At 34.2% G+C, this 72,089-nt stretch overlaps 3 protein-coding genes and 1 long non-coding RNA gene across 4 annotated transcripts; 3 read left to right on the top strand and 1 right to left on the bottom strand.

Annotated features, from left to right (window-relative positions):
• Nucleotides 1–3,650: 3,650 nt before the first annotated feature.
• On the top strand, nt 3,651–4,921 carry LOC113771505 (cytochrome P450 87A3-like). Its single transcript, XM_027316083.1, has 4 exons — nt 3,651–3,860; nt 4,080–4,229; nt 4,363–4,617; nt 4,733–4,921. The coding sequence occupies exons 1-4, from the start codon at nt 3,651–3,653 to the stop codon at nt 4,919–4,921; spliced, it is 804 nt and encodes a 267-aa protein (XP_027171884.1).
• Nucleotides 4,922–36,234: 31,313 nt separating this feature from the next.
• On the top strand, nt 36,235–44,892 carry LOC113771504 (potassium transporter 5-like). Its single transcript, XM_027316081.1, is given in 11 exon segments — nt 36,235–36,324; nt 37,920–38,015; nt 38,837–38,840; nt 39,455–39,673; nt 40,585–40,833; nt 41,366–41,404; nt 41,515–41,775; nt 41,860–41,912; nt 42,693–42,807; nt 42,925–43,179; nt 43,820–44,892. Coding segments are annotated over 11 exon segments (2,454 nt in total).
• Nucleotides 44,893–56,170: 11,278 nt separating this feature from the next.
• Nucleotides 56,171–63,099, top strand: LOC113771503 (potassium transporter 5-like). The gene is made up of 9 exons (XM_027316080.1): nt 56,171–56,410; nt 56,966–57,191; nt 58,720–58,968; nt 59,782–59,820; nt 60,069–60,329; nt 60,424–60,476; nt 60,857–60,971; nt 61,077–61,331; nt 62,027–63,099. Exons 1-9 carry the CDS (start codon nt 56,171–56,173, stop codon nt 63,097–63,099), a joined length of 2,511 nt encoding a protein of 836 aa, XP_027171881.1.
• Nucleotides 63,100–63,423: 324 nt separating this feature from the next.
• Nucleotides 63,424–65,505, bottom strand: LOC113772058. Its single transcript, XR_003468464.1, has 2 exons — nt 65,057–65,505; nt 63,424–64,432 (listed from the first exon to the last, which is right to left on the bottom strand). It is a non-coding gene; the product is annotated as an uncharacterized LOC113772058 (long non-coding RNA).
• Between the last annotated feature and the right edge of the window lie 6,584 nt (nt 65,506–72,089).

Below are 72,089 nucleotides of genomic sequence, written 5' to 3'. Positions count from 1 at the left end.
GCTTCATCTACTCCCTAGATAAAGGAAATTAGCTACTCATGAATGATGAAACACTCATAACTTCATTAATGTAAATCATCAGGAATTACAAATACAAACAGAGTAAAGAAAGTCTTAGCCAAGATATGGTAAAGCCTTCCAAAAATCTCCTTTGTCTTGAACTTAGATGATTACAAGATGAAACCTCAATTGCCCCTTGCAAGTACCTAGCTAGAGAGACTATGTTTTTTAGTAAGAATACTTGCTATCTCTCCCCTCTCCAGACCCCTCTCAATGTCTCTGCATAAAAACTACTCAAAAGCTCCATTTTTTTCCAAGTCAAATTCTATCCTTTGATTCCCAAATCTCCACTTTGTTAGCATAGTCAAAAACCAATATTTTTGACTTGAAAATAAGCCACTTTTCTTGCCCTTTTGTCTTCTGAAGCATGTGCACCGAATTCCCTTGCATCTTATAGCTGGAAAGTGGTGTGAACACAAGAGAATTGGCTGAGTCAAATTGCAGAATTTCGGCTATAAAACGCGCCTACACAAAACGCGGCATAACTCGCGTTTTGTCTACTCGCGTTTTCACTCTGGCCTTATTTCAACTGCGATTTTCTCATTGATAAAGGCCAAACTAGCTTTTGTGCAAAACACAAAAGTTGTAGCCCTTTGAGTTAGCTTTCCAATGCTTCAAGAATCATCCAAATCGGAGCTTTGTAGCCTGAGATATGATCGAAATACTGTCACCTGTTCAAACCTCTGTTTTAACTTCCGACCACAGAATGCAGCTTCTGTATTCCAACGTTTTGCCCATGAAGATGGCAGAAATGGATTTCGATGTCTTCATACGAATTGTAGGTCTCTTTCTTAGCTTTAAAATGGTATAAAGATCACCTCAATCCGATAAGTGTAGCTCCAGATATGGTCAAAATACTGAAGAGTGTCAAAACTGACTTGTATTGCATTTCCTCACTTGAACGTTTTTCACTTCATTCTTCTTGTTGCCACTTGAATTCATCACCAAATCTCTATTTTTTACCTCATTTGACATCCTTTGGTGATTGAATCATCATTCCTGCATAAAAATGAAGTTTTTACCATTAAAATCAATAGAAATGCAATATTATCCACTTTTACCAAAAATATATAATTTTACCAAAAACCTCTTTATTTTATTTATAAAACTAAATAATCAACTCAAAATTAACTAATAAAATGCACTTAAAAATACGTAAAATAAACTCTTATCACCTAGCTGCCTACTGCAAAGGACAGCAATTATTTTTGTCATTTTATATGCATAATGTGATCAATAAACTTGAGTATACCTGGCAATTGGGAGGGTTGGACGGGTTTTGAGCAGGTTGATATTGGGTTTTTATTTAAATGGGTTACACCCAATCCGCCCAACTTTAGATTGGGTTAATTTTGGGTTGGGTCAAATTGGATTATCTCAAACCCATGACCCAAATATGACCCAATATAGTAAATAATAAATTTTGATACATAAACTCTCTCAAATATATTTTCACATATAAAAAAAAAATTTCACACACATAAATACATTTTCATATAGATAGACATATTTTCACATACTAAAACACTCACAAATATAAACACACACTCACTTCTTAAGTTCTTTTGAAATACGTTATTTTTACACATACAAACACACTAAAATACACATTAATATACTTTCACAAATACACACACTTACTAACTGTTTAAACTATTTGGATGAATTCATTATTTTTTTATACAAGTAAGGATTTTCAATCTAGGTATAACTTTGGTCCAAACTAAGAGACCCAAGCAACAATTTTGGTCCAAGTTGGATATAGCATGAAAAATGGCATACCAATATATAATTTTCTAAGTCTTGTTACTTTATTTAGCATTAGCTATTCCAAACATATTTTTAGTTTCATAAAAGTTCCAATCACGCTTAAAGGTGTGTGTATCTTTAAATAATGGAGAAATTAGGAACATCTAAACAATGCACACTTTAAGGTGCGTGTATCTCACGTTGGGCTGCCATTGGATTTGTATTGTGTAGCAATTGGACTCCGTTATGATCTTATGTTCCCAGTGCTCACAACTCACAAACACCAACATTTAATAGTCATTAGGTTGCATCCCATCGAGCCATTACAAGAATTTAGCCATATGAGATTCCTGCTTGCTAAAAGCGGAAAGGTGGATATGATCTTGTTTGGATGGTCAAGATTTAGGCAAGTTATCGTGTACTGCAGTTACACCTGATTATATGATCTGTGGGGCCCCACATACTGGGAAAGTCGTTGACTTAAAGATCAACTCCTGCAGGCGTGATCGTGCTTTTTGTGTTTAATTTGTTTATTTATTTTTTTAACTTAAGTTGGGTAATTGGTGCCCAACACAAATACCCAAACAATTCAAAATATATATAGGTTTTTATTACCCAATTTAAAATTGATCCAATACCTAACTTACTCAACCCAACCTCTCAAATTGGTGGGTAGGTTGGGTGGGTTGTTGGATTGACATAATTGTCAGGTCTAAACTTGAGATTCATTTCTTTAAGGCTCAACGTATTCCCAGTGTGCAAGTTGTTAGAAACAAAAGTTTCTTGACATTTTTTAGGTGTCATTTAATTAGACACCCAAAACAAAATTCTTTCTTAGTGTCTCAGCATCTTTGGTAGTTACTTGGTTCCCAATACAAATTTCTTAATGTCTTAGCATCTGTGGTAGCTACTTGTTTCCCAAAAAAATTTCTTAGTGTCTCAGCATCTTTGGTCGTTACTTGGTTCCCAAAACAAATTTCTTGAGGGTTCATGCCTTGTATATATGGGATATAATTCATCGATCAGTGGGTACAATTGCCAATAGCTCTAGTAGTAATATTACTTGGTGCTTGAATTAATCAGCTTGTTCTCAAATCAATTGCCCGAGTATCCCAAAAAATGTGGTCCACTTTGCTGTGTGCAATATGGTCAATGGTCATTGCATCCCTTGTTTATTATTTTCCCAAATGGCTGAATCCAAAATGCAAAGCTGGAGCAGGTCTGCCTCCTGGTTCTATGGGCCTTCCTCTCATTGGAGAAACTCAACACCTTTTCTTTTCCAGCAATTCATTGGACGTTCACATGTTCATCAAGAACAGAATTCAAAAGTATTAAACAAGCACTGTTAATTCAATTCATCTTCTTCAACTTTTCATCCTAACAAGTTCCCTGTTTTGTAGATTTCACTTCTATTTTCTGACCTTGTTATGTGTGAGTCTGTCTAACCGGTGCCCATTGACTAACTGTTAAGATATACTTCAGATGTTAAATTTTTGGAAATGTAAGATTAATTAAAAAAAAGTATACAAATGTAAGAATAAATAATAATTGTTAGTGTGTGTGTATATATATATATATATATATAATAATTTGGTAAAATTTAGGTATGTCAACGATTGTCTATTAGGCATCCGTTAAAAAATTTCTTTATATACATACATACACACGTACACACACATATTAGCATTTTTTTTTCTAACAATATTTTTTTTTTCCTGTATTTCAGACATGGGCCGCTTTTCAAAACAAATATAGCAGGTCAACCTGTCGTGGTATCAAGTGATCCAAAAGTGAACCACTGTCTCTTCTTGCAAGAAGGAAAACCAGTGCAGTTCTAGTACATGGATGCATTCTCCAAGGCTATTTCTCCAGATGGAGAACGCAAAACAAATCAACCTGGCCATCGCTACCCGAGAAGCTTCATACTAAATCACTCTGGCGCGGAGTCTATTAAGGAAAAGTTGCTTTCCCAGTTAGAAGAATTGATTTACAGAAATTTGGGCAGCTGGTCCAAACATGATTCCGTTGAACTTAAACGTGCATTTTCAATGGTGAAACTTTTTTAAAAAAAAACCGAAGCAACTATTTTATATGGGGTTAAAAACACATAAAATTTATGGATAACGATAAAATAGTTACTTCAGATAATTTTGTGATTATCAAGCGCAGCATCTGTAATTTTGCTATTTTCCTGTTTATTTTTTATTTTATTTTTTAACCCTTTTTCCAGCTGAAATCTGAATAAAGTTGTAAATTGTTTTCCACTGTAGATGGTGTGCAAGTTTACATCAAGGCAAATGTTTGGACGTGATGCTGAAAGACTTCGACAAAGTACAGCTGAGAAATTGACCAACTTTATACAAGTTCTCATGTCATTTCCTTTGAATATTCCCGGAACAAGATTTCACAAGTGCCTTGAGGTAACCGAGCATAAAGATAGACAAAGTCTAGAAATGATCAAAATGCTTTGTTATCCTTTCAGTGGGAATATCATATTTTCCAGGGGCAAGCCTTTTAATAGCTGAATTTGAGCATATACTTCAAATATTTCAGGAAAAAATGGAAGTTACAAGTACATTACGGGAGATAGTAAAGGAGAAGCAGGCTTCACATGATGATAAGATGCATGAAGGGGACATTCTTAGTCAATTGGTGAAAGATATGAAGACGGAAAAATTTGCACAGGAAGATTTTGTTGTCAAGATCTTATTTTCTACTTTGTTTGCCACCACTGAAACAAATTCTTCAATAATTTCATTAGCTCTCAAACTACTTTCTGAAAATCCTTCAGCAATAGAACAATTGCAGGTTACTTAATGTTTATAGCTTCGTGGTTTTTGGCATTCTATATATATATGGAAGTACCTTATCCATATATCATATGAACAATAGTTTGTTATAGATACTCCCCATTGCTTTTCAGGTTGAGCATGAAGAAATCCTTAGGAATAGACCAAAATCAAGTTCTTCAGTCACTTGGGATGAGTACAAGTCGATGACATTCACACTCCAAGTAACACCTATTAATGTCTTCAAGTTTCAAATTATGCATTATGGTTTCTATCCTCGGTGTTTGCAAAAGTCATACATGTGTTTATATGCATTTTTATGAACATGGAGTAGGTATGGTTGGGTTTTTGTGCAATAACATGTTATACGTTTTTTAAAATTTAGTACACACTTACAGACATGGGTTTTATACATCTATTGATTTGCTCCACACAAACAAATGCACGCGTACAGTAGAGTTATGTGAATGTACACCAAATTGTATAAAAAAATATAACAATAGTGCAACTGCATAAGGACATCAACTGTACTTGACCAAGTCCCATTTTCACAACTCACAAGCATAGGATCACATCATAAATAGCCTATTTCCTTCACTGCTGTTTATACTAAACTACTTTCGTAATCAGCTTAAGGTTGAAGCATTTCATGTATATGACACACTAACACTGTTAGGACCGGGCCAGGAATAGACAAACTCAAGTTAGCACAAAGTAGGCGGTATAACCGACCATATAATAGATAGGCGGTAGATACCAGCCATATAATAATTAGGCGGTAAAACCGACCATATAAAGACGGATAACAAAGCAAATAAAAGACACAGAAGATTTACGTGGTTCGGTCAAATTGACCTACGTCCACGGGCGAGGGAGGAGCAATATTTCTACTATGAAGAAGAAATACAAAAGACCGTAGGAAAGTGGTTCCTAGGCCAATAGGCACTTACAAAAGAGTTTAGAAAATATTTCTAAACTCAAAATAAGAGAGCCTAAAATATTTGACTAAATGGGCTAAATGACTCAAGAAGCTAATAGCCCATATAACTCTCTTAAGTGGTGCAATTAACTTCAACATATGAGGCCTATATTTATAGGCACAAAACGGAAGGCATCCTCAGCTTTCCTCCGATGTGGGACGAACCACAATTCTTCTGGTCAGCAATTGCGGCTTCAACAAATCTCCACCTTGGTGAGTTCCCAACATCGATAATAGTAAAAAATGCTCCACCTTCTTCACATAAGCCCCAATGGGCTTAAATCACCAACAATGAACACCAACCAAATCCAAGCACTGCTTGAACTTGTAAACTGGAAGAGGTTTCGTAAACATATCGGCTGGATTGTCCTTAGTATTGATTTTCTGAATAAGGACTTTTCCCTCAGCAATGATATCCCGAATGAAGTGATACTTCACATCAATATGTTTCGTCCTCTCATGATACATCTGATCTTTAGTCAAGTGTATGGCACTTTGACTATCACAGTGAATATCAGTAACACCTTGATATAGACTTAGCTCGCTAAATAAACTCTTCAACCACAAGGCTTCTTTGATTGCCTCGGTCACAGCCATATATTCTGCTTCTGTAGTAGACAAAGCTACGACAGGTTGTAAAGTAGCTTTCCAACTAACAGCACAACCGCCAATGCAAAATACATAGCCTGAAAGTGATCTTCTCCTGTCAAGATCCCCAGCGTAGTCTGAGTCTACAAAACCAACCAAAGTGTTATTATTTCTTCCAAACTCCAAACATACATTTGAAGTACCTCGCAAGTATCTGAGAATCCACTTCACAGCCTGCCAATGTGTTTTACCAGGACAAGACATATATCTGCTAACAACACTGACTGCTTGTGCAATATCTGGACGAGTACAAACCATTGCATACATAATACTGCCGACTGCACTGGAATAAGGAACTCGTGCCATATAATCTTCCTCTTCATCTGATTTTGGTGATTGAGCAGCAGATAGCCGAAAATGGCTAGCAAGAGGAGTAGATACTGGTTTAGCATCTTTCATGCCAAAACGCTCCAAAACTTTCTCAAGGTAATTTTTCTGGGTCAAAAATAACTTCCCTACTCCTCGATCTCTTTTGATATCCATGCCAAGAATTTTCTTAGCTGCTCCCAAATCTTTCATTTCAAATTCACTATTTAACTGCAGTTTCAAAGTGTGAATTTCTGACAAATTCTTGGCAGCAATGAGCATGTCATCAACATAAAGCAGCAAATAAATGAAAGAACCATCATTTAACTTCCGGAAGTAAACACAACTATCATACATGCTCCTCAAATAACCATGACCCAACATAAAGGAATCAAACCTTTTATACCATTGTCTTGGAGACTGCTTCAATCCATATAAGGATTTCTTCAATAAGCAAACATGGTCTTCCTTACCTTCAATCTCAAAACCCTGGGGTTGCTTCATATAAATTTGTTCTTCAAGTTCGCCATGTAAGAAAGCTGTCTTAACATCAAGCTGCTCTAACTCCAAATTATACATGGCTACTAAAGCAAGTAAAACACGAATAGAGCTATGTTTAACAACAGGTGAGAATATATCATTAAAATCAACACCTTGTACCTGACTATAGCCCTTTGCAACTAATCGTGCTTTATACCTTGCATCTTCAACCCCTGGAATACCTTCCTTCTTCTTGAAGACCCATTTGCATCCAACAATTTTCTTAGCTGACGGCGGCTTTATAAGAACCCAAGTTTCATTACGATGAAGAGATTCAATTTCTTCATTCATCGCAATCAACCACTTTACAGAATCATCACAAGAAACTGCTTCTGAATAGGTGGAAGGCTCACCAACTGCATCAGTTTCTTCTGCAATAGACAAAGCATATGCAACTAAATTTGCATATCTTTGTGGTGGTCGAATGTCTCTCCTTTGTCTATCTCTGGCTATGGAATATTCCTCTTCTTCTGAACTATCTTCCACAGTAGACTCAGGTGCATCTACTGGCATTTGTTGAATAGAAGATTTGGTCTGAGAAGGACCAGAACTGCCAATATCAAGCTCCACCTGCTTCTGTGTACTATCAGTAGTACAAGGACTAGAAGACTCCTTCTTGGAAGATAACATAGACAATTCATCAAAAGTAACATCTCTACTGATTACAAATTTTGGGAATTTGGGATCAGGACACCATAATCTGTATCCTTTCACCCCAGAAGCATACCCAAGAAAAATGCACTTTTTAGCCCTAGGCTCCAATTTTCCATCATTCACGTGCATGTATGCTGGACACCCAAAAACTTTTAAATTGGAGTAATCAGCAGGAGTACCTGACCAAACTTCCTCAGGAGTTTTGAAATCAAGAGATGCAGAAGGAGAACGGTTGACAATATAACAGGCCATATTGATCGCCTCTGCCCAAAAGTCGTTTGTCAACCCTGCATTGGAGATCATACATCTTGCTCTCTCCAAAAGCGTTCTGTTCATACGTTCGGCCACACCATTTTGTTGAGGCGTCATCCTGACGGTGTGATGCCGAACAATTCCTTCATTCTTGCAGAATTCATTAAATTCACCTCCACAAAATTCCATGCCATTATCTGTTCTCAACCGCTTAATGTGTTTTCCTGTTTGCTTCTCAATCAAAACTTTCCATTGCTTGAAAGTTAGGAAAACATCATTTTTATGCTTAAGAAAATATACCCAAACTTTCCTTGAATAATCATCAATGAAAGTCAACATGTACCTGGCACCACCTTTAGAAGGAGCACGAGAAGGACCCCATAGATCTGAATGAATGTAATCGAGAGTACCTTTTGTCTTGTGAATTGCTGGTGAACTGAAGCTGACTCTTTTCTGCTTCCCAAAAATACAATGTTCACAGAATTCCAATGGCCCGGTACTTTGACCACAAAGAAGTCCCCTTTTGCTTAGTATGCCTAAGCCTTTTTCGCTCATGTGCCCCAAACGCATATGCCATAATTTGGTGATGTCTGTATCTGACAAAGATGATGTTGAAACAGCAGCAGCACCTGTAACAGTAGATCCCTGCAAAATATACAAAGTACCAGATCTGTGTGCCTTCATAACAACAAGAGCTCCTCGAGTAATTTTGAGAACTCCGTCTCCACCTGAATACCTGCACCCAATAGACTCAAGAGTGCCCAAAGAGATGAGATTTTTCTTCAAATCTGGAACATGTCTAACATCTGTGAGCGTCCTCACAATACCATCGTACATTTTAATCCGGATTGTGCCTTTGCCAACAACTTTACAAACAGCGTTGTTGCCCATTAAGACAACTCCACCTTCAGTTGATTCATATGTTGAAAACCAGTCCCTATTGGGACACATATGATATGAACAACCCGAATCTAAAATCCACTCATTGTTAGACCTAAAATTATTTTCCGTTGCACAGAAAATAGTTCCATCATTCTCATCAGCTGCTATACTAGCCTCAGCGGATTCAGTATTTTTCTCAACAAATTTCCCTTTTTGCTTTTCTTTATTTTTCAATTTAAAGCAATCAGAGATAACATGGCCCTTCTTTTTACAATAATTGCACACCACATTTTTATGTCTGGATTTGGATCTACTTCTATTTTCTGTGTTTCTCTTTTCAGATCTACCCCGAACAAACAAGCCATCGGCTTGACTCCCACTAGTTTCCCCAGTAATATCCCTATCTATCTGCTCTTTAGATTTTAATGCAGATTTAATTTCCCGATACAAAATTGTTTCCTTTCCATAAATCATAGTATCGCGGAAATGCTTAAAAGACTGGGGAAGGGAACACAAAAGTAATAGGGCTTGATCTTCATCATCAATTTTCGAATCTATATTCCCCAAATCCATAATAATGGAATCAAATTTATCAAGATGGGAGAGTATAGATGTACCTTCAGACATCCGAAGCATGTACAAACTCTGCTTCAAATATAGCCGATTCTCGACTGTCTTCTTCATATACAAGGCTTTCAATTTATCCCACATAGCCTTGGCCGAAGTCTCCGTTGCTACCTCACGCAATACCTCATCGGAGAGATTTAAGATTATGCTGGATCTGGCCTTCTTATCCATATCAGCGAAATCCGCATCCTTGACATCTTCTGGTTTGTTCTCGATTCCGTGAATCGCTAGATCAACTCCGTCTTGAACAAGAATGGCCTCCATCTTGAGCTGCCACATTCCGAAGTTGACATTCCTGTCGAATTTCTCGACAACCGTCTTTGTTATCGTCATTGTTGCCACAAATTCTGTAACTTGAAGTTTGTCTCAAAAAACTGGCCAAACAAATATGCAAGTCTCGTGAGCGGGCCCCACAGGGTGAGCGGGCCCCACGAGATAGGCGGGCCCCACGGGATGAAAGGACCCCACAAGGTGAGCGGGCCCCACGGATAAACGGACCCCACAGGATGAGTGGGCCCCACAGGATGGACGGACCCCACCAGATGAACGGGCCCCACCAGATGAACCTGTCTTGCAAAATATAATAACCAGCTCTGATACCAGTTTGTTAGGACCGGGCCAGGAATAGACAAACTCAAGTTAGCACAAAGTAGGCGGTATAACCGACCATATAATAGATAGGCGGTAGATACCAGCCATATAATAATTAGGCGGTAAAACCGACCATATAAAGACGGATAACAAAGCAAATAAAAGACACAGAAGATTTACGTGGTTCGGTCAAATTGACCTACGTCCACGGGCGAGGGAGGAGCAATATTTCTACTATGAAGAAGAAATACAAAAGACCGTAGGAAAGTGGTTCCTAGGCCAATAGGCACTTACAAAAGAGTTTAGAAAATATTTCTAAACTCAAAATAAGAGAGCCTAAAATATTTGACTAAATGGGCTAAATGACTCAAGAAGCTAATAGCCCATATAACTCTCTTAAGTGGTACAATTAACTTCAACATATGAGGCCTATATTTATAGGCACAAAACGGAAGGCATCCTCAGCTTTCCTCCGATGTGGGACGAACCACAATTCTTCTGGTCAGCAATTGCGGCTTCAACAAACACAAACATAAAATGCAGTTAATTCATGAAACCGTAAGAATAGCAAGCATCAGTCCTGGACTTCTTCGTAGAGCCACAAAAGATGTTGAAGTGAATGGGTAGGTTGCAATTATGATTTAGTGTATTGCACAAATTGGAAAAAATTTTACTTACTCCCAATAATGTGCTATATAGTACACAACACCTGAAGGCTTCTGCGAGACTCATTATATGCACTTTATTCCCTTTTAGGATACACTATTCCAGCCGGCTGGGGCATTATGATTGCTCTTCTGCTCAACACTTAAATCCTGGAGTGTTTAGAGATCCTCTTGCTTTAATTTCAAGCCATGGCGTTGGAAGGTTCTTCTTGAATTCTTACCTTTTTATTTGTTTTCTGTTTTCTCTCTTTTATAGTTTTATTTTGAAGTCGAACCACTTCTCCTTAACTCTACAATTTTCGCTTGAGATGCCTCATTGGAGAGGCAAATGTTTGCAAATTGATTTTGCTATTAAACGTATACTGCTTCTTGCTCCTATCGGGACCTTGATCCAAGCGTTACAGCGATGAACTTTATGCCTTTCGGTAGAGGTGTGAGACAATGTGCAGGTGCTGAATTCAGTAAAGCACTCCTGTCGATATTTTTCGTGTTTTGATGACCAAATACGGGTATAACTTATGGGCTTCTAACTTCACATTCATTTACTGTGAGAAGAAAAATATACTGAATTATGTGTTTTTGCGTGTATTCGTATTCGACAAGAATTTATTGGTCTCCTTATTATAGATGGAAACTTGTCAAAGCTAGCAACATTACTCGTACTCCATTGCTGAATTTTGGAGATGGGATTCATATTAAAGCTTCTAAGAAATAAGGACACGACGAATTTTATGTCCTCCTTGTCATTAATGTACCTGGTTCATGCGCTCTTGCTTGTTTCTCATTTTTTTCATTTCAACTTGATGCTTAGCATGTATGCTTGAGATATTAAGATATTCTTACATTCATCTTATTTATCGCTTCATGAAATGTGGGTAAACGGTATTAAATAAATAAACTTTTCCATCAAACTAAATTATATGTTGTGTGCTCAGGTTTTTTTTAAGGATAAGTGCTCATTAGAATTGTTAATGGGGTCAAACCAACCTGAACTCTACTCGATTGATTTGAAGAATTTAGGGCCAAATCTTGCACATCATTGGATTGGGTTGAATTTAGGCTTCAAAACAAGGACCAATTAAATTGTAAGTCGAACATTAGCTTAATGAGACTCGACCCGATTAGTACCTAGCCCACATAATTAAGTATATAAGTATATATTTTTTATTTATAATGATGTATATTGGTTAATAGTTATATGTGTTATTACAAACACAATTTGTAATTCACTTATAATGGTAAAATAAAATAAATATTACATGCACATAATATATAATTGTAAATTAATTATGAGCTTCAACCAAGCCTAAAATAGGCCCGAATTCCTAATATTTTTTTGAGCCGAGTACGAGTCTTGAACATAGAACTTGAAGCCCAAATCCAAAAGTCCAAAAGCTCTACTTTAATTTGTGGGTTGAATTTAGATTTCCAAAAAATTTCATTATCCACCAACTTTTACTGATTTGCAATTTCAGTCCCAAAACTTAATGCATATTTTGTCTTGATTCTCAAAATTTAGTACCATCACCAAGGGATATCAAAATATATGGAAAACTTGTCTCCATTACTATCGTTAACTAAAAAAGTGTCATCTAAGATGAAATTTCGAATGTCTTTAACGACGAATACTTGCAAAAGTTATAGATAAGCCCTTAGTATACTATTTTAAAAGTTTTAAGTTCAGCCCTTTGTCAACTTAAACTTTTTGAAGATTAATCCTTAGTAATTTCAATCACAAAATCAACAAATTTAAAATCCTCACATACCTAACATATACCCAAAAAAAGAAAGTGATCATTTTAATATATTCAATTATGCTATATTAATTCAACATAATACAAAAAGATTTTAAATCTTGTCCTGTCACTTCATGTTCAACTTGCTTGACTAGTATTTTGTGTCATATTCAATCTACTTGATTAGTATTTTGTAGAATATTTAGTGTCATATTCAATCTACTTGATTAGTAGTATTTTGTAGTAATTCGAATCGAAATTTATAGCTTTTTGTATGTTGATGAAAAATATTTATTGATTTAATCATCAAATTTGATTCATTTATTGGGCTTGGGTTCAACATTGTTCGGCCTGCCCCAACTAGTATATGTATATCTAACACTGTCTATTGTCTGGGCCAGATGGTTTGCCCGCCCTTAAGAGAGCCTGACTTATGGTCTCCACTTGCCGGTTAATTTCTTAGAATATACATGAAAAAAAAACAATTCGTCAAATATAGTTCTAACTCGGGATGTTTCTTAAAGTAGCAAAATAAATTTCCCCTCCCGCATTTAATTGGCAAAAGACGACTGCAAAAGTTTTAGTGCCCTGGAAAGTGTCACGGTAGCGGCTGACACTTGCAGGGGGGGAAGAAATTTTGCAGCCGCTGCCGTGCACAGTCAGCACGGCAGCGGCTGACACTTTCCATCCGCAGCTGACTTTTGGCAACTTCGTGCAATTGGCAACTTCTTTTGTAAGCAATTTCACGCTATTATTGTCGTTTCAACCAACCACCAGCTCTTGGGCTGGTGGCCACCACCAAGCCCTTAAGGCTTTGGTGGGGTGGGAGGCAAGGGTTCAAACCTTACCTCCCACCAAAAATGCCACTCTTGTGGCTCTGTTTCAAATCCAGACGGGTGCGTAGTGCACCCATCTGGTCCGGTGGTGGTTCTGTCCCCATCGGTCCCCATAGGCTCAGTTGAGCCTCCCCCGTAGATAGAGTAGGAGTAGGAGTAGGAGTAGAGATGACAATCGAAAAAAAAAATTGTCGCTTCAACCTCTTCAGCAGCTTCCTCGGTTCTCCTCCACTATTGGTATGACAAAACCCCTTTCCCAAACCCGAGGTACTTGAAAAGTAGTTTCCTTTCTATTCTTTCGTTTATGTTTATGCTGTTTGGATTGTTTGCTTTGTACATATTCATTTGTATCTGTGGGTGTTTTTCTGTTCTTTTTTTTTTTGGTTTATCAATCATGTTAGATTACTTATGAGACTTAATGTTACGTTTAATAGGACTAAAATGTTAAGATATTCATGGGAATAAAATGTTACGTTTTAATAATTTAACTCTTCAAACATGCTTAGTAATGTAACTATATTTAACACTTAAGATTTAATAATTAATATGCAATTAATTTCTCATTTCGCACCAATGATGTTAACTTTAAATGTTTCATAAACGTTAGGGCTAATTACCGTTTCATCAAATACAAACAAATGTGATAATCCAACAAATTAGGAGATTTTTGAGTGGAAAAATCTTCAGAACCTATGGTGGGTTAAAAAAATTAATTTTTTAATGTAAGCAACTATAGTTTACGAACTACTATCAACTTGATCTTTTATAAAATTTCTTTTAACAAATTAATCCATAGCATGCTATAGACAAATATCATAATAACTGTGATATAGTTATGTACGGGGGTTATATCAGAACTGTGCACAGTGGATCTTTTTTTTGCTATATTCTAAGAAACTAGTCCCTAAGTCAGAGTCTTTTTAAAAATATATACATTGATTAGTTTAAGTATATACAAAAGAAAAGAAAGGAAAAAAAGAGTAATTTGATAATGATTTAATGATTTACAAATAAAATTAGACAAAAATTAGCGTTGGCTTTCTTGTTAATTTGAAATACTAAATAATTAGTCATTTTTTGGTGTAAACTTGCAAAATGAACTTCGTATGCCTTGAAAGAAAGATACCAAATCACGCAGTCCAAAAGTCAGCCGCTGATGGAAAGTGTCAGCTGCTGCCGTGCACAGTCAACACGGCAGCGGCTGACACTTTCCAGGGCACTAAAATTTTTGCAGTCGTCTTTTGCCAATTAAATGCGGGAAGGGAAATTTATTTTGCTATAGTTTGAGAAACACCCCCAGTCAGAGCTACATTTGGCGGATTGTTTTTTTTTCACATATATTCTGAGAAATTAGCCCCACTTGCTGTGGCAAAATGACTGCACTATTCGATTTGATTGATTCAATTCATTCAAGAAAGGGAAAGTTTAAGGAGAAAAAGCCTACAACAACAGCCAACTGTTGCCAATTGCCCTTTCTGTCATTGTTCCTCCATAATACAGTATGTCGTTTCATGCTTTCACAATCCCATGAAAACCAACTTTGTGAAAGTTTGGTTGACGAATACAATGTGTTGTTCCTTTAGAACTTGATATGCACGATCAACCTGCAAAACAAAAGTCAAAGGAAGAGAAATAAAGTAATTTTGGCTAGGTGAGGCGCGGACTAGGTCGCTCTCTTAAGACGATTCGTGCCCCTCTCGGGATTATGCCCGGTGTAGAAGGTTGATAGCATGTCGCCTCTGGGATATAACAGCCCAGCCTATGCTGTTGCTTTTACTAAATCTACACAATTTAGAGAAGTTAAAGCTCTTCTCAACACCTAACTAATGCCCAATAGAAGTGAGAGGAAGATAGTTTTTGAAATAGCAAGAAAGGTATATCAAACTTGGTTGATAGTGACCTCTATTTATAGGCTAAAATTTTAGGAGTATTAGAATACCACCATTAAATGGAATAAATGTGTCATATTTTTCAGTTACAAAATTTGAAAAGATCTAGGTCATTGTATAATAGTCAAAATTTAATAAATAAATTCTTAAAACCTAATCATTACATGGGTTACAAAAACAAGACATAAATCTCATAAGTTACATTTTTAATGGTGATCTTGTAACTGAAAATTCATTTCAAAATTTGTAACTCATTGCATTTGAATTCAAAATAAGCATGTGAATGAATTCAAAATAATAATGATATTTTTATTAAAATATCCAACAATCCCCCACTTATTTTAATAAAAATAGTTTGGGCATATAGTGAGAACATCATGCCTTATGAAAGTGGCAATGCCTTTAAACTTCCACTTAGTGTTTCAGTTTTCCCGTATTAGAATCATAGTGGACTTAGCCTTTAAACTATGATTACTTGAGGAAAACGTAGAAAACTTAACACACATGATATTTTAGGTGTTCTTAAATGAGCTTTTCAAGCCAGTACATTATGGCCATGTACTTTACCCCAATGTTCATGAGTGCTCTAGAGAATTAGCCCAAATTCTCATAAGGGTGGCCAAACCCTTACACTCATATAGGTGAGTCTATCAAGGGTGTTTCTGTGACTAACACATCCCACCCATAAGGACTATAGAACTCATTAAGAGATTAGTTCTCAACCTCTCATATTCGTCACAGAATTACATGCATAGCATCATATGATTAGACTAAAAATTTGCATGTATCACAACAAGCGACTCTATGATTCGTTTGTCTCCAACCTAGTTCTTGGGATCTCCAGTCCCTAGGTGGTTGTATCCTCATAGGTAGCTTTTACATTTTTGGGCTTTAATCCAATATCTTTTGATGCTTTCCAGATCTTTTCTCTAGCCAGAGCTTTTGTAAGTTGATCAGCAAGATTATCGCCCGATCTCACAAAATCAATGGTTAATGAACCATTATCTAAATATGATCTCACAGTACTGTGTTTTCTCCTTATAGATCTGGATTTTCCATTATAATATTTATTGTGAACTCTGCCAATAGCAGCGGTACTATCACAATGTATTAAAACAGGAGGTATCGGCTTATTCCACATTGGAATTTTATATAGTAAATCACGTAACCAACATGCTTCTTCGCATGCAGAAGCAAGAGCAATTAACTCTGCTTCTATGGTGGACTTTGCGATTATATGTTGTTTTTTGGATCGCCAACAAATGGCTCTACCTCCCAATGTAAATAAATAACCAGTATTGGACAAAGAATCACTAGATTGTGAACTCCAATCTGCATCACAGAAACCTTCAAGTACAGCAGGATATTTTTTTATAAAATAGACCATAATCTAAAGTTCTCTTAAGATATCTCATGATTCTATGAATTGCATTCCAATGTGTAAAGTTGGGTTTACTAGTAAACCTACTAAGTACACCAACCACATTTGCAATATCAGGTCTAGTACAATCAGTTGCATATCTCAAACTACCAATTATACTAGCATACTCTTTTTGATTTATCACATAAAAATCATTTTTAGTAGGAAATAAACACACATGAGAATCAAAGGGTGTACAAACTGGTTTACAATCAAAATAATTATATTTTTTCAATCTAGTGAGATTGATCAATAAAAATTCCTTCTGAATTTTTTGTAATTTTCATCCCAAGTATGACATTAGCTTCGCCTAAGTCTTTCATTTCGAAATTACTTTTAAGTAATGCTTTTGTAACCTCAATTACTTGCATATTAGTCCCAAATATCAATCAATCATCAACATATAAACAAATTATCACATGAGAGTCTCCAAAAGATTTATAATAAATGCACTTATCACTTTCATTTGACCTAAAGCCATTAGTCAATACACATTGACCGAATTTTTCATGCCATTGTTTAGGTGCTTGTTTAAGTCCATATAAAGATTTATTCAATTTACAAACTTTATTTTCTAAACCAGGTTGAATAAATCCTTTAGGTTGATCCATATAAATCACCATTAAGAAAAGCTGTTTTTACATCCATTTGATGTATTTTTAATTCATGAATTGCTGCTATAGCTATTAAAAGTCGTATAGAAGTCACTCTTGTAACTGGTGAAAAAGTATCAAAGAAATCAATCTCTCTTTTTTGCTTAAAACTCTTTGCAACAAGCCTGGCTTTATATTTATCTATAGTGCCATCAGGTTTAAATTTTTTCCTTAATATCCATTTACAACCTATAGTTTTACAACCAAGAGGTAAATCAACTAATTTTCAAGTTTTATCAGACATTAAAGATTCCATTTCATCATTAATTGCTTCTCTCCAAAAATCAGAATCAAAAGATGATAAAGCTTCAGAAATACTTATAGGATCCCCCTCTATATTATAAGTTTGAAAATCAGGACCAAAATCTTTTTGTGTCCTTTTCCTTTTACTGGTTCTCAATTGCTCTTTTCCTCTAGTTAAACCTTTAGCATTAGAAGAACTAGCTTCTTCGGATTTTTCACTATATTCATTCAATTTTATACCCCCACTATCTTTAAATGGAAATTTATCTTCATGAAAAATTGCATCTAGAGATTCAATCACTACATTGTTTTCTAGATCTAGAAATCTATATGCTTTACTGTTTAAAGAATATCCAATAAATATACATCTAATCGCTTTTATTTCTAATTTTGGAATTTTTGGTTCAGAAATTCTTACATATGCTAAACAACCCCATACTCTAAAATATTCAATATTGGTTTTTTTGTATCTCCATAATTCATAAGGAGTTATTAAATCTTTTTTCCATGGTACTGTATTCAAAGTATAATTAGCTGTTAAAATAGCTTCACCCCATAAATTTTTAGGTGTACTCGAATTTGCTAACACAGCATTTATTAAATCTATCAAAGATCTATTTTTTCTTTCAGCCACACCGTTTGATTGAGGTGAATATGGTGGAGTAACCTCGTGTATTATTCCTAATGATTTGATAAAATTTATAAGGCCAATAGTATCATATTCTTTTCCTCTATCTGTTCTAAATCTTTTGATTTTCTTTCAAAACGATTTTCAACCTCTTTAACAAAACTAGTAAATTTCTCAAAAGCCTCACTTTTATGTTTCATAAGGTAGATATAACAATATTTTGAAAAATCATCTATAAATGTGATAAAATATCTTTTACCTCCACGTGTTAATATGCTTTCAAATTCACAAATGTCAGAATGTATTAATTCTAATAACTCTGTTTTTCTTTCAACTTTCAAATGAGGTTGTTTAGTTATTTTAGTCATGCTACAATATTCACATTTTTCAAACTCATTATGCAATTTTGGAATTGACCTTATGTGACTCATATTTTTTAAGTATTTGCTATTTATATGACAAAGACATGCATGCCACATATTTATACAAGAAACGATATAAGCAGAAATAGAAATTTCATTCATTTCAACATTAAGTTTAAACATACCATCACAAGCATAACCTTTTCCAACAAAGGTACCATTCTTTGTAAGCACATATTGATTAAATTCTATAGACTGCTTAAAACCAGCCTTATTAAGAAGATAGCAAGAAACCAAGTTCTTCCTAATTTCAGGAACATGAAGAACATCTCTCAGGGTCAAGACACGCCCAGAAGTAAACTTTAGTTCAACTTCGCTCATGCCTAGAACATTGGTTGTATGTGAATCTCCTAGCAAAACTTTTGTTTCTTTTTCAATAAGAGAATAACTTTTGAACCAAGTTCTATCATAGCAAACATGCCTAGAGGCACCAGAATCAGCCCACCACCCTTCAGTATTTCCAACAAAATTGATTTCAGAAACCATAGCCACAAATGACTCTTCAATTAGTTGAGTCACATTAGCTTGTGGCTTAAAATTGGGTCCAAATTTTCTAAAATGACAATTTTTTGCACGATGACCCAATTTTCCACAAACAAAACAAGCTCTATTATTCATATTATTTCCAAAATTTGGAGTATTTGAAACTTGTTTTGAAGGGGGTCTTTGATTTGAATTTTTCTGGTTAAAATAATTTTTTGAAAACTTGTTTTTCATATTCTTCCCTCTAGCCTTCAAATAGGCGTTTTGTTTGTCTTGTTGACCCTTAGAGACAATTTCAGTAGAAGTTAGGAAGTTTACCTTAGTACTCCCATTGAAATCTTCACCTTTATCTTGTTTTCTAGCTTATTCTTCAATGCGCAATCTTGCCATCAAATTTGCTATTGTCAATTCTTGTTGCTTATGACGTAGCCCTTTCTGAAAATCTTTCCATGATGTTGGAAATTTGTCAATGATAGCTGCAACTTGCATTTGTGGATCGACTTTGACTCCTTCAGATTCAATCTCATGGACGATCATTTGCAAGTCATGAACTTGCTCTAGTACTGGCTTGTTTTCCACCATTTGAAACTTGAAATAACGGCTACAAGCATATTTTTTCGAGCCTGCTTCTTTAGTATCATATTTTTGTTGCAATGCTCTCCAAATTCTTTTTGCTGACGTATAAGATGAAGAATAAAAATCATAAAGTTCATCAGACAAACAATTAAGGATATAATTTCTGCAATCTTCCTCATCATTTTCCCATTTTTGAAGTTGTTTGGCATGATTCTCCCTTTCTTCATCAGTCATTGAACTGGTGTCTATCTTTTTTGGATTCTTTGTGGCTAAGACCTAGGCAACCTTCATTAGCTTCAAATAGAACATCACTTTCTTGTCTTACCTTTTGAAGTGTTGGCCACTAAAGCGAAATGGTTTGTTGAGATCACTAGATCCAATAGTGGTAGCATTTGCAACATTGCTTGCAACTTCCATGGTACTCCGAATCGTCTTAAATTGTTGTTCCTTTAGAACTTGATATGCACGATCAACCTGCAAAACAAAAGTCAAAGGAAGAGAAATAAAGTAATTGTGGCTAGGTGAGGCGCGGACTAGGTCGCTCTCTTAAGACGATTCGCGCCCCTCTCGGGATTATGCCCGGTGTAGAAGGTTGATAGCACGTCGCCTCTGGGATACAACAGTCCAGCCTATGATGTTGCTTTTACTAAATCTACACAATTTAGAGAAGTTAAAGCTCTTCTCAACACCTAACTAATGCCCAATAGAAGCGAGAGGAAGATAGTTTTTGAAATAGCAAGAAAGGTATATCAAACTTGGTTGATAGTGACCTCTATTTATAGGCTAAAATTTTAGGAGTATTAGAATACCACCATTAAATGGAATAAATGTGTCATATTTTTCAGTTACAAAATTTGAAAAGGTCTAGGTCATTGTATAATAGTCAAAATTTAATAAATAAATTCTTAAAACCTAATCATTACATGGGTTACAAAAACAAGACATAAATCTCATAAGTTACATTTTTAATGTGATCTTGTAACTAAAAATTCATTTCAAAATTTGTAACTCATTGCATTTGAATTCAAAATAAGCATGTGAATGAATTCAAAATAATAATGATATTTTTATTAAAATATCCAACATAATGTTCTTATGCAAGTGATTTATGTTTGTGATCGATCAAATCCCAAGTCAATCATTGGATTTTTCTTTAAAGACTTGCAACAGAAACTCAAATTATTTTTCTTTTCTAACTAGTTGTAAAAGTTTTCTTTATTCTTACTGACAACCCAGGCCGGGGATTTTGATAAAATCACTTGTACTTAAACTATATTTAGGTCATTTAAAACGAATTTAATCAAGTAAATGATTTAATCTGATAGAATGATGCTGCCAAATGTATCTTGAATAAAAGAAAAAAAAAAGAAGAAGCAAATTGGAAGTGCCAATAAAGTCTAACGAATAACGTAAACCAATAGAAGAATGCCTATAAAGTCTAACGAATAAGGTAAACCTATGGAAGAATACGTACAAACAAGGATGGGAAAGTGACGTTGTCTTACGGTAGAATCAGTGTGAAGAAGAAAAAAGAAATAGCAGGATAGCAGATAGGAAAGAATGGCAATTAATTAGTCCACGAACCAAATCCTTATATTATAAGAATGAGTTTTAGTCAAAGGGAGTTTTGAATTTTAACCGTATGGATGGAGGTATTTTGGAAATGTGGGATTATTTGAAATGAAGGTTGAACTTTAGGTACAAAATTGGGTAGCGTTTTCTTTGTGGTTGTTTCATAAATGTCCTTACATTATTTTTAACTTATGGGCATTTTGAGTATGCGAGCTTATTTTAATCATATTTTCAGCAGTGGATACTTTTGGTGTGTTTCCTGAAATGACCGTTAAAGGCCTTAAAAATGCTTGAAAAGGAGGAGGCTTCATTAATTGTTGTTAGAGTGATTTTTAATATCTGAACAATTAGTTTCAGCCATTTCTAAACCCTGTCCGAATGTATTTTCTTCCACTTCTTTCCGTTATGTTCTTTCCGCCTCCCTTCAGATGCTTATATCTGTCGTGGTCATTCTTTGCATTTCGCTATGATTTTTAGGGACAGCTATTTTTGGTGGTTCAACTTGAGATGTGTTTGCCTTTTGGTTTGTCTTCTGTGTTTTCTACAATTGAACAAAAGAATTCATACACACTGATGGTTCTTGTTCTCGATTGGATGGTTCCATTGTGAATTGAATTGAATTGGGTGGCAAGAACAATAGTTAGCGCTGAATTGAATTGGTTTGTTTTTGGTTAGTTACGTATCAACAAAGATAAATTGGTACGATTGGCCAAATGAATCTTAGATGACGGGAACAAATTCTTTAATTCTAACCACACCAATTTGCTAATAAGTTTAATAGATTGAATTCATCATTGGCTAATTTTGCTAAAGTATTCTCTCAGTGGAAAAGCACTTATTCATAATCCAAACTACCTAATTGGACAACCAAATAACGTCTCTGGGAAAGTTTTGGGAGAGTCTGTTATATGTATAAGGATTCAGTGGATTTACTTATTGTTGGTTAGAATTTTGTTTACTTCGTAGAATTTCGAGTTTGCTTTGACAGATTTGGAGGAAGTGTTAGGAAATGGTTCTGTGGGTGTCTTTAGAATAAGGTACACACACAGCTCTTGAGTAATACTATTGATTGTGATAAATTGGTTTGATTTGTATATCCTTAGTTCTGAATCTGAAATTGAGATTTTGTATGATAAGAAAGTGGTTTTTTTTTTTTTTTCTTAAAAAAAATTGAGTTTCTTGTCAAACATGCAACGGTTGACAATTAACAATCCAACACCAGTCCAAGAATTGCAAAATGTTAAAAGACCATTCATTACAAATGTCTTCATTTATTGCATCGATAACAATTACAAAATAGGTACAATTCAAAGTTTTTATTTTAAAGCAAAAAATAAATACTGCTATAAAATTGCACTAACAAAAAATTTATATCCTCACTTTATAAAATTTATAATAAAAAAATTTATAAAATCTCAAAATAGGGTGTACATTTTGGATTTAGCCACGTACTAGACAAGCAATCATTGTCGATCGAAGGTTAGACTATCACCTACATAAAGTTAAAATATACTAATAACTACACTAATAGATGCTGATCATTTATACTAATTCTCTGGCATGAGCAAAACAATCCAATGATGCCAATGAAATGACCGAGTTAAATGATGCTGACCCTTTTTTTCGACACAGGGGTATCCAGCCTTCGTTCCGACTAATCCTCTGCGGTTTGGGAGAGGGTGCCCCAACCCACTTCGAGCGCGTTAACTGCGAGACTCGAGCTCTGGTGGGCATGCTTAAAGAGGAATAACCTGTTATGACCCAATCTGATAATTAGACCAATTAGTTGTAAGAGGAATGTTAGTTACGTGTAACTACTTTGTAACCTGAATCTATATATAGAAAATTTGGGATGTAATGAAGATCAGCTTGTATGTGAATTGTAATCTTCTCTCCCAAATAATCAATTCTACTCTGAACTCTATCTTCCCTACCCTTTCTGCTCTGTTCTCTTCTTCCCCGATGGTTCTTCTCTTTCCTCTCCTTTTATCATCCTCAATTCCTTAATCCTTCAGCCTTGATCATTACAATTGGTATCAGAGCTTGCGGTCCTCAGATTGCAAGCTTCGATTACCCCAAAGATGTTATTCTTTTTTCGAATCTTCTCTCTATTCCTCTCTCATTTCTGTTATTCCTTGTCCCTTCTTTTCCTGTTCTTATCTCTATCTTCAACTCTTCTATTAAACTTGTTAAGGTATCAGGCCAATTATTTGAAAAAGAAAAGACCAACAATTTAATAGAAAACAATATCTAGCATGAACGATGAACAATACACAAGAATTAACGTGGTTCGGCTTAATCACCAAGCCTACATCCACGGAGAGAAAAACTTGTTCTTACTATGAGAAAAACACCACAAGATTACAACTTGATTCCCAAACCCCAACTCTTGTATAACCCTCTCACCCACTAAGAACTCTCTCACTCCTTTCTTGTATGTTTGTAGTATGCCAATTTATAGAGAACATTACTTGGCCAAAAAACCAAATAACAATTAGAAACCAATACTAATTCCTAAACTCATATAGAGTAGGAAATAACATCTAATTCTAAACCAAATAGGACTTTATTTGACTACTACTTCAAGTAACTAAAATCTAAGTAGGAAACTAGTTACTTTCCACACCAAATAAGAATTCTACCTAAAAAAAATTAAGCCAATTTCCTAACAAATCTCCACCTTGGCGAAAATTTCTTTTAGCAAACACAGCAAACCATCCAAAAAAAAACTCCATTTGCCTTTTCCCACCAAGTCCCTTGGTGCCTAGCTACACACCTGAATCAATACGGTCTTGTTTTCAATTGATTCAATCGGCAAATGAACGTGTGTAGCTAACCGAGTCCAACATCTAGTTGACTCGCGAGAGGGGCCTCAATTCACCCTCTCCCATAGCAGGTTTTTTCCTCTCACCACCATTTGTAATTTGAGAACATTCTTGGATCCCCTTCCGCTCCCAATCCATTGAGGTATTCAAATGGTACAAATTACCATACTTCTTCCCCATCAACAAGACCGTCTCGCCATATGTGATTTTCAAGACTCCACCTGCAGCGGAAAAATGGTAATCCTCGGAGTCTAACTGGTTCAAAGAAAATTAGATTCCTTCGTAACTTTGGGACATAAGCCACACCACCCAAAGAACGAATCTCTCCATTCAACATTTTTATTTTTACCACTCTAACACCTTTGACTTGACAAGTAGATCCATCACCCAAGGACATAAAACCTGCCTTCTTTCTTTGGAGAGTATCAAAATAATCTAACCTGGAGCAAACATGTGAAACACATCCAGAATCTAAAATCCAACCATCACGAGAAGAAGTATTATTACCTTTGGAGATTGTGAGAATATCTCCACCCGATGCATATCCAGCAACATTATCATAGTCATTCTCATCATTTTTCTTTCGATGAGGGCAATATCTTTTGATATGGCCAAACTCATGACAACCAAAACACTGGATTCCACCCGTTCTCTTCACCTTTGAACCACCTGCCTTAGATTCACCGCCAAATTGTTTTCCTCTTTTATTCTCACCTCGAGCAATTAAAGCAGCTTCTTGTGTCACATCTTGGTTTGCCTTCCTTTGTTTTTCATGATCCAACAAAGAAGACTGCACATTCTCGAACTCTAAAGTGTCCTTCCCATATAACAGGGTTGTCACGACACTTTCGTAAGAATCAGAGACTGAGATAAGAAGTAAAAAGGGCCTTATCTTCTTCCTCAATATCCACGCCAACCTTTTGGAGTTGATCCAAAATTCCATTGAACGAATTCATGTGATCCATGAGACTGCCACCCTCCACCATCTTTAGTGCATATAGTTGCCGCTTTAGATGCAACTTATTGGATAAGTTTTTAGCCAGATAAAGCTTTTCCAATTTTTTCCAGAGGTCTGCTGCAGAATCTTCCTCATCTATCACATTATTTATGATGTTGTCCGCCACATAGAGCCGAATCGTGCTCGCACACCTTGCGTCCAACTCCTCAAACTCATCATCATTCATGCTCTCTGGCTTCTTGTTCTTTCCATTCAACGCTTTAGCCAAACCTTGTTGAACTAGAACATCCTTCACTCTTTTTTGCCAAAGAGTAAAACTTGTAGTTCCATTAAACGGTTGAATTGGAAACTGTATAGTTCCAAACCCCATGGTATACCACCACCCACTCAATTTCAAATAATTAACCAAAACCCCAACGGAGTTCTGATACCACTTGTTAGGGTATCAGGCCAATTATTTGAAAAAAAGAAGACCAACAATTTAATAGAAAACAATATCTAGCATGAACGATGAACAACACACAAGAATTAATGTGGTTCGGCTTAATCACCAAGCCTACATCCACGGAGAGAAAAACTTGTTCTTACTATGAGAAAAACACCACAAGATTACAACTTGATTCCCAAGCCCCAACTCTTGTATAACCCTCTCATCTACTAAGAACTCTCTCACTCCTTTCTTGTATGTTTGTAGTATGCCAATCTACCTATTTATAGAGAACATTACTTGGCCAAAAAATCAAATAACAATTAGAAACCAATACTAATTCCTAAACTCATATAGAGTAGGAAATAACATCTAATTCTAAACCAAATAGGTCTTTATTTGACTACTACTTCAAGTAACTAAAATCTAAGTAGGAAACTAGTTACTTTCCACACCAAATAAGAATTCTACCTAAAAGAAATTAAGCCAATTTCCTAACAAAACTGCATTCTTCCTTTATTTCCTTTCTTTTCTCTCTTTTCCTTCTTTTCAAATTGATTCTTGCTTAATCAAATGGGGACACAAGAATATGAGTTTCACAGTTTAACGGAAGTAAATGCAGCGGAATGCACAACAAAAGTAAATGTAGCAGAATGCAAATCTAGGCCAGACAAGATCGATTCCGAGTTAAGGAGTAGTATGATTTCATTTGCAGCTACATTTAATGAATTCCTAAGAACCCTAATCAGAGAGGGGCGATTAAGGGAGGATTATCCAATTTTGGATGAAAATGAGCAGCTTTCAACTGTGTCTAATCAAGCCAAACGGAAGGAAGGAAATTTCACGAAACGGATGGAAGGAAATTTCATGAATCAAATTCTTGAAGAAACAAAGGAATCAAATTCCAAGAAGGTCCCTCTTTCAACATCTACCCCAATCAAGAAGTGGACTGATGCACATTTGGCAACGGTAGAAACAGACAAGTTTGAAGTCCTCCATGGTGAAATTGAAGAACATTTGGAAGGTGACTATGGTTTTACAATTGAAGAACACCACCTGTTTGGTGAAAGTTCAAAGCTTCCTTCTTCATCCATTTCAGTTCAAAAGGAGTTGGAACATTCAATGTTGAGCAATGAAAGAGAATTAGAATTCAAGAATCAACTTCTTGAACTTGAGACCGTGAAAATGAATGAGTAACTGAATATGGAGGAAAATAGTATTGTTGAAATGCCCTTCATTGAGGACGATGGAATCTTGAAAAATCTGGATGAATCTCTAGTGGAGAATACCAAAGAGGCGGGAATAGGGGATGGAGAGAATGAAATCTTGGGCCATCCCATGTTTCTTACTGAAGGAATAACCTTGAATCCTGGGTATCAAGAAGTAAAAACAGATTGTAGCTTTAAAGTCTTCTCCCCTTCAAGAAGTGCATAGGATGAATGTTCTTCTTATGTTGGAGTTACAGGTTCTGTTTTGGGGATAGTTGAGAACTGGGCTCCTAATGCGAATCAAGTTACTGTTGAAACCGATTACAGCAACGAAGGCAATGATGGAATGATCTATACACACAATTTGTAGGTTAATGTTTCATTGGAGACAAAGTTGATCAAGCCAAATGGGATTTTTTATTTGGGAGTTGCAAAATTCCAAGACGAAACCAAACATTATTCTGATGATAATGAAACTGATAGGTATGAGCTTTTCCTTGAACCAAGTGAAGGCAATAATCATTCTGATTCTGTAGTGGAAACGAGTCATATTGAATTGAGTGAGGATTTTAATGATAAACTCCATATCTTGATTCATCATCCAAAGTTACTGCATCATGTTCTTGATGAACTTGTATCTTCCATTAGTTCTTATAGAGGTTCGTTAAGCATGAATGAGGATTGTTTGGGTCTTCTTGAAGATGTCTCTGATTTTCATGATCTACTAAGTAAAACTAAGGTTGATATAAGGCTCACTTTCTTGTTTGATGACGTTTATGGAAATCATGCTGCTGTTGATATGAGAAAGATTAAATGCTTGGCTTTTGTTGATACTGACTCACAAGGAATTGATCTTAAGCCGGAGAGAGAGATGATTAGTTGGATTGAATATCAAGATTTAGGGAAAATCCAGGCTGAAATTTTGGCAAATCTGCACAAGTTAATGAGGGTTGGAGATAATGCTTGTAATCCCAGTTATGGGCCATTCAAGATGTTGTGGTCTAGATTCTCCAAAATATTACTAGTCATACTTGAAGAGGAGGATTGCTCAAGAGCTGTTCCAAGGTATTTGGGTTTAGTTTTTAGTCACCCAAGAAGATGGGACTATAGTTGTATGCTGCACAATGATGAGCAGATTACTAAGAAATGGCATAGTGAAGATGGTCTAACCAAATTATAGAGGATGGGAGTGCTAGCTTATTTGTCCCTTGCTAAGATTGAATCTAGTGTAAAGGGGTTCATGGAAGATAGAAGTAATGGTCAAGGAAACTCTACTCTTGTAACTCTGCATTTACGGTGCATAAACCAGACAATGCACAAAGATGTTGAGTCAGGTCATATGATGCTTTATGCTCAGTCCAGTATTGAGATTGGAGATTTTATTCCAGTAGGAGTTTATGAACTTAGTTTCAAAACAAAAAATGCCACTATACTAGCTAGAACAAGGGAAAATATGGTTGCTGAGTGTGTCTTCTCTACTCTTACAAATCTGGAAAGTGATCTTTCTTGCCTTGTTGTTATGATATTGGAGGTTGCATTGGGTAAGAGGCCTATTGAAGACGACATAATCTTGATCATTAATTGGGACCGGGACTTGATGATGACAAATCAGCTTTTAAGTCACCCAAGTGCTGATTCCATTGCATAATTCTGTCTTAAAGTTGGCCCAGTATAGAATTAAATAGAGGCATGATGACTGGGGTGAAGTTTATGGACTGAAAATGATTTGGACAGTTGCTACTATTCCAATTGGAAAATTCCAGCACTACAGAGCTTGCAAATCACATTTTCCATGGGATCCAGGTGGTGATGAATTAACTCAGATAATGGAAGATGAGAGCATAGTTACGTTGTTTTTGCCTTGAAGCTAAGACTCATGGTCAACTTTGCATTCACTAGACTCGTGTTCAAGGGGATCAATTTGTTTCTAGTTTAGACTTTTCAGAGTTCAATCCTAGGGACTAGGATTGTTTAACGGGGAGGCATTGTTATGACCCAATCTGATAATTAGACCAATTAGTTGTAAGAGGAATGTTAGTTACGTGTAACTACTTTGCAAGCTGAATCTATATATAGAAAATTTGGGATGTAATGAAGATCAGCTTGTATGTGAATTGTAATCTTCTCTCCCAAATAATCAATTCTACTCTGAACTATATCTTCCCTACCTTTTCTGCTCTGTTCTCTTCTTCCCCGATGGTTCTTCTCTTTCCTCTCCTTTTATCATCCTCAATTCCTTAATCCTTCAGCCTTGATCATTACATAACCACACCGATCGAGCTACCCGCTGGGGGCAAATGATGCCGACCTTACCACAGCAATTCCAGAAGGCAAACCACCATATGCCACAGTAAGTATTCCACATTTTAAATACTAAAGTCAACCCAAAATAATTAAATTAATCTCACATATTGTATGATAATTTAAGAGGCAATCCTCAAGCAAAAAAAAAAAAAAAAAACCAAAGCATCTGCTACTCAAGCTTCTACTGCTCAAGTTTGCTTCTATCTTTTTTGGTCTGGTATACTAACAATAAGCAATTATATATGCAGGTCTCAATCTATCTACAAGATTATGAACAAATTCAAGACAACAGAAAAACCAAAACATGCAAGATACTACCTCTACTATGTCTACCACTCAAGCTTCTACTTCCGGGGAAGTCACTTCTACTACGGGAAAAATCCATTTTTCATCCTCAAACTTTGTGACTAAGACACATTTGGTCCCCAAACTTTTTGACCAGACACATTGAGTACATGTATTAACTATTTTTTGCCACATTTAGTCAAAAAACGGGAAAATTTTCAATTTGGACAGTGAAACCCACGTGGCCGTTAACTTATGCATCGGGAATCAATGCAAGTCAGACTAAAGTCCACACATTCTCTCTCTAATGCAAGTCGACACAAAATGTTGACTAAAAGTACACTCAAAGTCTAAGGGTGGAGCTCCTAAATGATGAGTTCTGAGGTCTGCAATTTTTTTTTTTTTACAATGAGCTCTTCACAGGGTAATTCTTACATCTTTTTGTTTATTGATCTCATGTAGCTCTCTTTTTGGTAGTTCTTGTGATCACTATATTTATTGTTTCTAAAGGTTCATGTTCATGGACTGATATCCCTCAAAAATTACGTTTCAAGTTGATTATGAGACAAAGTTTTGGAATGAACAAGTAAAAAAAAAAAAGAAAACAAAAACTCATTCTTTTCCTACACCATTAAGTAGAAAAAGCACTGAGGAGATAACACAATCTTCATATCACACAATCTCATATATGAAGATGCACAACAACCATTTCACGCAATTAATAATAGGAAAAGCATGAAATAAAGAATATATACTAAACATATGGGATTGCAGATTTTATTACAACTTCAGTCAAAGTTCTGCCCCATGAAAGCATGCTATTTCTACGTTTACAAAGCATGCATGCCCCATGAAACATATGATAGTGCAGATTTTAGGAAAGGCATGGCCCATGAAAGCATCCTATTTCTACATTTACAAATTCAGTCAAAGTTCTGCCCCATGAAAGGAACGAACCACAGTCATCACCCCCAGATTCGGTAACTCATTCCAAGCTTAGTACCAATTTTCCTTCTCTTGCATGTCCCCTATTTTTCCCAGCAACAGAGATCATAAGTAGCATGGCCAACATCAAGATAATACAAATCATAATTTTTTCCCTTCTTCGGCCTTTTTCAATTGTTTCCTCCATCTTATTTATCCTTCTCAGCAAACCTGGTATTATGCCCCTTCCTCTTGCATAGATTGGTTCATCAAGCCATTCAAAATATTTGCACCTATCTGGCCTCTGCAAATACAACATATTGTTATAGTAAGGGCATTTCTACACTTTCAACAGAGCAAAGAAACACACGCACACAGGATAAGGGAATTTCTAGACTTTACATACAAAAAATTAGACTACGCTTACCGGCCATCTTGGACAACCGTAGAATCTTCTTCTAGGATTATCATCCGGCCAAGAAGTTGCCAATTTGGGTTTTAATCCACACCCACACACACGGGTACTGCTATTTGACGAAATCGACGATTCTGAGCTTCGTGACCTCATTTTGCTGACAAGTACGAATTGAAGATGAAAAGGAGTTTCTTGATATGGTGGATCACTCCATTCTACTGGATCAGAAAAGCTTCGTTGAATCACTCCCCTACCTCTGCTAATCTCACGCAGCTTTTCACTCCACAAGCTCGGTGGGAAAGAGATAAACTTGGAGAGGAAAAGGAGCTCCACCCTTAGACTTTGAGTGTACTTTTAGTCAACATTTTGTGTCGACTTGCATTAGAGAGAGAATGTGTGGACTTTAGTCTGACTTGCATTGATTCCCGATGCATAAGTTAACGGCCACGTGGGTTTCACCGTCCAAATTGAAAATTTTCCCGTTTTTTGACTAAATGTGGCAAAAAATAGTTAATACATGTACTCAATGTGTCTGGTCAAAAAGTTTGGGGACCAAATGTGTCTTAGTCACAAAGTTTGAGGATGAAAAATGGATTTTTCCCCTTCTACTACTGAAGGTTTTATCATAGAGGGGACCTCATGTCAATATTAGTATATGATGCAACAATAATCAACTTATCATTTCAACCTTTATGTGACTTCTAATTCTATTTGGTACAACAATGTTTTAAGATTGCAACAGGCTTCTTCACTATCCTAAACTAATGATTCCGTCTTCCCGTATTACAAGCTTTCAGCTTTCCTAATTTTCTCATCCTATGCGTAAAGCCAATAACACAAAACATAAAACAATAATTACCAACAACCCTCAATAACAGGCTTCGAATCCCCGCACCCCCTGGTATTGAAGGACATGGATGACTTTTCGTCATATTCAGTGTTTAGCATTATAGTTGGCCATAATATTTGATCACTGGTCTTAGGAAATTACTACCAAAAAAAGGGGAATAAAACTTTTGAAGGAGAAATGAGATTGTGGTTCAATTTAACTACGGCATAAATGAAAACATTACTCAACCAAAAAAAATAAAAATAAGTAAACAAATGAAAGGCAAAAAGAGAAAGAAAAATGTTTTATTATTTACGGTGGCCTGTTTTATTTATTACGTTTGATCAATAAAAGGAACGAAAGGGAGTACTATAGGGGGAAAAAAACAATTTCATCACAATTACTATAGTATATCATATTCACAGTGCCAAAGTTCTAGAGTCCTAAGTCAATAAATTTTGTACAAAATAGAACGAATTTCAGGGAGGAAAAAAATTGAAATGATGATGGTAGAAATCACAGGAGGATGTAGAAATGTGAACAAAGTATACAACGTCACTTTTGCTCTTTCAACCTCAATCCAGGGAAGGTATTAGCTTTTTGTCAACACAACTACATGTTTTTTTTTTTTTAATACAACTACATGTTACGTTCTTACAGTATATTTCCACTTTCTCTATTGACTTTTTGTTTTCAACTTCATGGTCTCTATCATGGAGGTCAAACAAGTTTTATAAGTTGGCATGTTGCTACGTTGTATTTTATTGCATGAAAAGAAAATGAAAATTTCAATGTTAGGCATATAATTATATAAGGTTTATTTAACAAGTGTCTAGTGGACAATAGTTTAGAACAATTTCAAATGACTCTTAAAAATGAAATTAGATTGTAAACATGAATCTATAAATTTAAATGGTACATTAAGGGTATTATGGGCGGCTTCAAATCAAACTTCAAGGAGCATAAAGCGATAAATACCATACTTAAATCTCATTTGGAGGGACCATTTCGAATCAAATTTAAAAGATAATGGACCTAAGAAGCACTTTTAAAAGTTGAAGTACCAAATAGGATCATCGATTAAATTGAGAAACTATTGAAGTCATTTACCCCGAAATTTGATACTTTTATTTAGGAATCTCAATGCAGATTAATTGTATGAGTCAGTCATGGATTGGGCTGTGAAAAAGATTTGGGATGAAATTGATTAAATCTTATCATTTGATTAAAAATGTTAATCTTTGCAGAGTTTCAACTCTTTCAGCCATGCAAATATTTTTTAGCAGGTCTAGCTGCAAAATATTCTCATCTAAGATTTCGAGATGAAAACTGTACCAAATTCACGTACGTAGTTGTTCTATAGATATTTATTCCTTTTTTTTTTTTTTTGGTCTAGTGCTACTTATTCTGATTGAATTAATAAATCAATAGTTCGCTGCAAACAACTTGGATTCTCATAATCTCATTGAGCTAAGCCCGTGGATCTTTGACTAAGAGAACCGTGGCTAATGTGGTCGAGTTAATGATTTTAAACCAAAATCAAATTAGAGCCACCAAATCATATCTCGTTTGTCAACTTGTCATTAATATCTAGTAATTTTGTTCCATAATTGTTTTTAATAATAAAGGCAGTTCATTTTCTTTATAAAAGAGCTAAATTTTATTGCATTAAATTTGTATTAGTGTCAAATAATGCATGAAACATAGAATAAATTTAGATAAAAATAAGGGAAAATTGTTCAAAATGTTTCTCACATTTTACAAAATGACTTTTTTCATACCTTATTTTTAAAAGTATAATTTTACGTCCCTTACAAATTCATATTGTTCAATTTTGATCCCTACCTAGGTTTCTGATTAGTTTTTGGTCGGAATCCACTATGTGCCTTGCACGTAATCATTTTTGAGGAGGGTAAAATTATCAAATCAAATTTTTACATAATTCGATCTATAGTCCCTCACATTTCAAAAAATGAATTTTTTCCTCCTTCACATTTTACAAAATGAATTTTTTCATTCATCACATTTTACAAAATAAATTTTTTCATCCATCATTGATCATGTGTATGAATAGTTTTTATTTTTTTTAAACCCATGTGCATATTTATCTGATTTCACTTGAATAATACGAATAGTATGTATACAACTATAATTAGCCTATTTAGATGAAATCAAATAGAGATATATTACATGTTATTCGTACTGTTCAGGTGAAATCTAATAGATGTATATATATATATATATATACACACATATATGGGTTGAAAAAATTTGTTAGTTTTTCACTCATGTTCATTTCCTTTTACTCAAAAATTGAAAACAAAGAAGACATTTAATCCTGAATATTGTCAAGTGTTTACATCGAATTGAACTTGAGCAGAAAAAATAAATAAAGGAAAATTATGACAAAAATAGTAAGTAATTGGTACTTTCAAATTTTAAAATAATCACAGGGCATGTAATTCAACTGTTGCTCTTAAAAGTGGCGAGTAGAAATTTCAAATTTAAACTGCAATTTGTTAGCATGACTATAGAATTCGAATTATGACCATTAAATAAATGGTCTCATTATACAACTCAATAAATGAATTATTTTCAAAAGAGAATATTGAACAGATTCACATGGTGAAATCAAATAGATATATACATGGGTTTAAAACAAAATTGTTAGTTTTAAACCCATGTATATAACTATTGAATGGCATATGTACAACTATAATTAATCTATTTAGATGAAATCAAACAGAGATATATTACATGCTATTCGTACTGTTCAGGTAAAATTAAATAAAAATATACATAGGTTTAAAAAAAAGCTATTTGTACATATGGTTAATGAGGGATGAAAAAATTTATTTTGTGAAATATGAGGGACGAAAAAATTTATTTCATAAAATGTGAGGGATGAAACAATTCATATTGTAAAATGTGAGGGACTATAGATCGGATTATATAAAATTTTATTTGACAATTTTGCCCTTGAACAAATCTAAACAAATTTGAAAAAGACCAAGGAGAGTTGTTTCCATCTAACATATTGGACGTGAGGAATTTCATACTATTTGATAAACCAAAATCTAAAATCTATCTAATTTCACAAAAAAGAACAAAATATTTTTTTTAAAAAAAAGTAACTTATTTTCATTAACACCTTGGACAATTAATAATCCATATCTTAGTTGATCTTAATTGTGCCAAAAAAGTGATTAATTTGATCATATTTCATCATATAATGTCAGAAGGTAATCTTTGTCATAATATCAACTCTAATAACCATCCAAATACTGCACGTAAATTGAGGTGCAAAAGATTATGGAGATTAAGTTTTATATTTAATCCAACTCAACCAAATTCAACCCTTGGAAAGATGAACTGGAGTGGTGGTATCATCATTGTTCGTCTGGTTCATTTTATAATAACTATGTTTACTTGCCATATCGGCTACAGTTTGCCATATTTGGAGGATTACGAATCACTTTATTTTTCAGAAATCATTATGGCCTATGGAACTTGTTATTCAAAGAATCACTAATGATGTGAAATTTGCTGTTTTGTCATGGAAGAAAGTGGAGAGATCAAGAAGAAACTGGGAAATTAGTTTTAGTTGGAATCTAGATCAAAAAATTTTTGTGTAGGAAGATGTAGACTTGTTGTTTTTTGGGGGTTTGAGTATGGCAGTTTGAACAGTGCCTTTGATGTATTTATGGATTTTTTTTGGGTACTCCTGGAGCTCAGTTGTTTTGAATGATCAATAAAATTTTGAATTTGGCTTTTAAAAAAATTGAAAATAATATAATCGTTTAATTTCCACCATAAGCCTTAGTATACGTTCATAGAGCCTCTCCCCCATTCGATAGTGTGCTTGACTTGCAAAGAGCTTCGTTGGTGGGGTTAGTTGTGCACTTGTCCTAAATTGGCTCTTAGGCCCTAACACTTTGCAGATGGTCCAGTTGTACCCTTTGTATATCTTGTAACGAAGTTATCAACTTTTTAGTACGTCCACTCCTGGGTCCAGACTACAGGGAGTTCTTGTTTCTTTGCTATGCTATTATAGTTTTGAAGAATTAATTTTTCATAAACTAACAATGTATATATATTGTCAACATTGAATTAATGATAATTATGTAAAATTTGTTTTTGAAATTCAATTTTTGCATATATGTCATGGATCCAATCAGTATATATAAGATTTATTCTTATTGAAATCCTACCACATAGGTTGTGCAAAACAATGTCTATATATATTTCTCTAAACAATGTCTATATATATTAATAAAAATCATACTTTCATTCATGAAATTTGCATTAATAACAGAAGAAATATCCGACATCTACAGAGAGAACCAATTTTAAGATCTAAAGATGCATCATACTTGAGAAATAAACAAAAATAACATTCAAAAACTCAAAATATTCAACAAATTGATATCAACTTCTCTGAACCCAGTGAATATCTGTACACATATTTTACAGCTAAATTAACTGTTTCAAATTCAAATATCTTGTTAAGATCTAACAAAGCAGACTTCAGAAACTTTAGATATGATAACTAAATCTAAGAAAAATGATACGTAACAAGGGGAAAAAAATTGCAAGAAAACTCTTGCTAAAAACTTAGAAGAAACAAAACTCTCGTTAGAATACTCTAGTGTAAAAGAAAGCTTTCTTTAAGAAATCCTAAAAGAGAAGAATACTCTCGTTAAGAATTTTAAAAAAGACTTTATTATACACCAAAACAAAAAACTATTAGTCGGATATAGTTAGAGAGAAGGTGATGTTTTGTTCAAAGGAAGAGGAGGAAGTTAGAGAGAAAGAGAAAAAAATTTAAAGAGTAGATTAACATTACTAACTCTTTGAAAATGTATGATCTTCAAATAACTCAGATATTGTTAGCTTATTTAAATTCCATCCTGCAAAATGAGATTAATAATAACAAAAACTAAATCCACGTCCATTCAACTAAAATTAGCACTTCGTAGAAGTTTTAATATTAACTGTAATCATTGAGGCATCAATGTTGTGAATATGGGATAGAGTGGTTTAGGTTTAGTACCTTCCTTTAATGCTGATAGTTCGTTCAGTAATATAAAACAGAAATTGATGCACACTGGATCACCATCTAAAATTACTGCTTTGAGAATTTAAGCTTGAATGTTGAATTCATCCAAAGCCAGTTCATGCCAAGATTCATGGCAGAATCTTATGATTAAAATACTGATTATGATTCCATTAGCGGACTTTCAATGACGAAATTAAGTACATGAACGCGAATGTCGATGCCCAAAGAGTAGAAATAAGGGAAAGAGAATATTTTTTTTTATATAAGACAAAAGTCAATATTATTAATAAATTAGTTAGAAATTGTCTAGTATGATTTTGCTTGTCAAAGAAAACTGTATTAATGGTAGAAAATACGTAAAATGTATCACATATATATCTGATTTGAAAAGGCATTAGATTTAACAAAATTATAAAATATAAAAATTACACTATAAATAAAAAATCATTAAATTTGACTAAGTACACAGGCTGCTCCATAAATTACAATGCATGTCCATGTCTATTCTCTCTGATCTGTTGTTCAACTAGTTCAAATTCCAAACTAATGTTGAGATATGACAAAAAGATCCAAGAAATTCTATATCTAACATATAGATCTGAAAAAAAAAACTCTTAGATTTGAGAAAATAATAACAAACAAAAAACTAAACAAAACTTCCACTAGAATAGCCTAGGAGATAGAGACAAAAACTCTCACTAGTAAACATTAGGCAAGAGAAAACTCTTACTAGGATACTGTAGGAGAGAGTTTATTAAACATTAAAAAAAAAAAAAGCAGAGGAAGAGGAAGGGAGACCTTAAATTGAGACTAAGATTTTTCTTCTTTGGACGAAGAATGGTGGAGAGAAGGTTAAGAGTAGGGAAAGGGAATACTTATTTATCCATTAAAAAACTAGTAATAATTCCTTAATTTATAGTACTAGTGCTGGTAAATTAATTAACAAGTTGGCCACCATCTGTTAATTAATTGATTAAGCACAATAATTGAACCAAAGGAGAGGAGGTAGAAGTTGACGAAGCAACATGAACAGAGACATTGGACTTTCGGAATTGGGTGAAGGAGCAAACTGAATTCAGAAATGCTTACAAGTTTTTATATTCATTTTTGACTCAGAGGACAAATCAATTAAGAGCTGACTTTTAAACAACCCCTGATTGAAGGAAGCTTAAAAAATTAAGATACTTTGTAAGTGCTAACTAGTACATGGTATATTTTTTTAGGTATACTTTGTAAGCACTACCTAGTACATGGTATATTCTAGTACTATAAAAGCCATATGAAACCATGCAAATCGCTTAATTCAAATGCAGGGGAAAATTGGAGTGATACCAAAGAAAATTTAATTGTAAGAAAGAAATTAGAGGAATGGCTGCTAATCCTGGGATTGGGAGCTCTATAGCTCCCCGTGAGCAAGTAGTAGTTGTTCATCGGGAGGCCATTCAAGATCAACGCGCCACCAAAACAACCATCACCGATGTCAAGGACCGGAAATTCTCATGGGGCAAACTCCGCCGCATCGACTCTCTTGATTTGGAGGCCGGTAGAATTTCCGGCCATCATGGCGGCCACGGCTCCAAGGTTAATTCCTATTGATAGTACTAGTCCACCTGCCTATTCTAGTTTTTTTTTCGGTTTTTTCTATCTCTTTCTACTTCTAAATTGATTATGAAAAGTTAAGGGATAATTTCAGAAACCTCCCATAAGGTTTTTGACAATTTCATTGAATTCCCCCGAGATTTAAAAAATTACACATATCTCTCTTGTTATTTAAAATGATAATTTCACCCTTAAATATTTTAATGAATTTCTCTTGCTTGGTATGCTTATACTTAGAATGGGTTTTAAAATAATTTTTTCATTCTTTTTCCTTTTTATTCCTTTTTTTAATTTTTCGCCAATAAAACTGTAAAACACCCACTATTGCCTCTAGGTTTAATGTCCAATTAGTTATTTTTTTGATGAATTAATTTTATATGTAATCTAATATTTTTGCTGATCTTTGTTTTCTATTTTTGGTATTAAAATTAACAATAAATAAAAAAAGAAATGGTCCAAAAGCACTACTAAATTATGAGAATCCCACTACTCCAAAAATTTATAAACTCTAAATGAATTATTTCAACATTTTCTTTTCTATCCTATAAATCTAATCTGTAATAAAACACCATCAAAAATATCATATCATAGTAATAAAAGTATTATTATAGTTGTTTATTAAATAATAGATATGGACATAAAAAATTTGGCACCTTTTCCTTATAATTATACTAAATAATCTTATAATTGTATAGGAAAATAAATTAAAACTCATTTCACAAGGGCATTTTTAGATATTCATTTAAAAAATTGTCCAAGTCAATAGTATTTTAAGGTTTTGTTTCTAAAACTATCAAATCAAGGGAGGTAAGTGTAATTTTTCAAACCTTAGGTGAACTCAGTTAAATTGTTTGAAACCTTAGGAGAGGTTTCTAAAATTATCCCAAAAGTTAAATCATAAATTAGTGCCATGAGTTTTGGTATTCAATTTTGCAAAGATAAAATTTGTGTTTCAAAGCTATCCATGCCTAGAGCGTTTTCTCATGCTAATAAGATCTTAAATTGATAATAAAATAATGGAAAAAAAGTTCAAAGTTCAGAAATAAGAGGTACTGAACTCAAATATTACAAATGTTAATTTAGGTTAATATAATATCTATTTCATATTTTGGGAGAAATTGTAATCTTGTCACTTGAAATTTAAGGATATGTGTATGTTTATTCCCTAATTGTGGTTTAATTGTACTCTTTAAAAAGAAAAGTTTTATTCTCGCTATAATGTTATTATTTATACCATTTGTCCACCATTCTATTCTTCTTTAGCTTAGCTTTGTCTACATGTAGTTGTGGTGGAGCATCTTATTGCCGTAACTTTGCGCAATTGGCTTTTTTCAATTTACGAAACAACCTAAAGTATAGTCGAAGAATACCAAAGATATTAGGATTTTAATCAAATGATGCCTTAATAATGCAGGATTTAGGTTGGATAAAGACGTTGAGTTTGGCATTTCAAAGCCTAGGTGTTATTTATGGAGACATCGGGACTTCTCCGCTATACGTTTTTTCTAGTACTTTTCCTGATGGAATAGACGACAAAAACGACATCCTTGGGGTGTTGTCTCTCATTATCTACACCATCATTTTGGTGCCCATGATCAAGTATGTCTTTATTGTCTTGTGGGCAAACGACAAAGGTGATGGTAAGTACTTTGCTAAACGTCATTAGCATCATTATCATCAGTTTTTAAACAGTTTCTCGAAAAAATATCAGGCATGACTGATTCATCCCTTATGTTTATGTAAAGCAGATCAACCAATAAAACTCAAAATTTAACCTTTGACTTGAATACATTTATGACCTTTGACTTCCTAGTGCATGTAGAAGAGTTGTTAATTATGCTCATCAAACTAACGAGAAACTGGATATGAGTTTTTAAAATGTGGGATTAATTCTACTTTGTACCTTTCAACCATATCTAAATTCGTAATTTGATTTCTAAATTTTTTAAAAAAATTCATATTTTAATCCATAAAGTATAAATCTGTTTCACTTAAATATAAAATCTGTCTCACTTTAAGGACTAAAGTATGAAAGATTTTATATATTACGAACTAAAGTGGAATAGCCTTTTAAGTAAGTGACTAAAGTATACATAATTTTATAGTTTATGGATTAAAGTAGCAGAGCCTTTAATTAAGTGGGATGGATGTTATCCTTTAGTGACCAAAGTGTCTCATTTTAAAATTTAGAAACCAAAGTGAAAATTGGGATATAGTTGAAAGATGCGAAGTAGAATCAATCCTAAGTTTATTTTGATTAAATCTTAGTTTTCATCCCACTATTCGTAGGTTATCAGTTTTAGTAGGTTAAGTTGTTGTTGGTATGTATTCATGTGGTCATTAAGGTTTACTTGTAATCATATTTATAAAAAAAAATAAAATTGACTTTTTCAAGTACGGAAATACTATCTGATCAAGCTATTTCAGAGGTCCTAATTCTTAAATTTATGACAAGCTTGATATCGTTTTGCTGTTGTTTTACATCTAAAAGAAAGATACATAAATAAGCAATTCTTGCAAAATGCAACAAGTGATGCATGTTCATTTGCAGGCGGGACATTTGCTCTCTACTCCTTGATTTGTAGACATGCGAAGGCGAGCCTAATTCCAAACCACCAGCCAGAGGACAGGGAGGTTTCTAACTACAAGTTGGATATACCCTCCAACCAGCTGAGAAGAGCTCAAATGGTCAAGGAAAAACTTGAAAGCAGCACCAATGCGAAAATGGTGCTTTTCATTGTTACCATCCTTGGAACTTCAATGGTAATTGGTGATGGGGTCCTCACTCCCTGCATTTCAGGTCAGACCCTTTATCACCGGATACTTATTACTTTCAAAGTTGATCGAAATATGCTAAATAATTTGAGGAATAGAATTCAGTAAATTTTTCATTGAAGGCAGTCATAGGACATTATAAAAAGATATCATTGATATAAATGTTCAAATTCTGGAAAAATGGTGATTGTATATAAGCATTCAGCATCCTAACAGTAGTAGAGACGAAAAAGATAAGGGTAGGAACAATTAAAATACAAAGCTTAGATTGGTGGCCAAGATTTGGCGACCAACACAAAAAGGAAAAATGCAAGTCTTAGATCAGGCCATGTAATTCTAACAAGATTGATATGTACTGGTTTCAGTGAACGGTACCTAAATATTGCATCTTTGTTACAAAATCGTACAAGTTCAACTGTTCATGTCCCTTCCCTAGAGGACATGGGAAGGTTTTAGAGGCATCATCCTGTGGACGTTATCTTGAACTTTGCTTTTACATTTAATATATTACACAACAATTAACACTACGTAAAATGCTCATGGTCTTCATTTTGCAGTTCTATCTGCTGTGAGCGGGATTCCATCCCTAGGCCAAGGTATTGCATTTACTTGAGACAGACTTGCATTTGGCTTACCGTACACACGTATATTTACACGTAATGCAATGGTACTCCAAGTTTGCATAACAAACTTAATGAATTTCCAGATGCGATCGTGGGAATTTCAATTGTGATATTGATAATTCTTTTCTGCGTCCAACGCTTTGGAACTGACAAGGTTGGCTTCACATTTGCACCTGCAATCTGCTTGTGGTTTTTGTTCATATCTGGTATTGGCCTCTATAATTTGTTCAAGCATGATGTTGGGGTCCTACGTGCTTTCAATCCAAAATACATTGTTGATTACTTCAAAAGAAATGGCAAGAAAGGATGGATATCCCTAGGTGGAGTTGTCCTATGCATTACAGGTTAGTGGCTAAACACTCTCAATTTCAATTAGGATAATGTGGCTAGTTAGTGTATCCTCACCAGCAAATGGGCACATGAATCAGGGACTGAAGCTATGTTTGCTGATTTGGGCCACTTTAGCGTGAGAGCCGTTCAGGTATGTCACTCAAATATCACCAATTATTTCGCTCTCCTAAAATATGAACTAAGCTATTTGATTCTTAATTTGACATTAGTTTCGTAAGACCTCATTCAGGTTAGTTCATTGTACAAGATAAAATAAGATTTTCTTTCCATCAATTTTTCATATTCAGCAACTTTTTAACAGGATAAGCATAAATTTTGAAATCTCCTACTATTAAAAATTCAAGCTACTCGAACTCAGTCAGAGCCATGAAGTGGAGTTCCACCACATTTTCAAGGTTGTTGCAGATATAAACCAGATTGTAATTATATATTCTTTGGACCAATAATGCTTATCTCCGCCTACTTAGTTGCATATTCTGATATAAAGAAAATACCATGCGTTGTGGAGGTGACTGTATTTTGTGTATAGCCAATATAATCAAACTGTTGACTTTATGGCTAGTTATTTCATAAGGTACATAAAGTTATTTTTGAGTCAAACATGTTGCTTAATCTTTTTAGAATTATAGGAAAAGATAAGAGCGAAAAGTTGACTATTAGCGTGTAAATTCTTATATTTTATTTATATAAAACTCGCCAATTCTCCCAAAAAAAATTGCTTATAAATTTACGGGTGACTGCTAGCTTGATTTCATACCAATTTTATTCCTGAAAAATGACAATACATAGAAGGGAAAATTAATGCCAATCCTGATAATATATGTGGGGAAAATTATACATTGTGATCTTCCAACTTTTCTAATTGATTTAACTGTGACGTCTATTAGCTTTTTCTACCATAATTCTGCAGATCAGTTTCTCCAGTATAGTGTTCCCAGCTCTACTAGCAGCTTATATAGGGCAAGCTGCATACCTGATGAAGTTTCAAGATCATGTCAGTAAGACATTCTACGATTCAATTCCAGGCAAGTGCCTACCGTTATCCATGGATTGTGGAAAGAATTTGTAGATTTCTACCATGTTCGTAAAGAATAAACCACTTGTCAATAACTTACTGATAAATTGAATATCTGAATAAACAGATCCAATTTATTGGCCTACATTCGTTGTAGCCGTGGCTGCAGCCATTATTGCCAGTCAAGCTATGATATCCGGAGCCTTTGCAATTATTTCTCAGTCCCTTAGTCTTGGTTGTTTCCCAAGGGCTAAAATTATTCATACTTCTGCCAAGTATGAGGGCCAGGTTTACATTCCTGAGGTCAACTACATCCTCATGATTGCTTGTGTCCTGGTTACTTGGGGCTTCAAATCTACTACAAAGATCGGCAATGCCTATGGTAATCGCGATTTCTATACTTTTGAATTTAGAATAGAAGTACATAGTAATCAAGGATGGATATGCTCTATGACATATTTGGATTCGTCCAGTAAATTCCTTTTATTTCATTGTTCATTTTACCTTGAACATTGGTTTTGGCAATTACGTATAATTTCTTGACTAAGGATCCGAGAACATGGTTTTTATCTTGATGAGTGAAGGATTTACTAAAAATTAGATCATCAGGAGAATATTTTGCTGTTCGATTCAATTGCAACTTTTGAGAGGCTTATTTAAAATGCACAAAACATTTCAATGACAAAGTATCTAGGATTGTTCCACATTTGAACTCAATTTTTTATATTTCAATTTTTGCACACTACATATATCACCTATGAAATAAATTACAAACAATTTCGAATTTTTACAACTGATATTCAGAGCTAATACTATATGATTGATATATAGAGGGATCCTGCATTTGCCATAAATCGGGAGGATCCTAGTGAAATGAAGTTTGGGGACAAACTTATTTAAAAAACTGCAGAGACCTTCATCTGGTTGTTGAGTCAAATAGCAAAAGAATAAAACAAAATAAATTAAAATATACGTGGAATTATGGATTATTCTATTTTGTGACAGCAAACATTCTGATACAGGTATTGCTGTGGTTGCTGTCATGGTGATAACAACTTCTCTACTCACATTAATTATGCTTGTGATATGGAAGGCAAGCATATGGTGGATTGCTATATTCTTTGTGGTATTTATGTCCATAGAGATGACATATCTGTCATCTGTACTCTACAAATTCAAAGATGGAGGATATCTTCCTTTGGCTTTTGCACTTGTCTTGATGATAATCATGGGAATCTGGCATTACGTCCACAAGCAGCGTTACTTGTTTGAGCTCAACAACAAGGTATCCAGCGACTATGTTAGGGACTTGGCCAAAAATCCACAAATAAAAAGAGCACCTGGAATTGGATTGTTGTATTCTGAACTCGTCCAGGGTATTCCACCAATATTTCCCCATTTTGTTTCTAACATTCACTCAGTTCACTCGATCATCGTGCTGGTTTCCATCAAGTCTATCCCGGTCAGTAAAGTGGCATTGGATGAAAGGTTTCTGTTTCGACAAATTGAGCCTAGAGATTACAGGGTTTTTCGATGTGTAGTAAGGTATGGATACAATGACCGAATCGAGGATTCTGAGGTTTTTGAGCAGCAGCTAGTGGAGAACTTGAAGGAGTTCATAAGACATGAGTATTTTGTCCATGTAAGTGGGCATATAGAGCCTGATTTTGTAAACGTCCAGCAACATTCAGGATTGCTGTTGAAAGATGGAAAACCTCGACGATCCAGTGCATCTGTAGTTCATATCGAGGAATCATTACCACAGGCACAACAAAGTGTATCGCAAAATTCGTCAAACTCAATCCAATCATTCAATGAGGCCAAATCAATCAATTCCTCGATCAGGCTTGCCGCAGGGTCCAATCAGTTGGGTCTGGAAGATGAGCTACAGGCTGTGGATAAAGCCTCAGAGCAAGGTGTGTTTTATCTTTTGGGTGAAGCAAAAGTTGTGGCAAAACAAGATTCATGCTTCTTCCGTAAGTTTATTGTCAACAATGCCTATAGTTTCCTGAGGAAGAATTTTAGGCAAGGGGAAAAGGTATTGGCCATTCCTAAGACTAGGCTATTAAGGGTTGGGATGGTGTATGAAATTTAACTTCCAAAACGATCGAAATATAGCTATCTTTTGTATAGTAAGCACAAAGGGTCAAAAAAAAAAAACAAAAATAGCCACTAAGCTATTTTGAGAGTTACCGAACTATTTTTTATTTCAAATTGCCACTCAACGGGCAGTCTTTGGTTCTGCCATCAAATCAAAGGGTATTGGGGTTTGTTGTTGTTTACGACAAAATAAATGGGTAAATAACTATTTATGACCTTGTAGTTGATTTTGCATTTTATCATACAATCCCACTATTATTTTATATTGTCTACTTGATTCCCTGTGATTTTCTATAAAAGCAGTATATTGACCTAAAGCACCTCTGTTACATTGTTTGATCTAGACTCACTCTAGAATTCTTGTGAAGCATGAAATTTGGCACACAGTCAAATCCTAACGTCCACTTAACCCCTATGATTTCACATCCAACTACATAATACCTTGATGATTTTGTACAAAGTGGTTAAATCCATATTATGTTTCATATTAAGTGAGGGTATAACTGGTATTTCAATTAATGATATCACTCGAGATACTTCCTGTCTGTTCAGAAAACCATAGATGGGTTAAAATACATCATATTGTACCATAAGAGGATTATGTGGTACAGAGTAAGATAGGGAAATAAATAGTACGTTGCCCAAAATATAAGGTGACATATAATTTTGGTCCCTGATATTTGGTCTGTATGCCAAACTAAAAAATTTAGGCTAAAAAATTTAGTCCCCAAAGATTCTAATTTTAGGTAAATTTAGGAGAATTGACAAAATTTCATAATAACTAATGCTTAAGATCAAAATTTTTCATTAGTCAAAAGCTTTGACTTTGTATTTTTAGTCCATAATATTTGGAATTTCGATTACTATGGTTCCTTAGATTTCAACTAGTTATAATAATTTTAAGATGAAATGAATTCTAAATTGAATTAAATATAGGACAAATGTATTCTTAAATCCCTATATACTTTTTCATAAAAAAAATTATATCGGCGCATGATGTCAACATTTAGCTTCAAGAAAATCTTTTTGTTAAGTAAGTTACAATTATATAACACTAAATAAGAAAATGAAAATAAGTTGTTAAAGAATGGGAGAATTCTAGCTTTCATAAATAAGTTTATTATAAGTACCATTACACAAAATCTTGCATGAGTTGTCGACGTAGGCTTCAAAATAACTAAGAATTGTGATTATAGAAACTATTGAATATAGGTACTAATATAAAGTACTTTTAGTAATTCTTGATGAAGCTTCTTTTTTTTTTCTTATTTTCCTTCCTATTAAAATCCAATGATTTAACACCAAAGTTTTGAAATATTTATTTTAATATTCATTTATTTGATAATTGTTCAATAATTTTACAAAATACCTACTTCTTTTCAAACTCAATTAATAACCTATGAAAATGCAATAAAGAAGGATCAACTTAATTTTAATTAGTATATATTCCTTCTGTTTCAAATAAGTCGTTTAATTATCATTACAAATAAGAAATAGTAGAAGTACTCATTGTCACATAATCACCAACAGGGAAAAATAGTAATTACAAGTATTATATCGAATTTGAGACCAATTTGAGTTTTTTTAGTCATTCCTGTGAAGTTAGGGGCATGAACAAGTGAAATAAAAAAAAATTAAATGAAGAAAAAAGAAGCTTAATTAGCTCTTTTTTTTGAAGTTTAACTAACTTTTCTATATCTTTTTTATTGATATAAATCCTATTACCCATTGAAGGTGTTTTCATTCTAATTTGGATTTATCATTTTATTTTAAAATCCTCAATATCACTACTTAAAACTCAAAGGACTAGAATGATTCAAACTTCAACTAGCGTGGGAAAAAAAAAAGTCAAAATTGTTGATAATGGCAATTTGATTTTAACTGTTCATCATTGTTGGATTTTTATCAATTATTCTATATGTGTCTAAAATCAAAAGTTTAAGAGGCCATATTTATTTTGGTCAAAACATTGAGTCCCAATTTAACAAATGTACAAAACATTTGAGAGGACAAAAACTACATTTCTCCCCAAAATAGAAAATAATTTTCCTCAACCCTCGGCGGTCAGTCTTCCAAGACTCCTATAACTACATTCAATAGAAAAGATCGACTTGCTAAACTCAAAGTAAAGCTAAATTACAGATTATGATTTGAGCTCAAGGCATAATTATGCTGAATGACTTGCCAAACGCAGAGTAATGCTAAATTAGGTATTATGATTTGAGCTCAAGGCTTAATTATATTCAATTATGCTCAATTTTGAGTTGAGCTCAGCTTAATTCGAGATAAATATGGCCCTGTAAACTCAAAGTAATGCCTGGGACTAGAACTGAAAAGATCCTATAACAGCACAAAACCCTTGGGAAATTTTCTGGGTCTAACCAGCATTTAACCTAGCTTTCAGTTTTCGTAACCCTCCACCTAAAATTTTCCTTCATACTAATAATAATTAATGAATTGAGCCCAATCTTGAGTTCAAGATTACGATTGGCATGTTATAGTCAACATAATGCTTGAGACAATAAGTCAAAAGATTTAACAAAAAAATGTTTTTATCCAAGAATTTCTATCAACTAACCACTATTCCATGAGTACTTACAGATATGGAACAAATTTCAGCTCCAAGATATTTTGTGAGTTCAACAAAAGTGTGCTACTTTTCATGAGTGGTTGTGCTTTATACTGTTGTTCGTCAAAATTCAAATCACTTAACGAGTCCCATGCAATTGCATTTTCGTAAAGAACAAAATGAACTCCGTGTCACTCTCAAGTTGGCAATCATTTTCATCAATGAACTTGTTTGGTAGCAGGGACTGAGCTGCAGAAGCCTTATTTGTCAGTTTTAATCCTTATTTCTCAATTTCTTACGTCCCTTTTTGTTAATTTTCCTTTCCCCCTTCCATCCTACTCCCTTTTTGTATTTTTCCAGATTCTGTTTCCGATTCCATTCCAAGAAGACAAAATGGAATTGAGCTTGCGTTTGCCCACCAAGAGTAACAGTCAAAGATGTCATGCCCAATTATTCATCCAGATAATAAAACCAAAATCTTCAGTGCCCACCGCTGTAAATGCAAGAACTACTTTCATTTTCTTTTTCTTTTTCTTTCTTTTTCTATTTGAATTCTACCATCCTATTACTTCCTCCCTTTTCAAGTATTATTTGTGTGATAATAAATTTTTATCTACTTTAACTAATTTATTAATCTTCATTGGAACTTTATTTATGTGACGAGAGCATATTATATTTGAGCAACGTTGTGAAGTTCTAGTTAGCAAATAAGCTATGCTTAAGAAAGTGGCTTATTTCACTAATTGGGAATGTCAAATGATGATATCAGTAGGGTTCTTTTTTAAACATTTGATAGGACAACAAACAAAATTATTCTTGCGAATTTGGTATTCTTGCAGAGATGGTTTATACGTTTCTTCTCTTCTTTTTTTATTTATTTTTTGGAAGGTAAAGAGGTTTTGTCAACTCCAAATCACTAATGTTACCTCTCGGTTAATCAAAACACATTTCTTGAAGTAATGAAGTTGATTAGAAGTGGCTAGAAAAAATAAAAAAAAAGAAAGAAATCGATTAGAAGTGTAGTGATGAAGTAATCACTAGCTATGGATCCTAGCAAATTATAAACTACAGAATCAAGTAAAACAAATCAAAAAATTAGTAGTAAAGTTACAAAAGATTTTACCAAGTGATGGGAGAGGTAGCGTATCAAATCGGAGAAGAAAAATTGAAAGGAAGGAAATTCAAAAGACTTACTGATTAAGTTGATGCACTGGATATTTGACGGTATAGATGACCTTTTTGTCTTTTTGTCTCTAAAGTAAATAGCTAGCCTGACATCGTGTAAGTAGTAATACTGTGCTTTTACACGTACTTGCTTAGTTGCTTGTATAACCTTCTTTCAATAAAAAGTGAAATTCGACGTTAAAAGAAAAAAAGGAAGCCTAATCATAGACCGTTCCCAAGGGATCGAAAACTACGTACTGATCAAATAAAGTGGAAAATTAAAAAAAAAAATTAGCCTAAGTCTGCCTGAAACCTAATTGTAGGTTCTCCCGCTCACAGAGCCATAATTGTATTTATTTATTTATTCATTAATAGAGGAAGAGTAAGATTTAAAAAGTTGAAAATGAGAATGAGGGAACTTAAACTCAGGATCTCAAGTCCTGGTACCTCAATCTTAAATACTAGATCAAAACCTCATCGACAGCCATGATTGTATTTTGTATTTCGCGAAGGATCACTAATAGTAATTTTGACATTGAGAAGGATCAATTTATGCAATCCATTGGAGTAACTGCTAACAATTACTAGTGGAGCCATATATCTTGAGGGTGCAGAATTTGTCTACCCTGAAGATTTAGAAAATTATATGATAAATATGTAATTTAAAATATTTGTAAATTTGCAGTCTACTTACCCCTTTTTAAAGTTCACTGCTTCAACTACATTACATTGTCAAAAAGGTAAAATTAAAGTTGAATGAATGATGATGGAAGAAAGCACAGGGGAAGGATGTAAGGCCAGTTGGCTAAATTAGCTGTTTATAATAGTTGAGTATTATAAAATATCTCTTTTGGGAAATTTAAAAAAAAAAAAAAGAAAAAAAAAAGAGCACAATGTATGGAGGAAAAGGACACAGTCTGCAAAGTCAATCGTGCTCTCACAATCTAAAAATGTGGAAAGTCAACCTCCATTTTTTTCCACACACAGTTCCTATGAACTCACCTTTGTCGACTTTCTACTCTAAGTTTTGTAATTATTTACAAGTATTATTCGTGTATCAATAATGTTACTACGTATCTATTGTGTCATTTCATTTGAAATTGTCTCTTGATTTTTAACTTTACAGTCTCTTTCATGACTTTAAAACAGGTTCTTATAAGTCTAAACAAAACTACCAAGCAATAATTACGTATTGATTACACTAGTTTAATCCTTTTTTTCTTTGTACTAGTTAAATGTTGAGATTTAAGATGCGGGAGAAAATGGGGATTAGAATTCAATTCCGTGAAATCCTGGATTCTCCATTTTAACCACTAAATCAAGACCTTAGCAATTATACTGGTCTAATTTAGTGGTATTTTATCATTTTGTAATTAATTATGTAATGATTACACAGGCCTGGTGTGCTGGTATTTTATATAATTAATTATATTGCTTTGCCAACAAGATTTGCACGCAAATGGATTAATGACAGATCCGTACGTATGTCCAAAGGTGTGGAAGATCTTTCTGGAATAACAAACAAAACCATACATCCAAGAAGTTCCGCTGGTATGCATTTTAAAGGTGATTTGGATGACGTATAATACTCGGGTCCATGTTAGGAGTCGAATCAAGATGATAGATGGTGTTCATGGATTAACTAAACTCGTCATTTAATTAATCGAGGAATAATCTGTCGGTTACACCATGGCATTATATGTTTCTCATTTGTATTAAAGAATTGACCTTCACACTTAAGACATATCAATAGGTTGAGTATTACCTAGATCTAGAGGTGGCAAATCAACCCACTTAATTAAATTTACCCATACCCGCCCATGAATAGATGGGTATGGGTATCTTAAATTTTTGTATATGGATATAAATGGGTTACCCAATAATACCCATTTATTAAATGGGTATTATTGGGTAATCCATCAAACCCAATTAACCCATTTAGAATTCTCTTCCCTCCAAGTCTCTTCTTTTCCCCCACCCATTTTTTTTTCAAATTTTTCATTTTGTCATGATGTTAACTACTTTTGTTTCATTATTATTATTATTATTATTATTTGTTGGTTTTATCTTATTATTTTATTTTCTCTTAGTTTGTTAACTTGCTCATTAATTCATGATAAATTTTAGCCTATTTTCTTATCTTTCTAAAATGAAATTTTAAATTTATATATGAAAAAAATGTTAGGAGTTCAAAATTTTTGGATTAAGTTTTTATATTAATTTTTATAGTACTTAGTTCAAATTTTTATATTCTTATTATTCAATTATTAAATAATAGGTAATTTTGTGACATAGAGTATAAATGAAAAAAAATTGGTAATTAAGTTTATTGAACATTATAAATAAATATTTAAAACTAATGATGGGTACAAAGAGTGGTATAAATTGATAACTTAGTTTGCAAAAATGAATTTAAATGAGTTTACAAAAAGTTAAAATAAATGGGTAATTGGGTTACCCAATTCATTTTTTGATTTACCCATTTATACCCATCTAATTAAATGGGTATAAATGAGTTGGCTCACTTATACCCATTACCCATTTTACCCAACCCAAACCCGCCCAAGTCACCCATTTTGCCACCTCTACCTAGATCCAATCCAGAGCCATCATATTACTTTTCTTGAGTTTGGATTTAAAATTACAAATTTAGATTCTACCTAGACCCAAGTCCCATGAAAGAATGAATAGTTCGAATAGGATCTAATTTTGTATGATTTATACCTAAATCCAGATCTTAGTCTTGACCCTACCCAAATCTATATGTTTATATAAGATAAATCGGAGGTGATGTAAAAACACAAAAGTTTCAATCTTGAATATAGATAAAAATTTTCAAGCAAATAGAAATATTTGATAACATTTCATACTTTCTGTTCATGATTTATTCATTGTTTTTAAACTTGGACTGAGGGGTGAATCAAAAGAACTTCCGATTCGCAATTCAACCAGTTCAACTGGTCAACTCTGGTTCAAAGATTTAATCATTTTTTTAGTTTAGTGTTAAAAATTTTGAATAAATCTAAAATATTTGTTTTGAAAAATAAAAAATTAATAAAATCCAGTTGAATCTTCCGATTTTTGCCGGTCTAGCCAGTTCTTGACCTAATTTCACTGGTTTAATTGAACTTTTGGATTAACCATTAAATCAAACTGAAAGCATCGCTGGTTTGTGGTTCGATCAATTGAACTGATCAGTGCAGTCTGATTTTTAAAACGTTGAATTTACCGTGCACAACATTCTTGAATATTAATTTTATCTTTTTAAAATGGTGATTGAATTGTATTTTTGTTATCTTAAAATTTTACATGTGCTGATTATTTTTGAGTACCAATGGATACCTATGGAATATCCAAATCATGGGAGTTCAGGTCTAAATGCACGAGGATGTGGGGCTGGACCAAGGCATCAATAAAGTCAGTGTTCTGCGGGAATCAGGTCGCACTCCTCAATTGGATGCCAGCGGGGGAATTGTACAATTTTGTACTTTTCATTGGAAAATATAGCCTCACCATGCAACAAGCCACAACCCAAATCTTCAGTAGATTCATCAAGAGGAGGAGAAAATCCAAAAAATGCAACTTTTCTGTCACAGTGACGTGCTTTTCTTCTTCCCTGCAACTAATCGCCGGCCCTACCCAAAAACCTTGCCCTTCCCCTCTATCACTCCAAGAATTGGTGAAAACATAAACATTTTTGAGTTGCTAAAAATTTTAAATTAGACATTTGGGTGATGGATATTAATTCCCAATTATATATTTCCTCTTTTCTCTGTATGATTGGGTCCTCCTTTCTCTGTGCTTATTCACGCTCGACAATGTTTTACTACAAAGATTATGTGGAAAAAGACAGAGGGGAATCAAACATGGGGTCTGAAAGTACAAAGAAGATAGGGAGAACAATAATGTCATCTTACTATACCAAATTGTGAAGTTGGACAAACAATATACAATCTTGGACAAAATAAAATAAAATGAAAGATACAATCTTGGAGGGCAAATATCATCACCATTTGGATTATCATGCAATATTTACCGCTCATTTCATAGTTTTTCTGTTGAAAAAGAAGATCAAATTCGTTTTTCTTTAATTTCATCCTTTGATTCATATATGAAAATTTTGGTCGCAAATGCCAAATTGCATTCTACTTTATACGTCATGGTGCAGGTGTCTATCTATTTTTCATTTTATGATAAGATGAATGAGATGAAAAAAAAAATCAATGAGATTTCACTACATCAAACTGAAAAATCTTTACAAAGCAATGCCTTCCAAAACAATTGGAGCCTACGCCCTTAAGTTCGTTAGTAAATTTTATCAATTTCTTAAATTCTCTACAGCAGAAAATTTTTGAAATACAATGGTACATTATAGTTTTTTGAAAACACCTAATTCATATAGTAGTTTTTTATATAGTTTCACTCAAGTTCAATCCAAATATTGCTTTGATAGGGTATAATTTGTTAGTATTTTTATTATTAATTTTCCCTTCTATCCCTGACAAATATTGTGTTAATTGCTGATATTTACTCATATTTGGTATTTGGAATCAATTTCAGGAATGAAGCAGAAAACTACCAAAAAGGAGGGACTTTGTGAAAAATATGGAGACTTCTAAGGGTTTCAATCCTTGGGCCCTTGAATTGGTGGGGGGACCACAAGCTAGTGAAAGGCATTTGGTCATTTGGGCTTCAAAGAAAGCAACGTAGAGAGACTTGGAACAAGAAGTACTTGGGAGGCTTTGTCCACATGTGTGGGGAGTCGGGACCACCTAGATAGCTTTTAGTCATCTTTCTTTTGTTGCTTTAAAAGGGGACAACGTACAGAAGCAAAAGATATCTAGGGCTTTAGTTTTAGTTTTTTAGTTGAGTTCTAGTTTTTCTTTCTTTGGACTGGCCTCTGACACACGCCAGGTATTCGACAATATTCCCCAACGGGGAGATTTTCTCATGAGGCGTGGTTAAGCTTTTCTAGTCAAGGGGACAACTGACGATTTGGTTCGACAATTACTGTGAGATCGAATCTGTTTTAATTATTTTCTTCATTTATTGGTATTTATATGTTTCTTGATTTTAATTGCTATGGCCTTGTGTATGATTGATTAGTGCGCAATAATTAATTATTCATATAGGCTATTTTTGCTAAATAGGGGTAATTGAATCCGTAATTGTTCGTTATCTCTACCTCAGTAGCAACTGACGTAATTGGGTTTATGTCAGGGGAGCATATGATCTAATTTAAACAAACCCTCGTAGCGTGTTTGTTGGTTAGGATTGGGCCTTTCTAATTATTAATGCAATCTAGAAATTAAATCATACGGTCATACCTAGGGTTATTTTTGGGTTAGAGAAATAGCTAACGGTCGTACCTTAGCTATCGAGAAATTAAGGAAGGGTTGGTTGTTTATCGCGTGCATGACAACTATAACTAATCTATTATTAAATGTTGGAATTATTTCTGCATCAATGATCAGTGCATGAACCATTTCTGAAGTGTACCCTTGGCTAGAGTTTTCCCTTAATTATTTCTCTTAATCAATTATTTCCTGCAGTTAATTTATTTAGTTAGTATTTAATCCAAAAACCCCCCATACTTTGGACTCTAGAAGAAACGAATTATCCCCAGTCCCTGTGGATTCGACCCTACTCACCGCTATATACAAAATCTGTATTTTTCTCGAGTAGGTATTTATTATTGTACAGGTTCGGCACCTGTCATGCTTGCTGATTGAATACCAATTGATGCAATTGGTTTGAGACCAAAAATTTGGTCTAATTATGCTAATGTACTAATTGAGATATAGGTTCTGTTTGATAACTTAATTCAACATTTAAACTTAGGGTACATTTGATAAAATTGAAACCTGAAAACTGAAATATGGAATTTGAGGACCAAGTCTGTTAAATTATTAAATTATTAAGCACTAATTCTGATACATTTGAATGTATATCACATTAATTGATAAGTGAATAACATATCACTTTTTTTAGAGTAAATTTGGACAAGAAAATTCAATACCACATAATTAATTCAGATATTTTATTTTTTGTTATCAAACATGTCTGCACATATTATGATATACCTATTAAATTTAAATGCTGAATTGGGTAATGGGTTCAGATCTTAACATGTTAAAAAATGCTTGATAACTAGAAATATAATATTTGAATTAATTAAATAGCACTTAATTTTCTAAATAAAACTTACTCCTAAAAATAAATGATAAGCTATTTAATTATCACTTAATGTAATATACACTCAAACGTATCAAATTTAGTACTTGATAATACAGTAACTTAATGGATTCAAACTTTATATTTTAGTTTTTAGATTTCAACTTTATCAAATGCACCTATAGTCATATCCAAATAATAAAATTTTGTGTTATCCATAGTAAAAAAATACATATAAACAAATACAAAGAATCTGAATGGAGAAAACTTAAACCTGCTGATCCTAACCGGAAATCAGTTTCTAAAGAGCCTTTGACTTCCTCTGATGAGACTTATGATTGGGTTGTTTATGACCTTGTCATCAAAATCTCTCTTCTGCTGCCTTTAGTCTCTGGATATATTTACTAAAATACTCTTACCAATCTTCTTTCATACTATATAATTTTTTTCTTTTCCAAAGTACAATATCAGTTTTTGATTCCGTTATGTATTTTTTTCTTTTCCAAAGTACAATATCCCAATTTGTCCTCTTTCTTTCATTGCTTTGTAGGGGAATTTTATATTGTAGAAGTCTGAAACTCCATGAAGACAGATCAATGTCACTTAATTCTTGAATCGAGAACTCTATATTTGGTTCCAATGTAGTAAAAAAGAAAGGAACAAGATCGATTTGATTGCAACTTTTATTACATCAAAAGATAACCATAAAAACTTGCATAAATACATTAGCATCAATTTCATACCAACCATAAATTAGAAATCTAAATTGACATACTAGACACAGAATTCAGACCAAGCCAATGAATCTCCCAGCTGATGGCAGCATGTATGAATTATAGTAACACATTAATTATGATATATTTTCTGTCCCTTTATGGCAAGAAATCAAGAAATTTAAAAATGCAATCCAAAATGTCAATGCCCAAAAAGCAAACGGGAATATGCTGCTAGTAATAGTGTTAATCCATTAAATAATAGCAATAATGATAGTAGAATTATTCCAGCAAAGTACTAACAAAAAATTATTGGCAATAATGGATTAGTTCTTGAGACGAACTGGAAAGAAGTCTAGGGGATGCGTTAGACATGGAGAAGCACGCTAGCTTCGGCCAACACGTACGTGTGCAGACATGGAGAAAAATGATTGGCCAATTGGACAAATTTCCAGTTTCAACGCTGAATGAGATAAATTTATATATTCCTTCTTGACTTTCGAGGAATAAAAACAAATTAGATTACAATTATATTATGGTACATGGCATCATAGTACATGCCAGGCCTATAAAAACCCAAGTTGTGGAACCCAAAAGAACCCACCAATTTCCAAATACAGGAGGTTTCATTTGGGTTGATCATATTTGCAGAAATGCATGGAGCTGTTGAGGAAGCTGAGGTGGGGAGTTCTTTTCCTCCACCTACACCTAGTGAAGGTGTAACAGCTGATGATGATAAGGATGAGATTAAAGAGAAAAGCTTTAGAAAATCAACTGCCAACAACCTCAAGGACCGGAAACTGTCGTGGGCAAAGCTCCGCCGCATCGACTCCCTCAACTTGGAGGCCGGAACAGTTTCCGGCAAACGTACCGGCGGTGGCCATGGCAACAAGGTTGTTACTATTAAACACTAGTGTTACTCCACTAGTCTATTGTCGTCAATTATTTGCTTTGCTATTTACTGGACCTGTTTTACCCAAAAAAAAAAAAAAGTGATCATGAAAAAGCTATACAAAATATTTTAACATATGTGGCTTTTTTTAAAAAAAATAAATATGTATATATATAAGTTCTCAAAAGTTTAAAGTTATTTTTTCTTTCACATCTGAAGGCATTTTTCCTCATAACTTCTTCTAACTAGAACTTCTTTTTGATTGGTTTAGCTTTCCTTAATTATATCATTTAAAACACGCTCCAAAAATTTGAGAACGATTTCTAAGTACTTTAACAAGTTAAAAACTGATTATTAAATTCAACTGTCGTTCATCTCAAAAGTGTTAAAAAGAGAAGTAAAGGAAAAAAAAAAACAAACAGCTTTTACTTGCAAGAAAGGCATGACTATAAGATGAGTAAAGAAAGCGTAAAAGAGGTTTCTAGTTTCAAAAATGCTGTACCATTTTAACTGGATATAAAAGTTCTTTATCCCTTGTACTTGCTTAATTCAACAGGATTTAGGATGGAAAACCACACTCAGTTTGGCATTTCAGAGCATAGGAGTAATATACGGTGACATTGGGACTTCTCCATTGTACGTATATTCCAGTACATTTCCTGATGGAATACATGACAAAAATGACCTCCTTGGTGTTTTGTCCCTGATTATCTATACCCTAACTCTCTTGCCACTGATCAAGTATGTGTGTATTGTCTTGTGGGCAAACGACAATGGCAATGGTGAGTAGTCTAAACATGGTAATCATCACTTCATTACTGGTTCTTTTAGTAATTTCTCCTCCACTTTAATGATAATTAATTACCATAATCAGGATTAGGAATGCATTTGTGTGGTAGTTTTTCTGTTTTTTTTTTCTCTTTTGTTTTTGTGGTGAAAACTGTGCTTTGACGAGTTGGCAAAAAGCGACGTGCGTGGATTCCTAGGATGGATCATTTTGGTTGGTGGGAGGCACTTTTCTGTAGATTGGTTCTACACGAATCATTTGAATCCTCTCATGTGAACCCTACTTTGAGATCTACAATTTCTGCATATGGTTCATGTGTGAGGATCCGTAGCGTAATGATCCACCAAATAAAGTCCTATTTGCTATGCCGAAAGCGATTGAAATATGAGAGTATTAGACAGTCTGTGTCATCAAAACTTTGACATGTCAAGAGATATAATTGTATCTAGGATAAATTACGTATAATCTTTTATGGTTTAATCTATTGTCACATAACTTCTCCTAACGTTTCAAAATATCCATTTCAACCATCTTATGATTTTATATAAAGTGAAAACTTCACGAAAAATAGCCTACGTAACATCGTTAGTTGAAATGTCAATAGTGTTGTCATTTAAATATAAATCAATCGATGGCTTAACCACTTTATATAAAAGTATAGTGAGATTATGTGAATAAATGCAAAAGTCCCGGGAGGTAAAATGTATATTTGCACAAATCATAAGAAGGCTACATGAATATTAAGATTTTATCACACGTACTTTTAAAGTGCGTTTGATATAAACACCGTAACTGATTATGCATTCCGTCCATTTTCTTCTTCACATAAAATCACAAGGTTATGTGGCTATTTTGAAATCTTAGAGGAGTCATCTAGCATTATATAAAACCATAGGGAATAATAAATAATTTACCCTTGTATCTTTCACCCAATTAATGATAATTAGTCTTGTCTAACACACTCATTGAGCCATTCTTTGTCTGGCCCATTATTTGGCAGTGAGTATTTGATACTAATACAACAAGTACATTGTCAAGTGATGCAAATAGTTTACTTGATATTATTCCATGAAACACAATTGCTGAGGTCATTGGACCAAGATTCTGTGGCAAACTTATGCCTCTAGCCTTCACTTCATCAGTTCATTGGGGCAGCCAAGGAAACATTTCCACTTCTTGAATTCATATAGGGCACAGCTAATCTTCCTGTTTATCAAGATGCTCAATCCACATCTTGTTTTTGGGGTCTCGAAATTCTGCAAATTAAGCTGTGGCGGTTTTAAGTTTCTTCAAGTAGTGAAATATGAAAATATAAAATCCAAAAATGCAAATAATGTTTCATATAGTGTTATGCTTTTCTGCATATTAATTTTTGTTTCAGTCAAACTATTTGATGCTATTTGACTATAAACAACATATCATCCCTTTATTTCTTAAATTTCTACAATATACTCTGTTTATCTGATCAATCCAGCCAATAATGAATTACAAATCTGTAAATGGTGGTGCACATCTATGTGCAGGCGGGACATTTGCGCTCTACTCCTTAATTTGTAGACATGCAAAGGTAAGCCTTATTCCAAACCAACAGCCAGAGGACACGGAAGTCTCAAATTACAAAATAGATATACCCTCCAACCAGTTGAGAAGGGCTCAAAAGGTTAAAGAAACCCTGGAAGGAAGCAAAGTAGCAAAAATCATACTTGTGTTTCTTCCCATCCTTGGAACTTCTATGGTCATGGGTGATGGGATCCTCACTCCCTGCATTTCAGGTCACATTCTGCCACCTGCACAACATACATTTAGACATCAGACCCCCATTTTCATTCTTTAATCTTTCAATAAGAACAACTGAATATTTTGCTTTAATTTCAGTCACCTAATTTCACTAGTACCTTATCCTTGCTAGTTGCTACACATAGCTTCAATATATAAATTAAAATCAAGTTACGGGAAAATCTTATTTACCAAGTATACTGAAAAAAAAAAAAGTTGTCTATCTCATATGAATAACTGAATAGAACCCAGTGATCAAGTGTGTTTGTACCTCATAAAGTACCAAAAAGAAGCCTGAAGTAGTACATATCATAATAAAAATACACACTAAAATCATTAGTTCAACAAAGAGAATCTTGAGTTTGAGTCAAACAGGACAAATTGGTGGAAAAGTAAATGAGCCGAAGTTGATGAGTGAGAAGAATTGAATTAATGTTTTGTAAGGAAATAATGGTGATAGAATGACATCAGAACTTTAATTCATTTTGTGTTCATTTTATGAAATAACAAATAGAAGAATGAAGTAAATTTGCATAAGGTTAGTGCTTGAGGTAACTAATGAATGAAAGAAAATCATTAAATGCTAACTATGCTCTAACTTTAAGCAATACTTCATCTGTGGAATGCATTTCATTCAATTAGAAATAGCAACATTTACTATGTACTGTATCTTCTGAAGTCCTATCGATGTAGTAGTACAAGAGGAATTGGTATCACAACTTAATAGCAAGAAAAATGTTAAGCTGTTGCAAGGTCCTTAATTTTGCAAAGGAACACTAACACGACTTTGATGGTCCTTATGGTTGCAGTGCTTTCTGCTGTGAGCGGGATCACATCCCTCAAACAAGGTAACATTTGCTAATCTTACTTCCCTATGGCCTTGCAACTGTATAGTGTCTGATTTTTCAAAAGAAACACAGTTTGCTGTTCTTGAAGATCAGAATGCAAATACTGATATTTAGTGCTCCATCGAGTTTAATCACATTCCATTAAATCACAATCTTTCTTAGAAACAACTAACATTTGGACAAACTTTGTATAGCATACATGTAAGCGTACCTTAACCCAAATGGGGCTGAACTTTTTGATTGTCCAGACGCTGTTGTTGGAATTTCAATTGCAATATTGATCGTTCTCTTCTCCGTTCAACGCTTTGGCACGGACAAGGTTGGCTTCTCATTCGCTCCAGCAATCAGCTTGTGGTTCCTATGTATAGGTCTTACTGGCTTCTACAACTTATTTAAGCATGACCCTGGGGTCCTACGTGCTTTCAATCCAAAATACATATTCGATTACTTCAGAAGAAATGGTAAGAAAGGATGGAAATCACTAGGTGGAGTCGTCCTATGCGTTACAGGTCAGAGGCTAATACTGTCACTCCCAATTATTTAATTTTCTCACATTCACATATGGTTAGTGTATCCTAACTTGCAGACAATAATATGAAACAGGGACCGAAGCTATGTTTGCTGATTTGAGTCACTTTAGTGTGAGGGCTGTTCAGGTATGTTACTCAATCCTATATCCGTCACTAGCAAACGTATATGCACTATGCACGACTACAACAAATATCATAAATGTATTTCTACATTCTGAACTTGGTGCAAATCAAAAGAAAATGATGAACCTAGTTTTTAAATTCTGCTTCTTGCCAAACATCTTGTTGGCATGCCCAAGTTAAAGATGATTGCTTACCGTATTTCGTACTATGTAACTAAAAGAAGCTATATGAGGGAAAACATTGCATGTCCAAACCAGACATGGAGAAGATTATTAAAGGATAAAACTACAGTCTCTGCAATGTACAACCTTTTTATGCTTTGTCATATGACTATTAAGCTGTTCATGACTTTTTCTTTTCTTTTCTGTGTAAAAATTCTGCAGATTAGTTTCTCCAGTGTAGTGTTCCCGACCCTAATTTCAACTTACCTAGGTCAAGCTGCATACCTCATGAAGTTCCCTGAAAATGTCGGCAACACATTCTATAAGTCAGTTCCAGGCAAGTTCTTAGTGCTAGTTTTGGAATATTTAATCACCAATATTATATGCATAACCGAGGAGTTAACAGTTCTATAAATGGTTGACTGCTATGTTGGATTGACAGATTCAATCTATTGGCCTACATTTGTTATAGCTGTCGTTGCAGCCATTATTGCCAGTCAAGCTATGATATCTGCGGCCTTTGCAATTATTTCTCAGGCCCTTAATCTAGGTTGTTTCCCAAGGGTTAGAGTTGTTCACACATCTGCCAAGTATGAGGGCCAGGTTTATATTCCTGAGCTCAACTATTTCATCATGACGGCTTGTATAATGGTTACTGCAATATTCAGAACCACAGAAAAGATCGGCAATGCTTATGGTAATCTCAATATACTCTTGGATTTGGAAAGTTAATTAACTGAATTAGACAGTGTAGTAAATAGAAGTTAGTCTTTCCCTCTATATATGAAACATGATCAACTCAGGCATGGCGTAATCCTAAGCCTGTACATACATCGGTTAATTAGATTTTATGTAATCTAAACTTTGAGAAATCCACTACCCAATGATTTCACATTTTATGCTCTTTATGCCCATCGAACTTTACAGTTATAGGAACATATTCTAAATTTATGGTTCTTTCGCAACTGCAAATTAAATTCGGTAGTTGGCTTTTAAAATGAAGAACAACATGATTGATTTGTGTGTATATCCCTCTCTATATAACTATGAGATATGTGTCATAAACATAGACGAATAGCAGTTGTTTAATCTTCTGTCTGGTAGAAAGGTGCTAATAGCACAAGACAGCAAAGTCAAAATACCTTCAGGACAGCAGATTGTGTTTGTGTGGATGTGTTATGCCTCTCTGCTCATACTCAGAAAGTCAAACAACAAAATCAGGTATTTTAAGAACAAAAGTTATCAAGGACCCATGCTACTCCTTAACATGCTTCTTTCAAGAACTACAGATTCCTGAATTTGTCTGTTGCTTCAGATATAAAATGTAGCACTAAGAAATTTTTTTATATCTTATTAGAGAAGCGAAAACATATAACCAATTTTCTAATGCAGGAATTGCTGTCGTCTCTGTATTTGTGATAACCAGTAGTCTGGTCACTTTAATTATGACTTTTATATGGAAGGCAAGCATATGGTGGATAGCTCTCTTCTTTCTAACGTTCTTTTGCACAGACTCCATATATCTATCAGCTGTGCTCTCCAAATTCATACAAGGTGGTTACCTCCCTATAGCATTTTCATTCTTCTTGATGACAACTATGGGAATTTGGCATTATGTCTACAAAGAGCGATACTTGTTTGAGCTCGAGAACAAGGTATCCAGTGATTATGTGAAAGATTTGGCCAGAAACCCACAAATTAGAAGAGTACCTGGTATTGGACTTCTATACTCTGAACTCGTTCAGGGTATTCCACCAATATTTCCCCACTTTGTTTCTAACATTCCAACAGTTTACTCAGTCACGGTGCTGGTCTCCATAAAGTCCCTCCCAATTAGTAAAGTGCCACTGGATGAAAGGTTTCTTTTTCGACAGGTTGAGCCAAGAGATTATCGAGTGTTTCGTTGTGTAGTGAGGTATGGATACAATGACAGAATTGAGGAGCCTCAGGTGTTTGAGCAGCAGCTTGTGGAGAACTTGAAGGAATTCATCAGGCATGAGCATTTCATCCTTGAAGATGCATCTAGAGAGCAAATGCCTGATTCAGACATCCAAGATTCAGGTTTAATGCAGAAAGATGGAAATCCTAGAAAATCCGGTTCCAAAACTGTTCATGTCGAAGAATCACTGCCAGAGGTACAGCAAAGTGCAACCGGAGTCTCATCAAGTTCAATCCAGTCATTTAATGCTGCAAAATCAACCAATTCCTCGATCCGAACCATTCCGGGGTCCACCCAGCTGGGTGTTGAAGAGGAGCTACAGATTGTGCAGAGAGCCAAAGAACAAGGAGTGTTTTATCTTCTGGGAGAAGCAGAAGTGGTGGCAAAACAAGATTCATCCTTCTTCAAGAAGTTTGTCGTCAACTATGCCTACAATTTCCTTCGGAAGAATGTCAGGCAAGGGCAGAAGCTCTTGGAAATTCCTAGGACTAGGCTTTTAAAGGTTGGAATGGTTTATGAAGTTTAATTTATCAGAACATTAAAAAAAAAAGTGAATAACAACACTCCTTTGTAGAAAGCTAAGTGAAACGGAGAAGGTAACTAATTATTCTGATCAACTCCACCACAAGGCGAGCCCATGTTGCATAATATAACATGCGTACTATCTATTGTTTCACTTATATTTGCATGTCAAATATTGTGCCCTTCCACTTTCTGTTTTTGGATTATTCAAACTTACCATATCAGGAAGAAGTCATATTCTATTGAATGAGATTGGATGCAGAGTGCAGATTGAAGCCAAACTCATAAAAATCAACACTAATTAACATAACAAGGAAAATGCACCACCAAGCAGGAAAGATTTTGAGATTTCATAAATGGATACAACAACAAAGGGGAAGTCTTCAATTAAAGTTGCAACAATCATCAAAAATCGAAATTAGGAGCATTACAAAGCTTATCGCTGCTACTCCCTTCCCAGGGCAGAACAGAGGCCAAAGAAACTAAGAGACTATGCATTATTCAATACATTAACTAACTGAGATACAAGGTAGGGTGACAAAGCTCTAGTCTATTTGATCAACTATTATTATAGCAAGGCCATGCTCTTTCTTCCTCTCTAGCATCCCTTGCTCATCTCCATGTACCCATTGTAAAGAAGACTAATAACCATATGGGACAGACCAACCCCTAAGATTAATGGTAGGATTACTCGTGCAATTGCATTAAGTGTACCCAGAGATCGCAAAAAAAAGGAGGAATTGCACGACCTTCAACATAAGAGAGAAGGATCGACACCAACAGACCAGTGGCACAAAGGATTCCATAAAGAACTAACAAGAAATGGTGTGCCCTCTCAATGTTCTAGTTGCCAGATCATAACAATGAGTGTCATCTTCTGTTGAATCAGAACAGGTCTCGGTTCCCACTAGGCAGCTTTCCCACTAGGCAGCTTTCAAGTAGACGGAGGAGGATGAACCCCTGAACAAAAGGTGGTGGTCAAAGCAGGCAATGGCTGAGCAGGGAAGACAGAAAAAACTCATGCATGAGATGATGTCGAGAAAATTCCTGCAGTAGAACATGCCGACATCACGTGGATGGGAGGTGGTCAGACTGGGAAAGAGATAAAGGACCCCATTCTCCTCAAGGTAGCAATAGGAAGAGGAGGAAGGTGGTGCCAGAACTGATCAGAGGCACCGCATCTACATCAGCATCGTCCTAAGGGTGGAGACATATGTAAGTCTCTTTTTTTCTTAATCACTAAAACATGCTAGCTCAATGAGGAGATTTTGAAATATGTTTAAAAGAATCTCTGTGCGCTTGTCACTGAACACCTGATGCTCAAACTTCTGACAATCCTGAACGTGGAACAGGAAACAATGTCAACTTTTTAAAGCACCAAATCCAAGTTCAAATTCACTAAAGATAAAGAAAGAGCAAAACCGAATACAAGAAAGAGAAAACTGAACAATTACAACAGAAAATGAGTCCTTAGTCCCCCCAAAAAAAAACAACAAACAACTAAGTTAGCCAAAAAAAAAAAAAAGGTTAGCAACACATCCACGATCGGTTACAGCAGCTAGCAAAAAGGCACTTGCAATCCACTGAAACCAGTCAACCACCAATCAGCCCTTAAACTTCGTCAAAGAGTTAGTACTAAAAATTTATCAAAGCATTCCTGATTCTTTTGTGATTTCTCAACAGCACTTTCTTCAAATTCCATTGCCCAGGAAATTTTTTTTTTTAAGTGTTTCCAATGCCCAAGAAATACCGATATTTATGCTGAATGATCAAAAAAATCGAAATGGGATTCATCAAAACCTATTTAATTACTGCAAACACAGCGTCAACTGTGAAGAATTCGGGGAGAACTTTCATCAAACATGTGATCTACAAAGGTGAGATAAAATCAAAGGAAGATAAACAATTGACGCGAATGAGGAATATCGCTGAAATTACTACTGTTAGAGTAAGAGACTCACCCAGTATTGAATCTGTTGACCAAGTTTTGTTGTTCGAATTGCTTAGGAGTTAAAGAAATTGTGATCAAAAGAGTTGAATCTGTTGATCAAGTCTTGTCGACTTGTCGTTCGAATTGCTCCCGAGTTGGAAGTGCTGAAAAAACCCATATAAGCAAAAATCTCAAATATGCTCGATCATGAGCCATATAATTATTGCTATAGATAAAAACCATAATTTCAACGGTAGTCACTATCCCTGCCTTCAGCATCCCCTCCTTGCGGTTAAGGTAACGACTTCAAGAATGGACAGCTCCCATAGTGTGACGGGCGGTGTGTACAAGGCCCGGGAGCGGATTCACCGCCGTATGATTGACCGACGATTACTAGCGATTCTGGTTTCATGCTGGCGAATTGCAGCCTGCAATTCGAACTAAGGTCGGGTTTTTGGGGTTAGCTCACTCTCACGAGATTGCGCCCTTTGTCCCGGCCATTTGACATAATAGAATAGAAGTAATCGTATCAATCAAATAGTCAAATTCTAAAGAAAAACATTATTAATGATCCAAGACCATACATATTAATAGATCGAATTGCTATTTATTTACTGAATAGACAAATTGATTAACAAAAATCATGACTATAGTTAACAATAAAATACTCTAAAAAGACCACATACAAGAAATTGTGATCAACTGAAGGTGTGAAAGAATGAGTTGTTATACCTTTTTTTTTTATATGAGAGGTCTTAAATCGAAACTTTTCACTTATATTTTTTCTCCCTACAGCACCTAACCCATCCTCCCCCTTAATGAGCTATTTTACTTGTTCATATTTATATTCACGAAAGGAAAATGAGCGGTTTGTGATGTCCAAGGTTTTTATTTTTTCTTTCTTTATAAAAAAAAAAGAAAGAAATTATGAATGGCTTAGAAAATAAATGAAAATTATATGATAGGTATTTAATTTTTGGGATAATATCAGAAACCTCCCTTGAGGTTTCTTTTAATATCACTTAGCACCTCTAAAGTTTGAAAAATAATCACTTACTTCCATTACTTTTGTTATCTGTGTAACAAAATATTAAAAACCCTAAGCTACTCTTTTGCTCATTTTGCTAAATAAAAATACTCTTAAACTACTTTGTTTATTTCAAGAAAAAATACCACCTAAAAAACAATCTCTTGTAGTACCGTCATATCACAAAGTTATAGTCCATAAAAATATGAACGAGTACCAATTCAACTTATATGCTCAAAACTGATTTTTTATGAACTTTATTTGCTTTCCCATCTTCTTCTCAACTGTAGTTTAAGCCTTCAAGTTGTACTAAATCATTACAAAAATAAACTCAAACTAAACAAAGAAATCATACCCCCACTCTATCACAATCACAAAAAAAAAAAAGATAAACAAAATTCAATTTTTAATAATTTACAAATAAAAAGTCTACATTATATGTCTATTTTAGAGATATCACCATTAGCCACTATCTCAAGGTCTAGAGGTGTTCATATTTAAGAAAAATTCGAAAAGTCGACTGATCCAATCTAGCTCGAATTTCAGATTTCAGTAAAATGGAATTCATTAAAACCAAAATATAATGTTTAGTAAAATAGTTTGGAAATAGATATTAAAGTACATTGCCAAATTACTGGTCACTGGGCAAATTAGCAAAATTTTTATAATATAATGTTATACACACACACACATATATTGTGTGTATATATATGTATTTAAGTGTTATATTGAAATTTTTATAACTATAACTATACTTGGAAATCATATTTTGATGAAAGTTGATATTTTGGAGTTTAGCTTGACAATTAAATTTGGAGTTCATGTATATTTCAAAGTTGTTTAAGAATTGAGATAATGACTTACGACTTAGGATTATGAACCTAATTATTTTCTTTGTTGCACATCATGTTTGTTTGAGTTAAGTTGATTGAATTTTGTTGGAAAAATATATGAGATATAATTTTGTTGCAACAAATTTTTAGAGACAATTTAAATAATTTAATTCACTATTGACATTTTTTATTTCGGATATTACCAAATTACTGGTTCTCCAATCCAATTTATCAAGCTAAAGTTTGGAAGGTAATCAAATATTGGTCTTAAAATATCGATTCTCAAATTACCAAAATTTTTTTACCGAATTTCCAATTACTGGCCGAAGAGCACCCCTACCAAGGTTTCCTTGGTCTAAATGTGGGTCTGCCTTAACCACATAATGCCTTGATGATTTTGTGCACAGTGATTGAATCCTCATTGTGTTTAATATTAAGTGAGGGCATAACTAGCATATCAACTAACGACGTCACTCGAGATGCTTTTCTGTCCTGTTTCTACTTCACAGAAAACCATAAAAGGGTTAAAGTACTTCATATTGTATAATGAGAGGATTATGTGGTACAATAGGGGATAAATAATCAGTTACCCAAAATATAAGGAGAAATAGAGTTTTTGTCCCTAATATTTAATCTATCTGCCAAATTGGACCCTAAAGTTTTGGCTAAAAAAATTTAGTCTCCAAAGTTTCCAATTTTAGACACTAACAAAATTCACAATAGGTAATGGTCAAGATGAAATTTTTCATTAGTCAAATGTTTTGACTTTAAATTTTTAGTCCATAATGTTTGAGAGTTTGATTACAATGGTTCGTTAGATTTCAAGTAGTATAATGGTTTTAAGATGAAATGAAATCTGAATTGAATTAAATGTAGTACAAATGTATCGCTAATCCCATGTATACTTTCATAAAAGAATTTTATATAGGCACATGACACCATCATTTAGCTTAAAGAAAATCTTGTTGTTAAATAATTAGTAGCAATTAGATAACAGTAAATGGAAAAATAAAAATGAGTTGTTGAAGAATGGGAAAATTCAGCTTTCATATAAGTTTATTATAAATAGCACTACACAAAATCTTGCATGAGTTGTAGATGTAGGCTTCAAAATAGTTAGGAATTGGGATTACGAAAACTAGTGAAGGTAAGTACTAATCAATATGAAGTTTTAGTAATTTTTTAGAAAACTTATTTTTGTTTTTTCTTGTTTTCCTTACCTAGTGAAGGTAAGCACTAATCCAATGATTTAATACTAAAGTTTTAAAGTATTTATTTTAATATTCATTTACCTTGATGATTATTCAATAATTCAAATAATTTTACAAAATAACTACTTCTTTTCAAACTCAATTAATAACCTATTAAAATGCAAAAATAAAAGGATAACACCGAGCAACTGTCTATGCGGTGACTGGTGCACGGAGGAACCTGTAGTTTTTGGTACGATAATTGGTTGGGGAGTGGAGCTCTATTCCTAAAAACTCCTGTTATTATGCATCTATCTTTTAGGGATTTCAGCACAAATGGACATTGGGACTCACAGTTGTTGTCTCAAGTGTTTACACAGTTGTTGGGTAGGCTGCCAGTTGATGATGTCCTAAGAACGTTTGGTTTCCAGTTACCTTCAAAATGTTTTTGTTGCGCATTACATACGGAAGAATCTATTGAGCATGTGTTTTCTATTGACCAAATAGCAGTGGACGTGTGGAATTACTTGGAAATACGTGTGGATTTTCGCTGTTAACTTCTAATTTAAGAGCTCGGCTAGTTGCTTGGTGGCTATCCTCAAATAAGACTGATACAAGGAGGTTTGTTTCAGTTGTTCTCCCAAGTTTTATATGTTGGAACATTTGGAAGGCGAGAAATAAGGCATTTTTTGATGATGTCAAGGTGCGTAGTGATAATATCTGCCAAGGCATTTTCAAGGAAATAAAGATGGCTTTCGAGATTCAGTTCAAGCAATCTGTTGAGGTGCAGACATTTCACCAATTCTATGAATTAATTTCTCCTCCATCAATACAATTTGGTTGTAAGTTGGTTTGATGGAAGGCAGATGATGTTTTAAGTTTGACACTAAATATTCATGGACGTTCTAAGGGAAATCCAGGAGTGAGTGAGGGAGGAGAGATTTTACGAGATGCTAATGGGCGCCTTCTAGTGGCCTTTTCTGCTTTCCTGGGGAATAGTTCTAGTTTGCGTGTGGAAACATTGGCAATATTGATTGCCTTTCGTCTCTGTTGTCAAAAGGGGTATAGCCAGGTTAGAGTATTCTACAGCGGTGCTTTTGTCCTTGGCACATTTGCAGGGAGGTTAAGCAAATATTGGCAACTGGTTGCGGATTCTGCTAGGTTCTCTCACTGTTTCAGGGAAATCAACAAAATTGTTGACATATTATCTAATGTGGGTGTTAATCATCCCCAAGAACACATCAGGGTTTATGATCAATTATCCACACTTCCACAACTAGCTTGGGGGAAAGTCCGATTGGAGAGACTAGGATTGCCATCTGCTAGAAGGGTTAAGTTTGATGTACTATGTAAGATAAAATTTGAGGTAAGGTCTAGTTCCCCTCGTGTAACCTTGTGTTCCATGAATAAATCTTGGAGTGGCGTCCGTCCCCGTGCAAAGGGATATTTTGAGCAGTATATATTCCTTCTATTTCAAAGGGATATTTAATTAAGTTGTTTAATTATCACTACAAATAAGAAATAGTAGAACTCTTTGTCACTCAATCACTAATAGTACAAAACAATAATTAGAGGTATTATATCAAATTTGAGTCCAACCATGCAAAAAAGAAGAAGTACATGCAAAGTTAGTTGCATGAACATATGAAATAAAAAATGAAAATGAAGAAAAAATAAGTTTAATTAGCTTTTGTATATTGTTTATTGATATAACTCCTATTACCCATTGAAAATAATATCGTTCTACTTTGCATTTCTGTTTTTATTTTAAATCCTCAATATCACATCTTAAAATTTAAAGGACTTGAATGCATGAACAAATATGAAATAAAAAATGAAAATGAAGAAAAAATAAGTTTAATTAGCTTTTGTATATTGTTTATTGATATAACTCCTATTACCCATTGAAAATAATATCGTTCTACTTTGCATTTCTGTTTTTATTTTAAATCCTCAATATCACATCTTAAAATTTAAAGGACTAGAATGATTCAAACTTCAACAAATAGGACACAAAATGCAAAATCAAAATTGTTGCTAACGGCAATTTGATTTTAACAGTTAATCATTGCTGGATTTTTGTCAGTTATCCTAAATGTGTCTAAAATCAAAAGCTTAAGAGACCATATTTATTTTGGTTGAAACGTTAGGCACTAATTTGACAAACATGCAAAACATTGAGAGGACTCCCTAAAATAAAAAAATTTACTTACCCTCAAAACTCAGCAATCAGTCTACCAAGATCCTATAACTATATTCAATTGAAAAAATCGACTTGCTAAACTCAAATTAATGCTAAATTAGATATTATGATTTGAGCTCAAGGCTTAATTATACTCGATTATGAATTGAGCTCCATTATAACTATACTCAAATATGAGTTGAGCTCAACTTAATTCGAGATAAAGATGGACTTGTAAACTCAAAGTAATGCTTGGAACCAGAGCTGAAAAGATACCATAACAACATAAAACCGTTAGGGAATTTTCTATGGTCTAAGCAGTATTTAACCTAGCTTTCAGTTTGGGGGAGGGATGACTTAGGTGGTTAAAGGGAAAAGGAGCGTAAGTGAGAGACTTCAGATTCGAGCCTCCCACTTACACATAAAAAAAAAGATTTAAAAAAACCTAGCTTTCAATTTACATAACACTCCACCTACAATTTTCCTTCGTACTAATAATAAGTTAATGAATTGAGCCCAATCCTGAGTTGAAGATTAAGGTTGGCGTGTTGTGGTCAACATAATGCTTGAGCCAATAAGTTAAAAGATTTAACAACAAAATGGCTTTACCCACGAGTTTCTATTAAGTAATCACTATTCCACGAATACTTTTACAATTATAGAACAAATTTCAGCTCCAAGATATTTTTTGAGGTCAAAAAAAGTGTGCTACTTTTCACAGAGGGATTGTGCTTTATACTTCTGTGCGTCAAATCACTTAAGTTACTTGCAATTGCATTTTCGTGAAGACCAAAATGAACTTTGTGCCAAATTCAAGTCACCGATCATTTTCATCAATAAATTGTATGGTAGTGGGGATGAGTAGCAGAGGACAACATGCTAAATTGAAAACGACAGTTTTAATCCTCATTTGTCAATTTCTTACTCCCTTTTTCTGTTAAAATTTTCCTTTCCCACTTCCATTTCCTACTCCCTTTTCGTATTTTTCCAGATTTTGTTTCCGTTTCCATTTCAAGAAAGACGAAATGGAATTGAGTTTGTGGTTTGCTCTCCAAGAGTAACAGTCAAAGATGGCATGCCTAATTATTCATCCACAGAATAAAAGCAATAGTCTTCACCGCCCACCACTGTAAATGCAAGGACTTCTTTCATTTTCTTTTTCTCTTTGAATTCTGCTATGCCACTTCTTCGTCCCATTTCAAGTACTATTTGCGTAATAAGAATTTTTATTTGCTTTATCTAATTTATTAATCTTCATTGAAACTTTATTTATGTAACAAGAGAACATTACATTTGAGCAAGATTGTGAAGTGCTAGTTGGCAAATTAGTTATGCTTAAGAAAGCGGCTTATTTCACTGACTTTTTCAAAAATTTGATAAGACAATAAACTTATAAATTTGGTATTCTAGCAGATTTCTTTTCTTCTCTTTTTTATTTTTGGTGGATAAAGAAGTTTTGTCAACTCCAAATCACTAATGTTACCTCTCGGTTATTCAAATTAAACACAATTATTGGAGTAATGAAGTTGATTAGAAGCGGCTCAAAAAAAAAAATAGAAGGGTAGTGGTGAAGTAATTACTATCTATGGATCGTAGCAAATTATAAACTACAGAATCAAGTAAAACAAATCAAAAAATTAATAGTAAAGTTACAAAAGATATTACCAAGTGATGGAAGAGGCAGTATGTCAAATCGGAGAAGAAAAATTGAAAGAAAGGAAATTCAAAAGCCCACTGATTAAGTCACTGTACTGGATATTTGACGGTATAGATGACTTTTTTTTTTTCTTACTGTCTCTAAAGTAAATAGCTAGCCTGATATGGGGTAAGTG

Source organism: Coffea eugenioides, chromosome 5, assembly GCF_003713205.1.
Source record: "Coffea eugenioides isolate CCC68of chromosome 5, Ceug_1.0, whole genome shotgun sequence".
NCBI lineage: Eukaryota > Viridiplantae > Streptophyta > Magnoliopsida > Gentianales > Rubiaceae > Coffea > Coffea eugenioides.
This window is presented reverse-complemented; position numbering and strand designations above follow the sequence as displayed.

What these genes read in the sequence shown, in the direction of transcription:
- LOC113771503 (XM_027316080.1), top strand. Translation starts at nt 56,171, where the DNA reads ATGCATGGAGCTGTTGAGGAAGCTGAGGTGGGGAGTTCTTTTCCTCCA. An exon ending in TTAGTGTGAGGGCTGTTCAG is followed by an intron (nt 60,477 to 60,856) that starts GTATGTTACTCA and finishes AAAATTCTGCAG; the next exon opens with ATTAGTTTCTCCAGTGTAGT. An exon ending in ATTCTATAAGTCAGTTCCAG is followed by an intron (nt 60,972 to 61,076) that starts GCAAGTTCTTAG and finishes TTGGATTGACAG; the next exon opens with ATTCAATCTATTGGCCTACA.
- LOC113771505 (XM_027316083.1), top strand. Translation starts at nt 3,651, where the DNA reads ATGGATGCATTCTCCAAGGCTATTTCTCCAGATGGAGAACGCAAAACA. An exon ending in TTAAACGTGCATTTTCAATG is followed by an intron (nt 3,861 to 4,079) that starts GTGAAACTTTTT and finishes TTTCCACTGTAG; the next exon opens with ATGGTGTGCAAGTTTACATC. An exon ending in CAGCAATAGAACAATTGCAG is followed by an intron (nt 4,618 to 4,732) that starts GTTACTTAATGT and finishes ATTGCTTTTCAG; the next exon opens with GTTGAGCATGAAGAAATCCT.